At 41.6% G+C, this 60,948-nt stretch overlaps 2 protein-coding genes across 2 annotated transcripts; one reads left to right on the plus strand and one right to left on the minus strand.

Annotated features, from left to right (window-relative positions):
• Nucleotides 1-15,899: 15,899 nt before the first annotated feature.
• On the minus strand, nucleotides 15,900-23,031 carry PHOSPHO2 (phosphatase, orphan 2). Its single transcript, XM_049773507.1, has 3 exons — nucleotides 22,995-23,031; nucleotides 20,435-20,595; nucleotides 15,900-16,666 (listed from the first exon to the last, which is right to left on the minus strand). The coding sequence occupies exon 3, from the start codon at nucleotides 16,640-16,642 to the stop codon at nucleotides 15,917-15,919; it is 726 nt and encodes a 241-aa protein (XP_049629464.1). The 5' UTR covers nucleotides 16,643-16,666; nucleotides 20,435-20,595; nucleotides 22,995-23,031; the 3' UTR covers nucleotides 15,900-15,916.
• Nucleotides 23,032-28,235: 5,204 nt separating this feature from the next.
• On the plus strand, nucleotides 28,236-59,797 carry CFAP210 (cilia and flagella associated protein 210). Its single transcript, XM_049772880.1, has 8 exons — nucleotides 28,236-28,490; nucleotides 32,962-33,135; nucleotides 33,231-33,424; nucleotides 37,442-37,598; nucleotides 44,182-44,321; nucleotides 51,057-51,249; nucleotides 54,747-54,911; nucleotides 59,453-59,797. The coding sequence occupies exons 1-8, from the start codon at nucleotides 28,236-28,238 to the stop codon at nucleotides 59,795-59,797; spliced, it is 1,623 nt and encodes a 540-aa protein (XP_049628837.1).
• Nucleotides 59,798-60,948: the final 1,151 nt, after the last annotated feature.

Here is a 60,948-nt window from a genome sequence, read left to right on the forward strand (position 1 = left end):
AATATGGGTAAAATGGAAAACAAAAAACAAAAAATAAAATCTTGTCCTAAATACAAAGAGACCTTATCCCTGAAGTTCTCTGGCATCAGATTGACTCTGGGCTCCAGGCATACTAGGTTGTCCAACCCCTGAGTCATTTTCTGTGGCAAATTTTTTTCACACATTAGCTGTTTTTGTTGTCCGGTTTTTGTAGTTAAAGATTCTAGTTTCTGTACCAGGAGGATTCTGGTTTCTGTGTTTCATCGAAGTCAGGATGTGGAATGTCCCCAGTTTCACCTCACCATCACCTCACCATCAGATGCGGAGCCGCATTCTGCCCTGCTGCTGTAGCTGAGTCATTTGGGTGTCAAGGGAACACTCCTTGGAGTAAAGTCAATGCCCAAGTATCACAGGGCCTCCCCTAGTAGAGGTTCTCTCTCTTCTCTTATTCTCTTCCTTTCTTCCTTCCTTCCTTCTTTCCTTCCTTCCTTCCTTCCTTCCTTCTTTCCTTCCTTCCTTCCTTCCTTCCTTCCTTCCTTCCTTCCTTCCTTCCTTCCTTCCTTCCTTCCTTCCTTCCTCCCTCCCTCCCTCCCTCCCTCCCTCCCTCCCTCCCTTTCTTCCTTCCTTCCTTTTCTTTTGGGGGAGGTCACACCCAACAGTGCTCAGGATCACTGCACTCAAGGATCTGCACTCAAGGATCACTGCTGGCAGGCTCAGAGGACCAGAATGGGTCAGGGGATCAAACCCAGGTTGGCCATGTGCATGTCAAGTGTCCTACTTGCTGTACTACTACTCCTGCACCTAGATGTTTATACTTAAAGGTGAAGACAAATCATCTATAAATAATTCAACACAGAAGATTAACATAATACAAGTAAATTTTCATAAACATCAAGTATTCTGAAAATTAAGGCCCTAAAAAAGAGGCAAATATAGACATTTTAAAGAAAGCAATAGAGATCCCAAATGTGACTCATTAGTAAAACACATTTTGAATGTGTGAGGCCCAGGGTTCAATTTTTGGTACCAACACTATAACAAGAATAAAAAGAGAGGGCCCAGAGTGGTAATATAGCTGATAAGGTAAGCTTGAAGCTGACCTAGATTCTATCTCTTCCATTCTGAGCCCTGACAGAAGTAACCTCTGAGGATTGCCGGGTATGGCCCAAAACAAACAAACAAAATATTCTCAAAATTTATGAGAACATTGGCAAAATTAAAAAATACATAAACAGGGCCCGGAGAGATAGCACACCGGCGTTTGCCTTGCAAGCAGCCGATCCAGGACCAAAGGTGGTTGGTTCAAATCCCGGTGTCCCATATGGTCCCCTGTACTTGCCAGGAGCTATTTCTGAGCAGACAGCCAGGAGGAACCCCTGAGCACTGCCAGGTGTGACCCAAAAACCAAAAAAAAAAAATACATAAACAAAAATATATATCTAAAGATTATTATGACAGAATTGTGATGGATGGATGTGACAGTAAATAGTATAGTTAAAGAGACAGAAATGAATGCAAGTTAGTAGAAAATATCTAAAGTGTCACAGAGAGATAAAACAATAAATATAGTAGTTAAGAAAAACGAAATATAATGATCCATGGGACCAGAGTGGTGGTGCAATGGTAAGGCACTTGCCTTGCATGTGGCTGACCCAGGATGGATCTCGTTCAATCCCCTGACATCCCATATGGTCCCCCAAGCCAGGAGTGATTTCAGAGCACATAGCCAGGAATAACCCCTGAGCATCACCAGGTGTGGCCCAATAACCAAAAAAAAGAAAAGAAAGAAGGAATGAAGGAAGGAAAGAAAGAAAGAAAGAAAGAAAGAAAGAAAGAAAGAAAGAAAGAAAGAAAGAAAGAAAGAAAGAAAGAAAGAAAGAAAGAAAGAAAGAAAGAAAGAAAGAAAGAAAGAAAGAAAGAAAGAAAGAAAGAAAGAAAGAAAGAAAGAAAGAAAGAAAGGAAGGAAGGAAGAAAGGAAGAAAGGAAGAAAGGAAGAAAGAAAGAAAGAAAGGAAAGAAAGAAAGAAAGAAAGAAAGGAAAGAAAGAAAGAAAGAAAGAAAGAAAAGGAAAGAAAGAAAGAAAGAAAGAAAGGAAAGAAAGAAAGAAGAAAAAGAGAAAGAAAGAAGAAAAAGAGAAAGAAAGAAAAGAACAGAAAAAAAGAAAGACAATGATCAATGATCCAAGAATAATCTTGGATCCAAAGATAGATAAGGTCTAAGTAAGTATAATATTTTTGTGGTAAAATGATGTCTGAAGGAGAGAAGAAAGAAAATGAAAGAAGTTGCATTTTTAGAGATATTGGCTGAACTACAAAATCATGTAAAAACATTAAGCTATAGTCAAGACACTCATGAACAACAAACAACATAAACAATTAAAGTAATACACATTGAAAACTTCTGATAGCCAAAGATGTAAAAAGCACAAAATAGCCAGATTAGAAAGGATGACATCGAAGGGCCAGAGAGATAGCAAAAAAGGTAGGAAACTTGCCTTGCACGTGACCAATCCAGGTTCAATCTTTGGTACCTCAAATGGTCCCCTGAGCACCATCAAAGTGATTCTTGAGTGCAGAACCAGGAGTACAGTTCTGCACAGCACAACTAGTGTGGTCCCAAACCAAATCAAACAATACTAGAATACTAAGTCATACCTATACTCAAAGGTAGAAGCATTAAACATCCTACCTTTTGAAGGAGGAAGCCAAGTAAGTGTACACATATTTTTAAATAGATTTTTTATTTCAATCACCATGGGATATACAGTTACAAAGTTGTTCATGATTGAAGTTTAGTCACAAGTGTTCAATACCCACCTCTTCAACAGTGTACATTTCCTGCCACCAATGTTCCCATTTTCCCTCCCTCCCCTCTGTCATCCCCTCTGTTTGCCTCTATGACAGATGTCTTTCTTCTCTCTCTCTCTTTCTCTCTCTCTCTTGCTCTTTCTCTTTCCCTTTTTTTCCTTTTAGATAGTGTGGTTTGCAATATAGTTACTAAAGGGGCATCATGTATATCACTCCATTTCAGCACCCAATACTTGATCTTCTAGAGTGATCATTTCCAACTATCAATGTCATAGTTTCTTTCTGCCTTAACTGCACTTTCCTCCCACTCTTTGTTGTAAACTTCCTACCACGGACCAGTCCTCATGGCCCTTGAATCTATTGTCTTTGAGTATGATTATCATGCTATTTTTTTTTTTTTTTTTTGGTTTTTGGGCCACACCCGGTGACGCTCAGGGGTTACTCCTGGCTATGCGCTCAGAAGTCGCTCCTGGCTTGGGGGACCATATGGGATGCCGGGGGATCGAACCGCGGTCCGTCCTAGGCTAGCGCAGATAAGGCAGGCACCTTACCTCCAGCGCCACCGTCCGGCCCCTTATCATGCTATTTTTTCCCTTTTTTATCCCACAAATTAGAGTGATCGTTTTATAGATCCTTTTTCTTCTGATTCACTTCACTCAACATAATACTCTCCATATCCATCTATTTCATAACTTCATTTTCTTAACAGCTGCATTGTATTTCATTGTGTAGATATGCCATAGTTTCTTTATCCACTCATTTGTTCTCCAACACTTGGGTTGTTTTCAGATTCTGGCTATGGTGAATAGTGCTGCAATGAAAATAGGAGTACAAATGTCTTTTCTGAATTGTGGTTTTAGACCCGTTGGTTATATTCCCAGGATCAGTTAAATGACTCAATTTCTTTATCTGCTAAATGAAAGTAATAGCATCTGCCTCATAAAATTGTTGTGAAGAGTTTCAGAATAAGATATTGCATAAATTTACTATGGCTACTGTAACAAATTAGATGACTAAAACAATAGAAATTTATTATCTTACAGTACCAAATGTCAGGATAGCTTCATTGAAGTCAAGATGTCAATAGGGTCAATTTCTACCAGATAATGTCTTCCTTGTTTCTTCCAGCTTCTAGTAGCTTCCAATACTCCTTGACTGTAGCTCATTGTACTCATATCTGTCTTCATAGTCTCATTACTTCTTCTGTCTGTATCAATTTCCCCTTGTTTCTTTCTCATAGGACACAGTGATTGTATAAAGATTTTACTCAAATAATTCAGGGAAATCTTGAAATCTTTAATTCAGGGATTGGAAATATAGCAAAAAGTTCTGGAGCACATACTTTCCATGTCAGAGGCCCAGATTCAGTTGACTCCCAGACTTTACCTCCCTGAGCACCACTGGGATTGAACCCTGGATACAAAGAAAGGGAGCATCCACTTTCAGGTGTGGATCAAAAATAAACCAAACCCCTTTTATTTAGGAGCCTGGGTTCCTAAATTAATGGGGCTGGGGCATATATTTTGCATGAGGGAGCACAGGATTCAATTTTTTATTCCAAAATGGTCCCCTAAGCACTTCTGGATATGGACTTCTTCAAAAAATGTCCTTAACTTAATTATATCTACAAAGATTCATTTTTCTGTAGTACCTAGGTTGCAGGGATTAGAACATTATATTTTACATATGCATATCTTATAGATCTGTTTAAATAAGAGTTTCTAATGTTGTTTGTTCATGTTTCTTAGGTTTTATTATGTGTCCTACTAAGCACTTGCAAAATTGTTCAAAGATTTATTTTGAGACCTACTAATTTAGCTTTCTGTTGCTACACAGAAGCATTAGCACATTACCATAAATTTAGCATCTCAAACAACACACACTTTATCATCTCCCAGGGTTTTCTGGGGCAAAAGTTTAAACACAGTTCAGCTGGGGCCTATGTCAAATGCTGCAATCCAGTATCAGTCTAAGTTATGGTCTTAGTTGAAGTTTCATTAAGAAAGGATCACTGGGACTGGAATGACAGTACAGCAGGTAGGACTTTGTCTTGCATGTAGCCGATCTAGCATCTTTATAGTTCACCAAGTGTGATTCCTGATCATCACTGAGTGTAATCTAAAAACAACAAAAAGGTTCAACTTTCTTTTTTCTTTTTTTTTTTTTTTTTTGGTTTTTGGGCCACACCCGGTGACGCTCAGGGGTTACTCCTGGCTATGCGCTCAGAAGTCGCTCCTGGCTTGGGGGACCATATGGGACGCCGGGGGATCGAACCGCGGTCCGTCTCCTAGGCTAGCGCAGGTAAGGCAGGCACCTTACCTCGAGCGCCACCGCCCGGCCCCTCAACTTTCAAACTCACTCAATGACAGCATTTAGCTCCTTGCAGTATAGTAATCCAGGAAAAAAACTTTAGTTGCTTGCCTTTGGTATTCTTTAAAGTCATTTCTTTTTTTGTTTTGTTTTTGTTCTTGGGTCACACCCCGACAAGCTCAGCTCAGAAATCACCCCTGGCAGGCTCAGGGAACCATATGGGATGCTAGAAATCAACCACTGTCTGTCCTGGGTAGGCCTCTTTTGGAGCAAACGTCCTACCACTGTATATTTCTGTAGCTTATTTTTGAGCCACACCCAGATATATCCAAGACTTAGCACTAAGGGATCATTCCTGGTGGTGCTTAGGAAACAATATGTGAAGCTGGGGATCAAATGAGAGTTGGCTGCATGCTATTTCTCCAATTCTTGGTCTTTTTGTGTGTGTGTGTCTTTTTTTTTAACCACACCCGGCTATGCTCAGGGGCTGTTCCTAGCTTTGCTCAGGACGCCTTCCTGGCATGCTCGGGGGGCCATATGGGATGCCAGTGATCGAACTCAGGTCGAGCGCGTGCAAGGCAAGCGCCCTACCTGCTGTTCTATTGCTCCAGCCCCTATTTCTCCAATTCTTCTTTTTATGGGATTTGTTTTGTTTGGGGGACATATCTAGTAGTGCTCAGCATTAACTCCTAACTCTGCACTTAGGAATCACTCCTGGTGGTGCTTGGGGTATCATATGGGATGCCAGGAATCTAACCCAGGTTGCAAGCATGCAAGGCAAGTCCCTTTCCCTGTGAGTGTTGTTCTGTCCTTCTATAGGCATATTCTTTTGCTTTTTTAAATAAAAAATTTTTTGGTTTAAATTTTTTAAATTGTTTTTTTAAATAAAAATATTTTGGTTTAGGGGCCGGCGAGGTGGCGCTAGAGGTAAGGTGTCTGCCTTGCAAGCACTAGCCAAGGATCAGGACCGCGGTTCGATCCCCCGGCGTCCCATATGGTCCCCCCAAGCCAGGGGCAATTTCTGAGCCTTAGCCAGGAGTAACCCCTGAGCATTAAATGTGTGTGGCCCGAAAAACCAAAAAAAATTTTTTTTTGGTTTAAATTTTTTTAAATAAAAAAAATTTGGTTTTTGGGTCACACCCGGCAGCTCTCAGGGGTTCCTCCTGAGCTTTATGCTCAGAAATCACTCCTGGAAGGCTCAGGGGATCATATGGGATGCCGGGGTTCGAGCCACTGACTTTCTGCATGCAAGTCAAACACCTTACCTCCATGCTATCTCTCCGGCCCCTTTTAAATAAATTTTTAATTGAATCACTGTGATACAGTTACAAAGATGTTCATGATTGAGTTTGAGGCATACAATGTTCACACCCATCCCTTCACCAATGCATATTTCCTTCCACCAATGTCCCCAGTTTCCTTTTTGTCCTCCCATCTGTCCTCCTCCCTGCTGCTTCTATGCAAACACACTCTCTCTCTTGTTCATCCATTCTTCCCTTCCAAACACTGTGGTTTGCAATATGGTTACTGAAGAAGTACCATACATATCACTTTACCTCCTTTCTGCACCCAGTTCTTGTCCAAAGTAATAGTTTCACTTATTATTGTCATAGTGGTCCCTTCTCTGCCCCCATTACTTTTTGTGGCAAATTTTCCACTATGCACCAGTCCTCTGGCCCTTATCTCTATTGCCTCTGGATATTATTACCATACTATATTTTTTCCACAAATAAGTGTAATCATTTTGTCTATCCCTATCTATCTCTCTAACTCATTTCACTCAGAATAATATTCTCCATATCTATTCATGTATAAGCAAATTCCATGACTTTATTTTCCCTAACAGCTGCATAGTATTTTATTTTGTAAATGTACTAGTTTCTATATCCACACATCTTTTCTTGGACATGGATTGTTTCCAGATTTTGGCTATTGCGAATAGTCATGGTTACTTGCTGTGGCTAGCTTGGTTCAGTTATATTAGAGAACTTCTTTGAGTTCTTTCTAGAAAATTGGGAGCATGAATGGCAAAATATGAAGAAATGACGACTCACACAAGGTTGTACGGGAGAACAGTGTTCTGATTTTAATGTAAAGAATCAGGGGTATAAATGGGAGGTTTTGCCAGTCACAGTTTTTTCTATGGTAGGGAAAGAATGCTCTCTTTTGTTAAATTACAACATATCTCTCATGTTAACTAAAGCTTCTACAAAACAATTCACATGGCTCTATGTGGTAGGCAGACATGATTAATAGATACATTTTTTGTTTTTGTTTTTCGGGCCACACCCGTTTGATGCTCAGGGGTTATTTCTGGCTACGCACTCAGAAACTGCCCCTGGCTTGGGGGGACCATATGGGATGCCAGGGGATCGAACCCTGGTCCTTTCCTTGGCTAGCGCTTGCAAGGCAGACACCTTACCTCTAGCGCTACCTGGCCGGCCCCTATAGATACATTTCAAGTAAGAATCTGGAGTTTAAAAGAGAAGATGACTTCATTTCAAGTGGTGAACGCTATTAGGGAAATAACTACTCTAACAACTAGCATGATAATGTTAAAGAAGGAGAGAGGTAGGGGCTGGAGAGATAGCACAGCGGTAGAGGCGTTTGCCTTGCATGCAGAAGGTGGCTGGTTCCATTCCCGGCATCCCATATGGTCCCCTGAGCCTGCTGGGGGCAATTTCTGAGCGTAGAGCCAGGAATAACCTCTGAGCACTGCCGGGTGTGAACCAAACACAAAAAAAAAAAAAAAAAAAAAGAATGAGAGAGGTAGAATGCCTGTCTGCTTTGCTCAGGGATTATTCCTGGCATTTGTGCTAAGAAATTACTTCTGTCAGGCTCTCGGGAACCATATGGGATGCTGGGGATTGAACCCGGGTCTGTCCTGTGTCAGTTGCATACAAGGAAAATGCCCTACCACTGTGCTATTACTCCATCCCCTTTGAAAATATTTTAAACACTGCTTTGGGGAGTAGGATATTATATGTATTTAGGAACTTTTAGTATGTGAATAAAGCATGTTGGATAATTTTTTTCTTTGAAGTTTAAAAAAAAATTTAAGAACCATGGTTACAAACATGTTTGTAATTGGTTTCAGTCATAAAATATACAACCCCATACACCAGTGCAACTTTCCCGCCAGCAATGTCCCTCATTTTTCTCCTCTCCCATCCCCTGCCAGTCTGCTTGACAGGCTTTCTATTTCTCTCTCTTACTATCATTAGTGTAGTTATTTATCTAATTGCACTCATCACTCTTAGTGGTAAACTTCATATCATGGTCTGGTCCTTTTAGCCCCAATTTCTTTTTTTTTTTTTTTTTTTTGTGGTTTTTGGGTCACACCCGGCAGTGCTCAGGGGTTACAACTCCTGGCTCCATGCTCAGAAATTGCTCCTGGCAGGCACAGGGGACCATATGGGACGCTGGGATTCGAACCGATGACCTCTTGCATGAAAGGCAAACGCTTTACCTCCATGCTATCTCTCCAGCCCCTAGCCCCAATTTCTAATGTCTCTGGGTATTATTAACATACTGTCTTTTACTTTTATTAAATCTCTCAGATGATGCCTATTTCTTCTAATTATTTGTGTATAATAAGGCCATTGATTTTTTGCTTGTTAATTTTGTAGCCTGCCACCACTTTGCTATACTAATCTATTTCTAGGAGTTTTTGGTAGAGTCTTTAGGGTTTCTAAATATAGTGTCATGTCATCTGCAAACAGTGAGAGCTTTATTTCTTCCTTTCCTATTTGAATGCCCTTTATATATTTTTCTTGCCTAATTGTTATTCCTGGTATTTATGCTAAGAAATTGCAAGTATTTCCAGTACTATGTATTTTTTTTTTAATTTCTTTATTATTTCTCTCTCTCTCTTTTTTTTTTTCGAGCCACACCCGTTTGATGCTCAGGGGTTACTCCTGGCTAAGCGTTCAGAAATTGCTCCTAGCTTGGGGGGACCATATGGGACACCAGGGGATTGAACCATGGACCTTCCTTGGCTAGTGCTTGCAAGGCAGACAGACACCTTACCTCTAGCGCCACCTCGCCGGCCCCTCCAGTACTATGTTGAATAGGAATAGTGAGATGGGGCAGCCTTGTATTGTGTCAGATTTTAGAGAAAAGGCTTTCAGTTTATCTCCTTTGAGTATAATATTTGTGTAAATGGCCTTGACTATATTGAAAAAAGTTCCTTCCATTCCCATCTTGTTGAGACTTTTTATCATGAATGGGTGTTGGGCCTTATCAAATGCTTTCTCTGTATCTATTGATATGATCAGATTGTTTTTAAGTTTTTCTTTTGTTGATTGACCTGTATATATATGTTAAACCATCCTTGAATCTATGGAATGAAACCTTGGTCATGGTGTATAACCTTCTTGATGAGGCATTGGATCATATTTACTTGGATTTTATTGAGAATCTTTGCATTTGTGTTCATCAGAGATATTGGTCTGTAGTTCTCTCTCTCTCTCTCTCTCTCTCTCTCTCTCTCTCTCTCTCTCTCGTGGCTTCTCTGTCTGCTTTTGGCATCAGTGTGATGTTAGCTTTGTAAAAACTATTTGGGAATGTTTCTGTTTCTTCAATTTCCTGGAAGAGCCTTAAAAGGGTTGGAAGTATGTCCACTTGAAATGTTTGAAAGAATCTGTTAGTGAATCTTTCTGGGCTGGGCTTTTGTTTTAGGAAGACTTTTTATCACCATTTTAATTTCCTCAATAGTGATAGGTCCTCAATAGTGATGGGTCTGTCTGTTCAGGTCTGCTAGATCATGTTGTTTCAACCTTGGGAGGTTATAAGGTCCAAGAATTTATTCATTTCTTCCAGGTTCTCTTGTTTTGTGGCATAGTTTGTCAAAGTAGTCTCTAATTACTCTTTGAATTTCTGTAGTATCTTTATCTTTGACTTTCTGTAGTGATCTCTCCCTTTTCATTTCATATTTGATTTATGAAGTTTCTCCTATTATTTTGTGAGTTTTGCTAGTGGTCAGTTAATCATGTTTATTTTTTTCAAAGGACTAACTCTTGCTTTTCTTGACCTTTCAGACTGTTTTTTGGATTCCAGTTCATTAATTTTGGCTCTGAGCTTTATTATTTCCTTCTGTCTGCCTATTTTTGTTTTATTTTGTTGATCACTTTCTAATTTTATAAGTTGTGACATTAAGTTACTTATGTAAGTTCCTTCTTCCTTCTGGTGAGTTATTGCAAAGCTATAAATTTTCCTTTTAGTAGTGCTTTTGTTGTGTCTCACAAATTCTAATATTTAGTGTCTTCATTCTTATTTGTTTCCAAGAATCTTTTGATTTCCTCTCTGACCCATGTTTGTTCAGTATTAAGCTGTTTAATTTCCAGGAGTTAAAGTTTTTCATCTGTGTGTTTGTAATTCACTTTTAATTTCAATGCATTATGACCTGAGAAGGTAGTTCATAAAATTTTTGTCCCCTTAATTTTATGGAGGTATGTTTTATGGGCCAGCATGTGGTCTATTCTGGATAATAACCCATGATTTTTTTTGGTGTGGTTTTTGGGTCACACCCATCAGTGCTCAGGGGTTATTCCTGACTCCAGGCTCAGAAATTGCTCCTGGCAGGCACGGGAAACCATATGGGATGCCGGGATTCGAACTGATGACCTTCTGCATGAAAGGCAAATGCCTTACCTCCATGCTATCTCTCTGACCCATAACCCATGACTTTTTAAAAAAATGTGTATACAGCTTTCTGGGGATATAGAGCTCTCTCTCTCTCTCTCTCTCTCTCTCTCTCTCTCTCTCTCTCTCTCTCTCTCTCTCTCTCTCCCCATATATATAGTATTAGTGTATATATATATGTATATATAGTATTTATATATATACTAGGCCACTTTCTTCTATTTCTCCTTTCAAAGCTAGTATTCTTGTAAGGTTTTAGCCTGGTTGAATTATCAAGGGACAGGGCAGTGTTGAGGTATCTCATTGTGTTGTTACTGATATCTTCCTTCATATTTGTCAACAATTGTTTTAAATATTTTGCTGGTCCCTCATTGGGTGCATATATGTTTAGGAGTGTGATTTCTTCCTGTTGTACATATCCCTTGATTATTAAGAAATGTCCCTTATAACTTTTTTAAGTCTAAAGTCCAGACTTTTTTTTTTTTTTTGGGTCACACCCGGTGGTGCTCAGGGGTTACTCCTGGCTCCATGCTCAGAAATTGCTCCTGGCAGGCACGGGGGACCATATGGGACGCCGGGATTCAAACCGATGACCTTCTGCATGAAAGGCAAACACCTTACCTCCATGCTATCTCTCCGGCCCCTAAAGTCCAGACTTTTAAAGGGAATTGTTTGCTTGAATTGTTCTCCAACCTTTGAGTTTGAATCTGTTTATCCTGACTATTCAGATGTGTTTCTTGTAGGCAGCAAAATGTTAAATTCAGCTTTTTGACCTATGTTGCCTCAGTGTCTCTTTAGCTAGTGCATTTAGTCCATTGACATTAAGAGAGATGATTGCCATGAGATTTAGTGTCATCTTTGTGTAGGAGTTTTGTATGTCTCTTGGTCTGTCTTGTCTCAGATCTTCCAGTTCATCTTTTAAGGCTGGTTTTGAGTTTGTAAAGTCTCTGAGCTATTGTTTATCTGTGTATGTTTCCTTCCTTCAAACCTGAATGTGAGTCTGGCTAGGTGAAGTACACTTGGTGAAGCATTCATTTCATTGAGTTTTGTCACTATATCCTACCACTGCCTTCAGGTCTTGAGGATTTCTTGTGACAGATCTGTTGTAAATCTTAAGGATGTTCCTTTGAATGTAATTTCCCTTTTTGATCTTGCTGCTTTCAGTATTCTTATCCCTATTTGTGGGATTCATCATTGTGACTAGGATGTGTCTTGGAAAGCTTTTCTTTGGATCTCTTTTTGCTGGTACTCTTCAGGGATGTAGGATTTGGTTGTATGTACTCTTTAGCTCTAGGAGTTTCTCTGCAATATCCTTGATTGGTTTTTTTCATGAGGATTTTCTTCCTAGGTCTCTGTTTCTTTTTTTTTTTTTTTTTTGGTTTTTGGGCCACACCCGTTTGACGCTCAGGGGTTACTCCTGGCTATGTGCTCAGAAATCGCCCCTGGCTTGGGGGGACCATATGGGACGCCGGGGGATCGAACCGCGATCCTTCCTTGGCTAGCGCTTGCAAGGCAGACACCTTACCTCCAGCGCCACCTACCCGGCCCCAGGTCTCTGTTTCTGTTGAGTTTATCAGACTCTATTTTTTTTTAAAATTTTTATTGAGACCAATGGGAATTACAAATCTTTGACAGTTATATTTAAGGTATATAGTGAGAGTGAATTAGGGCAATTCCCATCACATGTGTTGACCTCCCTCTGCCACTATCCCCAGCATGCATCTCAGACCTCCACCCTTAGACCCCTGGACTGCTAGTGTAACAGGTCTCTTTTGTGTATATCTTGTTATGGTTTGAGTCTCTTGAGTCTATTGTCATTAACTTTGGGTTGGGTATTTAGGTCTGATCAAATAATTTTCACTCAATACTCAGGAGCCTGCTTTGCCCCTGGTACCATACACTTTGTTTTTTCTATTTGTAGGAAGACATGGAAATATGAGGCAGAACAAGATGATCATGTTCTATGGTTCTGATTTAAAAAAGAAAAAAAAAAGCAAGTGGGTAGAAGCCCCTGTCTAGAAGCTATCAAGTATTGGGTAAATTAGAAAGGAAATTCCCGGGGCCAGAGTAGTGGTGCAAGGGTCAGGGCATCTGCCTTGCATGTACTAGTCTAGGACGGACTTTGGTCTGATCCCACAGCATTCCATATGGTCTCCCCAAGCCAGGAGCAATTTCTGAGTGCATAGTCAGGAGTAATCTGAGTGTCCTCGGGTCTGGCCCAAAATCAAAAAAAAAAAAAAAGGAAATGAACTCCCTTGGCCTAAGAGATATAGGATGTCTCCACTGTTGAAGCATAGTGTCATGACCCCGACTACATGCTCCAGACCTGTTCATTGTTTTTTTTTTTCGTTTGTTTGTTTTTTTTGTGGTTTTTGGGTCACACCTGGCAGTGCTCAGGGGTTACTCCTGGCTCCATGCTCAGAAATTGCTCCTGGCAGGCACAGGGGACCATATGGGACGCTGGGATTCGAACCGATGACCTCTTGCATGAAAGGCAAACGCTTTACCTCCATGCTATCTCTCCAGCCCCAGACCTGTTCATTGTTAAATCCAAAAGTCTTTCTTTATGATACCAGGAAATATTCTGCTCCGTTTTGGTTGTCAATTCAGTCCTCTGTAATTAAAAATCTTGATTTTTTGCACAGATCCCAGGATAAAGTCTAGAATAAAGACTTCTAATTTTGTTTGTTCCCATTCTTTGAGGATTTTTTTTATTGTTCAACTGTTATATGGAGTTATTATGCATCTCATCTTCTAGCTCACTGTTACACTGTTAGAGAGGGTTTCCTATGAGGTGTTTTTTTTTTTTTTTTTGTTTTTGGGCCACACCCAGCGGTGCTCAGGGGTTACTCCTGGCTGTCTGCTCAGAAATAGCTACTGGGGGCCCGGGGGGATAGCACAGCGGCGTTTGCCTTGCAAGCAGCCGATCCAGGACCAAAGGTGGTTGGTTCGAATCCCGGTGTCCCATATGGTCCCCCGAGCCTGCCAGGAGCTATTTCTGAGCAGACAGCCAGGAGTAACCCCTGAGCACCGCCGGGTGTGGCCCAAAAACCAAAAAAAAAAAAGAAAAAAAAGAAATAGCTACTGGCAGGCACGGAGGACCATATGGGACACCGGGATTCAAACCAACCACCTTAGGTCCTGGATCGGCTGCTTGCAAGGCAAACACCGCTGTGCTATCTCTCCGGGCCCGAGGTTTTCATTTTACCTATCAAATTTATTAGTCCTGTTATTTCAGTTTGGAGTTTTCTCATTTCTACTTTTCTTATATCCCCTTGATTCTTGTGTCCATTCAGTTCGTTTCAGGCTTTGAGTTCTGAGGATCCTCTATATTTCTTCTTTAAAGTTTTTTTTTCTGAGAAGCTAAATATGTGGATGGCACTTTTTGGGCCATCAGAGCTGCCATCTTCATTCTCTAAGCATAGTGGAGGCCTGCATTGTTTTTCCATTGTCATATTTGTGGTGCAGTGTTTTCTATGTGTTGTGCTGGGGTTCACTGACTAGAGAAGTGATGGGCCAGTCGTGGAGTTGAGAGAGGCAATACTGCTCTGGCTCCGCCATTTGGGGTGGGGTCAACTCACCTCTATTGAAATGCATTCTGCAGGCTCTGCTCTTCAGGGCAATTTGGGTGAGTGAATCAACGTGATACCCACGTTGGTGTGTGTGCTGCTAATAATTTTTAAGTCCTGTTAACTACAGTATACTTTTGAAATAGTTAAGGAAAATGTGTCTCTCCTTTCTAGAATTTAAAAATATATGGGATGAGGACCCGGAGAGATAGCACAGCGGCGTTTACCTTGCAAGCAGCCGATCCAGACCAAAGGTGGTTGGTTCAAATCCCGGTGTCTCATATGGTTCTCCGTGCCTGCCAGGAGCTTTCTGAGCAGACAGCCAGGAGTAACCCCTGAGCACCGCTGGGTGTGGCCCAAAAACAAACAAAAAAAATGGGATGGAATCATAGTACTGCAGATAGGGTGCTTGCCTTGGACATAGCTTATTTGATGTCAGGGTTTGATCCTTGTCATCCTTTATGGTCCCCTGAGTAGCATCAATAATTCCTGAGTGCAGAATCAGAAGTAACTCCTGAGCATCACTGGGTGTTGCACAAACACCAAAAGAAAAAGAATATAATTTCTCAATCCACCACCTTTGGTAGTTTGCAGTTTGTACTTAATTTGATTATTTCACTTTCTCCAATATTTCCATATAATGTATTGAAATGAAAGCTGTAGTTTTTTTTTTTTTTTCCCCCTTCATGTTATTAGATAGGGGCTATTTGTGTTCTTATTATGGCCACAACCAGCAGTGCTCAGGGGTTATTTCTGACATGCTAGGGGACCATAAGATGCTGGGGATTAAACCTGGGTCTGTGAAATGCAAGATAAGTGCCGTTCCTGCTGTACTATCTCTCCAGCTCTGTGGCTAAGTTTTAATTCAATAATTTTTTTTTTTTTTTTTTTTTTTTTTTTTTGGTTTTGGGCCACACCCGGCGGTGCTCAGGGGTTCCTCCTGGCTGTCTGCTCAGAAATAGCTCCTGGCAGGCACGGGGGACCATATGGGACACCAGGATTCGAACCAACCACCTTTGGTCCTGGATCGGCTGCTTGCAAGGCAAACGCTGCTGTGCTATCTCTCCGGGCCCCTAATTCAATAAAATTTTAATACTGCACACCACCTCACTGTCTTCCTTGTTGACGTATATATGTCAACAATATATATTACACACATATATGTCATTTATGATCACTTGGGATCAAATCATGGAGGCAGTAATTTGTCACTGAGTCACATTCCCAGTTCTTGGCCAGAACATTTTAACAGCAATGCTGGGCCATTCGAAAAGGTGAAGTGCTTATTAGTAGAGCAATATATAATACCTTTGAGGTACTTTTAGGAATTTTTCAAAAAGGGGAAAAAAAATCTTTACTTAAAAATCACTGGTTTCATGGTTTTAGATGTGTTTGTATTTGGAGGGAATCCCCAGTGATTCTTAGGAACTATTTAATGTTATCTGCTTGGGGGAGGGGAAGGGAACCATGTGATGCTGACATTGAACCCAGGTCTGTTGCATGCAAGGTATGTACTCTAGCCAGTGCAGGTATCTCTCCAGTCCTTGAGTTTTAATTTCAATTTGCTGCATTTAATTTTTAACTAATAGACATTTCCATTGTTAACATATTATACCTTTATTAGAAATTGTAAATGAGAAATTATTTCAACACCAGAAGACCAAGTTACAACAGAATATTCCATAGGTTCTAGATTTTGAGACATCATGCTAAGAGTTTTCTGTAGAGTATATCCTTTCCGAGGCATGGCAATATCATCCTTCTTTAAAAAGGTGACTGGACAGACATCATTTCCACCATCTCCTATATAAACAACGTTGGTATAGTTCACTCCCTGCTTTAACTGTTTACTTACAAATTCTTCCAAAACTACATTTTTGCAGAGATTCTTTGGGCACCTTTTGCATGAATGAGCATGATAATTTTCTACAATGAGATAACCATTACTATTAAAAACTGCTGGATTTGTAAATACTTTATCAAACACATCAAGAAAACCTGCAGCTTCTAAAACCCAATCTATAAAGACTGAATTTGAATCTGAAATAATGATACAATTAAAATTGTCCTTATTTTTTCTTATAAAGTTAAAAAGTTCCACCATCCCTGGAGTGAAAGACATTGATGTCACTGCTCTTTTCATTTCATCTTCTCTTATACCTTGATCTCCCAAATATTTAAATACTCTACCCATAAATTCTGTCCAAAATCCCTTTTTATAAGAATTTTGTAGGTCAATAGGAAGTTTTTTCTCTGGAGCACACTGCACAATCCAGGTATCACTATTGTCATCTATGATTGTATTGTCAAAGTCAAAAGCCAGTAAAATTTTCATGGTTCCAGAAAGATTTGGCTTACCCTGAAAAAGAAATTTTATTCTCTAAATATACAGTGTTTTACATATATAACTATTTAACAAGCTACCTAAATAATTAATAAGTATAAATTTTCTAAAACAATAGAGTAATATAAGTTAAATTGATGAAACATTTTATAGGGTGGGGATGTAGCTCACTGGCAGGTGGAGTGCATGCTTGTGTGCTTAAAGTTTTTTGAGGTGCTGGGTTTCTTATAAATAGCCCATTGGGTTCAATCCTGAGTATCCCATATGGCTCTCTGAGCTGGCCAGGAGTGACCTGCCCTGCTCACAGAACCAAGAATACAATTTGAAACCACTTAAGCACCACCAGCTGTGGCCCCAAAACAAAACAAAACAAGCAAAAGACAGCCTAATTAAGCACTGATGCCTAAGAAGCAAAGTTTATTTAGAGTATTTTGGTAAATGGAAAATAGGATATTCAAAATATTGTCACTTGACCATTCCGGGTTGGATTTCTGGAATCGCATATGGTCCCTGAACACTGCTAGGAGTGATCCCTGATCCCTCGTTGCTCAGAGAGCTAGGTGTGAATTCAAAGCAAAAATAGAGATAAATAAATATGGAAAATATGGCTTTGAAACTATGTGTACGTACCATGTGAATTATAACAATAAAAATCTAGCACTTGAAAGATGAGAATAAAGACTGTGACTCATAAAAATATTCTCAGTGCATTCTCTGCTGCCCACATTACAACTTTTCAGTCTTTCATGTGTGCTTTCTTTTTTTTCTTTTTTCTTTTCTTTTTTTTTTTTTTTTTTGGTTTTTGGGCCACACCCGGTGGTGCTCAGGGGTTACTCCTGGCTGTCTGCTCAGAAATAGCTCCTGGCAGGCACGGGGGACCATATGGGACACCAGGATTCGAACCAACCACCTTTGGTCCTGGATCGGCTGCTTGCAAGGCAAACACTGCTGTGCTATCTCTCTGGGCCCCCATGTGTGTTTTCTCTTTTCCTGCATTTCTCTACCTTTCTCTAATTCATTGTCTCCTCTCTTTCTCTCTTTCCTCCTTCCTTCCCTCCCTCCCTCTCTCTCACCCCTTCCCTCCCTCCCTCCTTCCCTCTCTCTTTCTCTCTCTCTCACACACACACACACACACACACACACACACACACACACACACACACACACACCATTTTTTTCAATTCAGTATCTGGAGAATAATGACCTAAAGGGGTATCTACCATGGAGTGAATTTAGATAGCATACCATACTCTAAAATTCTGGATTCTTTCTTTTTTCTTTTTGGTTTTTGGGTCACATGTGGTGGCAGTGTTGCTCAGGGGTTACTCCTGGCTCTGTGCTAAGAAATCACTCCTGGCAGGCTCAGGGTGCCAGGGATCTAAACCGGGTCCATCCAGGGTCATCTGCATGCAAGGCAAACGCCCTGCTGTGCTATATCGCTCCAGCCCCCAAAACTCTGGGTTCTTTTTTTTTTTTTTTTTTTTTTTTTTGGTTTTTTGGGCCACACCCCTTTGATGCTCAGGGGTTACTCCTGGCTAAGCGCTCACCGGGGGATTGAACCGGATCGTTCCTTGGCTAGCGCTTGCAAGGCAGACACCTTACCTCTAGTGCCACCTCTCCGGCCCCTGGATTCTTATATATTTAAAAAGTTCCCATAAAAACAATGTAATAAATAGCAATAAGGAAGAATTGACAATCACATAGTATTACTGGTCAACAGATTTAATGTTTTTGGTGCTACGGATCAAACCCAGGGGCATATATATGCAAAACATATGCCTTATCAGAAAGTTACATTCCTCACCCAGGAAGGCAATTTTATTTGGGGGAGGTGCTATTTAGGAGTTGACTCCAAGCAGTACCTGGGGATCTGGGAGTCATTCAGCACTACATGGGCTGAATGTGCGGGACAGATGGTTCAGGTTTATAGTCACAAAACAGTGTTGCTTAGGCCAAGAGATAGCGGGGGATACCAGTGCTACACCTTATGGCACTCAGAGGTATGTGTGGTGCTGGGAATTAACTGCATGTTGCCCATGCCATATATGTGTTCTAGTCCTTTGACTTATCTCCCTGGCAATCTTAGGTATATTTTATTTTAATTAAACTTTTTTTTTTGCAATGCAATGATCAAATTCAGGGTCTTACATATGCCAGGTATGTATTTACCTCTGAGAAGCTAGAGCAATAATACAGTGTGTAGGGTACTAGCCTAGTATGTGGCAGATCTAGGTTCAATCAACCAGCATCCCATATTGTCCTACAAGCACCGCCAGGAATAATTCATGAGTGTAGATCCAGGAGTCACCCCTGAGTATCACCAGGTGTGGTCCAAAAACAATAAAAGGGACTATGACTGAGCTCTATCTCTGGTCCCCAGAGATAACGTGTTAAGGCATGTTAAATTATTAAACCTCTTTGCTCAGGAATTTGTCTTGGTGGATGCAGGGATCCATATGTGGTGCCAGGGATCAAATCTAGCATGTCGAATGCAAGGTAAGTGCCCTGCCTAATATAGTACGGCTCTAGTCCTTAGGCACAATTGATATTAAGAACACCAGAGGGGGCCAGAGAGATAGCATGGAGGTAAGGCGTTTGCCTTTCATGCAGAAGGACGGTGGTTCGAATCCTGGTATCCCATATGGTCCCCTGTGCCTGCCAGGGGCGATTTCTGAGCATAGAGCCAGGAGTAACCCCTGAGCGCTGCTGGGTGTGACCCAAAAACTAAAAATAAATAAATAAATAAATAAAAAGACCGCAAGAGGGATAGTACAGGCATCATATAAAGTCCCCTAAGACCTCCAGCAATAATCCCTAAGTGTAGAGGCAAAAACAAAAATTAAATTGTAATTTAATTGTAAGCTGATACATAATTATATGGGGAGGGCTTGGTGTAGTTCAGTGGCAAGTTCATGCTTTATATGTATGAAGCCTAGGTTTGAGTCATAGCACCCGAAAATAAATAAGTTTAAAATACAACTGTTACTAGGAAACTGCCTAAAACCTAGATTTAATTAACCATATACTTCCAAAATATCTAAATTATTAACCTCAAAATAAGAAACATCATAATTACAAGTGTAATCCCAGGTGCTACAGTATCTCCTGTCCCTGAGTTACATTTCTGTTATTTTAATATAAAGAAACCTTATAGACTCCTGGTAAGGATGCAAATTGGCAAGGTCAGTTTGGAGACTAAAAAATAATTTAGAAATCCCCTATGAGGTTTGGAGAGATAGCATGGGAGTAGAGCATTTGCCTTGAATGCAGGATGGCAGTTCGAATCCCGGCATCCCATATGGTCCCCCGACCCTGACAGGAGCGATTTCTGAGCATAGAGCCAGAAGTAACCCCTGAGCACTACCGGGTGTGACCCAAAAACCAAAAAAAAAAGAAATAAAAGAAATCCCCTATGAAGGAACGGAGAGATAGTACAGCAGGTAAGGTACTTGCTTTGCATGTAGTCAAACCCAGGTTTCGTACCTATGATCCCATCTGGTCCCTGAGCATTGCCAGGATTAATACCTGAGTGCAGAGCCAGGAGTAAGCCCTGAGTACCATTGGGTATGGCCAAAAAAACCCACAAAAATAAAATAAAAATAAAAATATAGTTTTCTTGTGCCTGAGTACAGTAGGAAGGGTGCTTGCCTTGCACATACCCTAACCTGTTTGATCTCTGGTATCCTATATGGTCCCCTGAATCCGCCAAGAGTGACCCCTGAGCATCACTGGGTGGGCCCAAAATCCAAATTATATATAAAACAAAAACCAAAAAATACTTACCCAGCTTAGTATCTCCACAGCAATTGAGCTTACTTTAGCATACAGTTTAGGTCTTCCATTTTAAATGCAAGCCAGTTGTTTTTAAACATTACTCCTACTCTATAGGCAGGGAGCAAAGTCTTCTGGTATGGAGTCTTCTGGTATAGTAGACTTCTTAACTCCTAAATTGATAAAAGTAACATATTTTAAAACTTATGAATTATGCTGTTACCTTTTATATCAGAAAAACATATGTGAAACAGAATAAAGATTACTGGTTACCAGAGAAGAAATATATTGGAGATAGGTACATTAATCAAGAGTACTAATTAACATTAATAAAACTTTTGGTGGTAATCAAGATTTGATTTACCCAGTGTCAAATTATAATGCTATATACTAGTGGTACCTTAATTAAAATTTATAAATAGGGGCCCAGAGAGATAGCACAGCGGTGTTTGCCTTGCAAGCAGCCGATCCAGGACCAAAGGTGGTTGGTTCGAATCCCGGTGTCCCATATGGTCCCCCATGCCTGCCAGGTACTATTTCTGAGCAGACAGCCAGGAGTAACCCCTGAGCATTGCCGGGTGTGGCCCAAAAACCAAAAAAAAAAAAAAAATTATAAATAGGGATAGAGCTATAGTACAGCAGATAGGGCACTAGCTTAGCATACAGCCAACCCACATTCAATCCTTGACACCATATATGACCCTTTATTCCTGTCAGGAGCAAGCCCTGACCACTGCCAATTGTGGACCCAAAACAAAAAAATTATAAATATTATTAAAATGAAAATTGCTAGTGATTGGAGCCAGAATAATAGTAGAGTGGATAGGGCACTTGTCTTACATGAGGCTGAACCAGATTTGGTCTCCAGCCTCCCAGAGAGTTCCCTGAGCTAGCCAGGTGTGATTCCTGAGCACAGCTGGTGTGGTCAACAAAAACAAAAAGAAAAGAAAAGAAAAGAAAATTGCTAGTGACAATGAAAGAGATAAAATTTCCAATAGGGGAAATTATGCTTGGCTATAAAATAAGGAATATATAGGAATAAAAGTTTTTATCTAGTTGATAAATTCAAAATGTTAGGCTGCTTGCATGTGTACAAATTCCATTTCTTAAACTATATAACAACAATTACTACATTCTGTTGTCAATAAGCATTCAAAAAATTTACTTGAAATAAAATTCTTCAACTATTAAGGGTGTGCTTTAAAAACCTACTTTATAAATCTACTTTGAAACCAGTTTGTTAAAAAACAATCTCCAAACTGAGAGCAAGGCTGTTTGCTTTGCACACGGCCAACACTGGATGGAACTGTTTAGATTCTCGTTTAACTCCCATTCGATTCCCGGCGTCCCTTATGGTCCCCAGAGCCTGCCAGGAGCGATTTCTTAGTGCAGAGCCAGGAGTAAGTCCTGAGTGCTGCCAGGTGTGACCCAAAAGCTAAAAACAAGACAAAACTAAACTAAACCAAAAAAGTCCCTTCCCCCAAAAAAACAAAACCTCCAAACCAGTTTATAGCTATCGTCTGCAAAAGCAAGAGCAATTATGTATTGGTATGTCTACAGTATTTCTATATTCTATCAAAGACCCAGGTGCTTTTTTTCACTATAGTGAAAACTATAAAATGATAGTAAAATCCAAGGAGTAGTTAAATTAGAGAGGGATGTGATTGGCCCAGAGTGACAATACAAGTAAGGTGCTTGCCTTGCCAGGGCTAATCCAGGTTGAACCTTCCATACCCGTTCTGTCTCTCCAGTCTGCCAGGAGTAAGCCGGGAGCACCTCAGGGTGTGGCCCAAAACCAAAAGAGTGGTCTGTGATAGCCACTACATGGAGCACTTACTTATCCAGTAAAAGAAGATCCATTCAAATAATAAACAAACAAAACTATAGCATCATTTCATATATATAAATTCTGAAACCTGGGATCTTTTTTGTTAATTAAAAACATCTATGTGGTCTCCTTCAGGGGATGGCCCCTGGCTGCCCAGGCTGGGGAGTTGGCAGACGGATTAAAGTGTTAAAAAGTTGGAAACAAAAACAAACAAACAAACAAACAAAAAAGAAACAGAAAACGTCTATGTGCAACTGGGTGGGACTGGATGTTTCGACAGTCCTATTCTTTGCTTTTATAATGAAACGTGTTTTCCTCACATAAGCGGGTTTTTTTTGGGGGGGGGTCACACCCGGCTGTGCTCAGAGGTTCCTCCTGGCTCTACGCTCAGAAATCACCCCTGGCAGGCTCGGGGGGCCATCTGGGATCATCTGGGATGCCAGGATTAGAACCACCGTTCTTCTGCATGCAAGGCCTTACCGCTGTGCTATCTCTCCGGCCCACATAAGCTGTTTTAAATCCAAAAACCTCCTGCTCCCTTCCTCAATTCTTAAAACAGTAAAGCGGGGTGTGTGGGGGCGACGGCTCACTGAAATGTCTGGGCTGAGTCAAACGGTGTCTGACAACCGCCTCCAACTGACAGGTGGTGGAAGCAGCACCCGTCTCCCCCAAAAATCATTCACTATCACCGGAGCAAACACTCGACTTCTGCCAAGGAATCGTTGGCGAATCCTTCTCGCTTACCAGCATGATGGCCGTGGGACATCTGATGGAAAACCTGAAGAGAAAGAAACGGCACAAGGAAGCGTTGGAAAGTCAGGGACGGAAAACCTCGCGCGGCCAGCGCCCAGGAGGAGGCAGGAGCCAGGAGCAAGGAATGAATGAATGTATGGGTGGGCGCCTGGGAAGCCAGCGAGGCCACCCCCACAGCCCGGCCCGCACTCACTTCGATTCCGAACTCGTCTAGGCGGGCCCCCAAAAAGCGGTCCTTTTCTTCCACCGAAACGCCTTCCAGCCTAACTTGGTCCTGGGACTTGCCTAGTTTGAGAAAACAAGAAAGCCCCTTGGAGCCTTCGTGATCGAAGCCTCTAAAAAGAAAACATAATTAATTAAATAAAATAATAATAAGTTTTGGGGCCTGAGAAGTAGATAGCATGGAGGTAGGGCGTTTGCCTTGCATGCATAGGACGTGGTTCGAATCGCAGCATCCCATATGGTCCCCCAGGCCTGCCAGGAGCAAGATTTCTGAGCGCTGCTGGGTGTGACCCCAAAAACTAAAATAATAATAATAATAATAATAATAATACGCTTTGCTATCCATTTTGGTTCACCCAAAACTGTGCCTGCCCAGCTGCACCTACCACCTGAGGCCTAGTCCTTGCATCCACACACCTGCAGGCTCTTGCCCTCAAGGGGAGCGCCCGGACACAGCTGAGGGTGGAGCTGGGGGGAGATCAGTCCCTGTGAGAAGCGCCTGGATTGAGGCGAGCAGCACCCGGTCCAGGGAGCCCCTCACCGAGCCGGCAAAGGCATCGGCGGCCCCACAGGGCGTCGGACGCGCGCGGACTCAAGCGTCCGGGACTCGCACCGCCGCCTCCGGTTCCACGCAGGCGCACTTGCAGCTTCCGGCCTCCGGCTCTGGAGGCGGAACCGACGCTTTCCTCGTTCCTCTAGCGACGGCTGACGTCACTTCCGGTGCTGTTGCTAAGCAACGACGCGTTGTGGGCGGGGGAAGAGCAAACCTTCTGCGGGCTCTCGGTCCGCGGAGCTCTTCCCGCCTTTTTCCCAGGCCCGGGAGCGTCTTGACGTGGGCTCTTCGGGGATGCAGATGCGGTTCGGAAGGCGCTATGGACAGGCGAAGGGTGAGTTCAGCGAGCTCCCAGGGAGGCCCAGGGATCGGATCTGGCCTTCCGGAGAACGGAGTACCCCTAGAAGTGAACAAGTGAGGGTTTCCTTGTATTTTTATTTATTTTCATTTTATTTTTTTTTATTTTTTGGGCCACACCCAGTGGTGCTCAGGGGTTACTCCTGGCTGTCTGCTCAGAAATAGCTCCTGGCAGGCACGGGGACCATATGGGACACCGGGATTCGAACCAACCACCTTTGGCCCTGGATCGGCTGCTTGCAAGGCAAACGCCGCTGTGCTATCTCTCCGGGCCCTATTTTTATTATTTTTTTTTATTTTGGGGGGGTGTCACACCTGATGGGCCTCAAGAGTTACTCCTGGCTCTGCGCTCAGAAGTCGCCCCTGGCAGGCTCAGGGGACCACATGGGATGCGGGGATTCGAACCACCGTCCTTCTGCATGCGAGGCAAACGCACTACCGCTGTGCTAGCTCCAGCCCCTCCTTGTATTTTTAAATGAGCAACCCTTAGCCTAAAGCAGAGCCTATACGGGCTTCTCTGCACACCTCTTTTCAGGTGCAAGGCTGAAAAAAGGGGCGGGTAAGGAGCGTTTTCGCAGAAATGGGGCTAGAGGAAAAACAAAAGTCACAAACTCCATTTGAGCAACTGTTCTAATCCGATCCTAGCTCCGAGTGTGGGTGTCCTTGAACCTTGAAGTTTTGTTGCTTTTGGGTCTGGAGGGATTGCACAGCGTAGGGCATTTGCCTTGCATGAGGCAGACCGGGGAAGGACCCTGTTAGATTCCTGGCATCCCAAGTGGTCCCTCAACCTGCCTGGGGCGATTTCTGAGTGCAGAGCCAGGAGTGACCCCTGAGCTCCGCTGAGTGTGATCCAAAAGCCAATCAATCAGTAAATAAAGTTTAAAAAAAAATTGGGGGGGAGGAGGGAGATTTGGGACATTGGTGATGGGAATGTGGCACTGGTGAAGGGAAGGTGTTCTTTACATGACTGAATCCCAACCATAATCATGTTTATAATCAAGGTGTTTAAATAAAGATATTAAAAAAATAAAAAAAATTTGTTGCTGTTGTTTTGGGGTCACACCAGACGGTGTTCGGGGCTTATTCCAGGCTTTAGACTTGGCGATCACACTGGGCCTGCTCAGGCAACCCTATGTGGTGCTAGAGACTGAACCAACCAGGAGCATGAATTCCAGCAAGCATGTGCCAAAGCACGTCAGCACCCTTGTGAACACTGAAGACTGGGCTGATTAGCATTACTTCTTTATCATTAAGAGCTTCAGTTTCAGAGCTGGAGCGATAGTAGGGCCCTTGTGCTTGCTCTTGCACGCTGCTGACCCTGGTTGAACCTGGATCCTCCTAGCCCTGCCAGGAGTGAATCCTGAACACTGCCCTATGTAGCTCAAAAATAAATAAGGGGCCAGAGAGATAGCATGGAGGTAAGGCGTTTGCCTTCCATGCAGGAGGATGGTGGTTCGAATCCCAGCATCCTATATGGTCCCCTGTGCCTGCCCGGGGCAATTTCTGAGCATAGAGCCAGGAGTAACCCCTGAGTGCTGCTAGGTGTGACCCAAAAAAACAAAATAAATAAATAAATAAAAACTTCTGGTTGAGGGACTGGAGTGATAATAAGAGCGAGTAGGGAGTTTGTCTTGCATGTAGCCAACTTGGGTTCAATCCCTGGCTCCCTACCTGGCCCCCCAAAACACTACCAGGAATGATCCCTGAATACAAAACCAGTAGTAAGCTTTGAACATCATTGGGTGTGGCCCCAAAACAAAGCTGAAGCAAAAGAATTCAGTTGATTACATGGGTAGAAGCATTCTTAAAAAAGAGCTGTTAAGAGCGCCACTATATGAATTAGGATGGTTTGAAGTCATAAAACATAAAACAGAACCCAACTCAATCATGGTATTGGGGTTTTGTTGGATTTTTTTGGAGTGGAGTTTTGGCCACATTTGGTGGTATTTAGGGATTATTCTTGGTTCTGCTCTCAGGAATTACTCCTGGTGGTTCTTGGGGAACCATATGGGATGCCAGAGATCCAACCCAGGTCAGCTTCTGACAAGGCAAGTGTCTCCGACTCGCTGTACTACGGCCCCTTAACCATGTTTTATTTATTTAATTTTTTTCTAAGACAGTCAAATTGAGCAGGGGGGGGGTTTATATACCAACTTTTGTGATACTAACGTTAATAAGTTCTGATAAACCACTGCCATCGGACCAGCCCTTAACCATGTTTTAAAGTAAGTAAAATTGAGTTGGAGAAATGGTGCAGGGATGGGGGCTTTTGCTTTGCATACACCTGACCCCGGTTGGATCCCCAGTACCTCTTGACCTCTTGAGCACCACCTAGTGTGATCCTGGAGGCCCACAAGCCCTCCTAGAGCTTTGTCTTTGGACTTTAAGATTTAACCAGTTTAGGGGCTGGAGAGATAACATGGAGGTAGGGTGTTTGCCTTGTATGCAGAGGATGGTGGTTCGAATCCTAGCATCCCATATGGTCCCCTGAGCCCACCAGGAGCGATTTCTCAGCGTAGAGCCAGAAGGAACCCCTGAGCCGCTGCCGGGTGTGACCCAAAACACACAAAAAAAGATTTAACCAGTTTCTTTGCTAATACAGCATAATCCATGTTGGATTGATCAAATAGCAAATTGAAACAATCACTGGTCTTGGGTTCTGTTTTTGTTTTCTCATTGCAGTTCATAGTAAGAACGTTGTCCTAAGGTGGTTTTTTCTTGTGATTAAAAGATGGTTCTGGGGCCAGAGAGATAGCTTGCCTTGCAAGCAGCCGACCCAGGACCCAAGATGGTTGGTTCGAATCCTGGCGTCCCATATGATCCCCCGAGCCTGCCAGGAGCTATTTCTGAGTACAGAGCCAGTAGTATGCCCTGAGCGCTGCCGGGTGTGGCCCAAAAACCAAAAAAGGGGGGGGGGGTGACGAGGTGGCGCTAGAGGTAAGGTGTCTGCCTTGCAAGTGCTAGCCAAGGAAGGACTGCGGTTCAATTCCCCAGCATCCCATATGGTTCCCCCAAGCCAGGGGCAATTTCTGAGCACTTAGCCAGGAGTAACCCCTGAGCATCAAACAGGTGTGGCCCGAAAAACCAAAAAAAAAAAAAAAAAAAAAAGAGATGGTTCTCTCTCTGGCCTTTATGTATCTCAAATCTGGCTTGGAAATCACCCTCAGATAGGGCCGGAGCAATAGCACAGTGTGTAGAGGGTTTGCCTTGCACAAAGCCAACCTGGATTGAATCTCTGGCATCCCATATGGTCCCTCAAGCACTGTCACGAATGACCCCTGAGTGCAGAGCCAGTAGTAACTCAAGAACACCACCGGGTATGACCCAAAAACCAAAAAAGAAAAAGAAAAATTACCCTGAGATGTTTCAGATAGGAGAATAATAGAGATCTTCCCTTAAAATCCAAACTAAACATTTTTCTTCTATGATTTTATTATGATATAATGATTGACAGTGAAGATGCAGCTATTAAACTGTCTTATTCTAGAATTAGACCTCATTATTTTGCTTTTATTCAATTAGGAAAGTTTTGGGGTTTTTTTTCAATTTACATATTTTACTTATAAGCCATGCCTGCTTGTGCCCAAGGTTTACTCCTAGCTTTGTGCTCAGGGACACTCTTTGAAGTGTTCAGGGGACCATTTATTGTGCTGGGGATCAAACTAGGGTCAGCTATATACAAGGCAAATGCCTTACCCTTTGCGCTATCTCTGGCCCCAGGAAGGAGTCATCCCAATGACTAAAAGATTATACATTTATAAATAGCCAATTGGGTAACTTTGAAAAGTGATTTTAGAACAACTTATCAGCATAGTATAATCATTTTCTTTTTGTTTTGATTTGGTTTTGGTTTTTGGGTCACACCCGGCAGCACTCAGGGGTTACTCCTGGCTTTATGCTCAGAAATTGCTCCTGCCAGGCTCAGGGGACCATATGGAATGCCCGGATTCTAACCACCGACTTTTCTTCATACAAGGCAAATGCCCTACTTCCCGGCTATCTCTCTGGCCCCAGTATAATCATTTTCAACTTGTATTTCACAATGTATAGTATCCATAGAAATATAAGAAAAATACTACTTAACCTATTTGTTCTTGAACATGTCTAATATTTATTGTAAATTTTTATTAGCAATAAAGAACCCTGAAGATCCAGTTTGTTACCTACCTCTTCTACCTAGCAAAGTAGATCTCCAGCAGATCACTATATTTCCACATAATGAGTGGAAGAGGATTCAAGACAGCCTTGATAGTTTGACAAGAGAAGCAGCACGCCTTCGTGCAGAAAGAAAGGCAAAGAAACAAATGCATATTCGATCCCAAGAAGTGGTAAAACATTGGACTAATACAGCTGCAGTAAGTATTAATCCAAGAGAATAAACAACCTGCTTGCTCTGAGCTTAACCAGATATGGTGCAGGGAATCCAACCAGGACCACAGGGAAGCATCTTAGTCCCTGTTCTCTCTCCAGTCCTAGGAAATCATGTCTTTGTGACACTCAATGACTATTACTCACACTTGACATTGGTGCTCCCTCACATGGTATGTATGCTTCCCAGAACTCATATACTTTATTTATTTACTTATTTTTGGTTTGTGTAGGCTACACCAAGTTATGTTCAGAAATTACTCCTGGCTCTGCACTCAGAGATCACTCCTGGCTGTGCTTAGGGGACCCAGGGATTAAATGTGGGTGAGACCATGCAAGGCAAGCACCTGGCCCTCTGTTCTCTTGCTCCAACCCCAGGCTTATATACTTTAGTTACTGTGCTTGCACTACTTTCTTGTGATGTGCCAGAATTGCATGCTTTATTGTGACTAGGGATCACAAATGGCAATGTTGCTAGGATTGCACTTGCCATGTAGGGTGGTACTGGGGATTGAACTTGCAACTTCATCCCTGATAGGCAGGCAGTCTACCACTGAGCCACATCAGCAAGCATTTCTGTTATTGAACATTGCTTGGTTTTTTTTAGTTTATTTTGTGGGTTGTTTTTTGTTTGTTTTTTGCCACACCTGGTGGTGTTCAGGGATTACTCCTGGATCTGCACTCAGGAATCATTCCTAGCAGTCTCAGGGGATTATATGGGATTCAGGGGCTCGAATCTGGGTTGATCATGTGCTAAGCAGGCACCCTACTTGCTGTGCTATTGTTCTGGCCCCTGAATATTGCTTATTTACTTACTATATGTTTATCTTTGGGAAGGGACATAGAAAACTTGTGATACCTTACTTTAAGGCCCAGTATTCATAGTTTATTCATTTTTTGTAGAGGAGGGAAGAATTTTATTATGACTGATGCCATAGATATATAACATTATGGAAAAGGCAAAACTGTAGGAAGAGAAAACACATCAAATGAAGTTAGGAGTTACAGGTGGGAGAGGTAGTTGACAATAATAGAGTAAATAATTTTGAAAATGGAGTTCTATATGTTTCAAAACTGTGCATTTAAGAGCATATGTAAATTATACTCCATAAAGCCTGGATTGTTTTAAATAAGACCTAGGTTCATAAGAAAATAAGAGAGTGAAATATTCTTCCTCTCCCTTTATACACAGAAATAACACACTGGGGCCAGAGAGATAGCATGGAGGTAGGGCATTTACCTTGCATACAGAAGGATGGTGGTTCAAATCCCGACATCCCATATGGTCCCCGAGCCTGCCAGGAGCAATTTCTGAGCATAGAGTCAGGAGTAACCCTGAATGCCGCCAAGTATGGCCCCCAAAAAACAAACAAAAGAACATTACTTAATAACTAAAAGTATGGGGCCGGGCGGTGGCGCTGGAGGTAAGGTGCCTGCCTTGCCTGCGCTAACCTAGGACGGACCGCGGTTCGATCCCCCGGCGTCCCATATGGTCCCCCAAGAAGCCAGGAGCAACTTCTGAGCGCATAGCCAGGAGTAACCCCTGAGCCTCACAGGGTGTGACCCAAAAACCAAAAAAAAAAAAAAAAAAAAACTAAAAGTATGACCAATAAAGTAGAAGTAACATGAAGTTCTGGGTAGATCCTCCAAGATGTAACAGAATATGTAAAATATGTTACTAGTGATTTTTAAAAAAATAAAAATAATTTATTTTTGAAAATGCAGAAATTAGTCTGGGGACTAGAACAATAGTACAAGATCTTTGAATTTGATCTCCAATATCCCATATGGTTTCTTTAAACTGCTAGGAGTGATTCCTGAGTACAGAACCAGAAGTAACCATTGAGTACTGAAACAAAAATAAAAATAACTCTGGAAATCAATAAAAGAACTAATACTATTGATTATTTTAGAAAATGAAAATGGGAGAGATTCACTATATCTATATAATATAATTATAAATTTTATAATTTTAGGGACTTATGAACCATATAAATGTGCTATTTGCCTTAAAATTCAATAAGCAACTTACAAATACAATTTTATATTTTACTAAATTATAAACAAACATTCCAAATTACCACATATGTGTTTTTGTTTGTTTGTTTGGTTGGCTGGTTTTTGGGCCACACCTGGCGGTGCTCAGGGGTTACTCCTGGTTGTCTGCTCAGAAATAGCTCCTGGCAGACACGGGAGACCATATGGGACACCGGGATTCGAACCAACCACCTTAGGTCCTGGATTGGCTGCTTGCAAGATAAACACTGCTGTGCTATCTCTCTGGGCCCACCACATATGTTAAGTTCTATAAAATTAAATTTCAGGGGCCAGAGAAATAGCATGGAGGTTGGGCATGCAGAAGGACAGTGGTTCGAATCCCAGCATCCCATGTGGTCCCCTAAGCCTGCCAGGAGTGATTTCTTTTTTTTCTTTTTTCTTTTTTTAGTTTCATAATTCTCTTGATTTAAACACCGTGATTACAAACATGATTATAGTTGTATGATTACAATCATGTAAAGAACACCCCCCTTCACCAGTGCAACATTCCCACCACCAATTTCCCAGATCTCCCTCCTTCCCACCCCCCCACACCTGTACTCGAGACAGGCTTTCTACTTCCCTCATTCATTCATATTGTTATGATAGTTTTCAGTGTAGTCATCTCTCCAACTGCACTTATCACTCTATGTGATGAGCTTCATGTCATGAGCTGCACCTACCAGCCCTCATCTCTCTTGTCTCTGAGATACTGTTGAAAATGTCTTCCATTTTTCTTAAAGCCCATAGATGAGTGAAACCATTCTGCGTCTTTTTCTCTCCCTCTGACTTACTTCACTCAGCATAATAGATTCCATGTACATCCATGTATAGGAAAATTTCATGACTTCATCTCTCCTGACGGCTGCATAGTATTCCATTGTGTATATGAACCACAGTTTCTTTAGCCACTCATCTGTTGAAGTGCATCTTGGTTGTTTTCAGAGTCTGGCTATTGTAAATAGCACTGCAATGAATATAGGAGTAAGAAAGGGATTTTTTGTTTTGTTTTGTTTTGTTTTTGGGCCACACCCTGTGACGCTCAGGGGTTACTCCTGGCTATGCGCTCAGAAGTTGCTCCTGGCTTCTTGGGGGACCATATGGGACGCCAGGGGGATCGAACCGCGGTCCGTCCTACGCTAGCGCAGGCAAGGCAGGCACCTTACCTCCAGCGCCACCGCCCGGCCCCAAGAAAGGGATTTTTGTATTGTATTTTTGTGTTCCTCGGGTATATTCCTAGGTGTATAGCTGGATCGTATGGAAGCTCAATTTCCAGTTTGTGAAGCAATCTCCATATCGCTTTCCATAAAGGTTGTACTAGACGGCATTCCCACCAGCAGTGAAAAAGAGTTCCTTTCTCTCCACATCCCTGCCAGCACTGCTTGTTTTTCTTTTTTATGATGTGTGTCAATCTCAGTGGCGTGAGGTGGTACCTCATAGTAGTTTTGATTTGCAACTCCCTGACGATTAGTGATGTTCAGCATCTTTTCATGTGCCTTTTGGCCATTTGCCTTTCTTCTCTTTCAAAGTGTCTGTTCATTTCTTCTCCCCATTTTTTGATGGGGTTAGTTGTTTTTTTCTTGTATAGTTCTGTCAGTACCTTGTAAATTTTGGATATTAGCCCTTTAGCTGATGAGTATTGGGTGAATAATTTCTCCCACTCAGTGGGTGGCCTTTGTATTCTGGGCACTATCTCCTTTGAGATACAGAAGCTTCTCAGCTTAATATAGTCCCATCTGTTTATCTCTGCTTCCACTTGTTTGGAGAGTGCTGTCTCCTCCTTAAAGATGCCTTTAGTCTCAATGTCCTGGAGTGTTTCATCTACATGTTGTTCTATATACCTTATAGTTTCAGATCTGATATCAAGGTCTTTAATCCATTTGGATTTTACCTTTGTACATGGTGTTAGCTGGGGGTCTGAGTTCGCTTTTTTTTTTTTTTCTGAGTTCGCTTTTTTGCAAGTGGCTAACCAGTTGTGCCAACACCACTTGTTGAATAGGCTTTCCTTGCTCCATTTAGGATTTCTTGAGCGATTTCTGAGCACAGAGCCAGGATTAACCCCTGAGTGTGACCCCCCCAAAACAAACAAACAAACAAAATTTAATAAGCAACTTACAAATATAATTTTATGTTATACTAATATATAAACAAACACCCCAAATTACCACATATGTTAAGTTTTATAAAATTAAATGTCAGGGGCTGGAGAGATAGCATGGAGGTAGGGCATTTGCCTTGCATGCAGAAGGACGGTGGTTCAAATCCTGGCATCCCATATAGTCCCCCGAGCCTGCCACGAGTGATTTCTGAGCAGAGCCAGGAGTAACCCCTGAGCACTGCCAAGTGTGACCTATAAAAACAAAAACAAAAATAAATAAATTTCAAAGTAAAAATAGCAGACTGCTTTTTTTCTTTTTACAGGGGATTAAAGAACAGAGTCTAAAAGCCAAAAAGAAGTGTGAAGAAGAATTAGAGGCAGAACGAAAAATTCTTGATATGGAAGAAGAAATGCACAAACAAGAAGAAAGGAAGAAAGCTATTGAATTTGCTAAACAATACCAATTTTACCAAACAGAGAGAGTGAAAAAACTTCATGTACTACTCAGATTTTCATATATATTTATATATTTAATATATGTACAGATATATAATTTGACTATTTTCTTAAAATATTGCAACTTTCTTTTTAGTCAGGACTACTTCTTAGCAGAGTCTTGAAAGAACGAGATGCACAGATTGAATTCAAAAAGAATAACATAAAATCGGACAAAAAATGGGAGGAACAATTGAAACACAACATTGAAAAAGCTTTTCAAGAAGAAAACGAAAAAGCAATAAAACGACAAAAAGATAGAATGGCTCTTGCCCTTTTTCATTTAAAACAGTATGTATACATAAATGCCCTAAAATATTTACTCTTTTCTCAAAATGAATATATCTTTGTATCTGGTTGTAAGAGCAATATATATGGAAATATTTAGTAAGTAGGAAAAATGCTATTCTTCCCTTAACTAGAAATAATATATTAGTTACTACTGTCACAGTAAACCTACATAATAACACACTAGTGATGTTAAACAATGAACACTTATTTCACAGGTACTTATGAGTTGGTTGTCCTAAACTGGACTTCAGCTTTTTATTATTTTTTGTTTACTTTTTTCTTACTCTCTTCTCTCTTGATGAATTGGCAATGAATATTTATGTATATGCATTTGTATGGATATTGCTTTGTGGTTTTGAGATATAACTTGTATGTCAAGCAGTTGACCTATTTAAAGTATATAAAGCTACAGCATAGCTAGTAGGGTGCTACTACTCTGGTTTGATTCCCAGAACCCCACATGGTCCCCCTATTCCACCAGAAATGATTTCTGAGTACAAAGCCAGGAATTAGCCTGTGCGATGCCAGGTATGACCCCAGAGCAACAACGGATAATAATAAAAGTATATTTCAGTGCTTTTTAGGATATTTGCAAGGTGAATATAATTGCTACTAATTCCAGAACATTTACGTTAATCCCAAAGAAACTGTATTAGTCACCTTATTAGTCACCTTTCATTATTCTCTGCTCTTGCTCTGGAAACCACTAAATCTACTTTCTAGCTCTAAGAATTTGCCTACTCTGGGCATTTTCTTAAGAGCTTTTTAATCTACAGGGCAGGCTGAGTTTGCTCTTTACTGTTGGAGAGGTGCTAATGTGCTACATGTACATCATGGGTCAAGTCCAGGTTGAAGGGAAGCAGTTTCCTGGCAGTTTCTTGTTCTCTTCTCAGGGAACTCTGAGTGGTACTAGGGATTCAAACCAAGATCAGGGTCACCATAGCTGCATAGAGGTACCAAAGCAAGTGCCTCACCTTCTGTTTTATCTCTCAGGGACAAACTTTGTATTTTTTGTTTTGGGGCCATGCCCAGTGGTGCTAAGATCATTTGGGTCTATCCTGGCAGTGCTTTGGGAACCATATGGGATGTAGAGGAGCAAACCTGGATTGTCTGTGTGCAAGGCAACCTACCCACTGTGCTATCACTCCAGCCCCACACCTTGAAATTTTTTTTTTTGTTTTTTTGTTTTTGGATCACACCCGGCAGCGCTCAGGGGTTACTTCTGGCTCCAAGCTCAGAAATTGCTCCTGGCAGGCTCAGGGGACCCATGTGGGATGCCAGGATTCTAACCACCGTTCTTCTGCATGCAAGGCAAATGTCTTACCTCCATGCTGTCTCTCTGGCCCCACACCTCAAATTTTTTTAACTGTTGATTGATTGATCGGTTTCTGGGCCACACCGGCGATGCGCTATCTCTCTGGCCCCTGTAAGAATCATCACAGATCTCCCTTAGCTGTGGTCCTACTTAATAAAGTGACCTTGTTTCTAAAGACGCATGCTCTGTACAGCAGACTCTCCTAGGCATCTCCTATCCTGAATTGTTTGAATAATGCCGACATAACCATAGTGACTCACTTGACCTTAACCTCTGAGCATGAGGGAAGGGAATTTTCCTCACCATGAAGATGAATGAAGAACACCAAGATAAAAAATGGAAGGGTGAGGCCCAAGAAAATAGGATCGGTGTTACAGAAAGCTGGATTGTACAGCAAGTAGGGCACTTGCCTTGCATGCAGCAAGCCCTAGTCCTCAGAGTCCAACCATGAGTGATCCCTGAGTGAAGAACCATGAGTAAGCCATGAGCACTGCTTACTGTGCCCCCCCACCTGAAGAAAAAAAAAGAAAGAAAGAATAGGGGTTAGGAAACATCTTGCATCCTCCTAAGACTGACCCCAGCACCACACAATCCCTTAAGTGTCACAAGTGTGGCCCTGCTGGTTCCGGCCCTGTAAGACCTGAGCAGCAATGCAACCTTAGGTCATAGGCCTTCACAATGAACCAATGGCCAATCAGAGGCGACTCCTTGGGGTGTCTTGAGTACCACTTGGAAGATTTCCCATACATACACTGGTACATATGAATTAAAGATTAAGTGGGTTGTTGATTTTACCCTGTTTGACCCAATAGGGAAAAAAATTAGCAATGAGAAACAGTGGAGGAGAGGGGAAGAGAAAGAAAGATATGTGAGAAAGAGAGAGAGATGTGAGAAAGAGGAACAGTGGAGCAGCCTGTACTGTTTACCGCCCAGCAGGGATGTGCTGATGTAATAGGCTTAGGCTGTCTTGCCTTCCCGTCTGCAGAAGATAGATTGACAAGGACACTCACTGGCTGCAGTAGACAATGCATTGGAGTGTTTGTGGTGGGGCTATAAAGGGTTTGGGGAGAGGTAGTTAAAAAGTCAGCTAGAGGGGCCGGTGAGGTGGCGCTAGAGGTAAGGTGTCTGCCTTGTGAGCGCTAGCCAAGGAAGGACCACAGTTCAATCCCCCAGCGTCCCATATGGTCCCCCCAAGCCAGGGGCAATTTCTGAGCACTTAGCCAGGAGTAATCCCTGAGCATCAAATAGGTGTGACCCCCCCAAAAAAAAGTCAGCTAGAGGGGCCGGAGAGATAGCATAGAGGTAGGGCCATTGCCTTGCATGCAGAAGGATGGTGGTTTGAATCCCTGTGTCCAATATGGGCCCCCGAGGCTGCTAGGAGCAATTTCTGAGCATAGAACCAGGAGTAACCCCTGAGCACTACCGGGTGTGACCCAAAAAACAAACAAACAAACAAACAAAAAAGTCAGGTAGAAATCAATCTCTCAAATCAGAGATCTGAAGTGAGAAGACGTGTCAGAGATCTCAGGATAATCCATGCGTAAGTCTCAAGAGAGAACCATCATTTAATGTCTTACTGCTCATAAAGTAAGGCATCAGGGGCTGGAGAGATGGGGCATTTGCCTTGCAAGCTGCCGACTGGGTTTGATTCTAGGGACCCATGTGGTCCCCCAGCCTGCTGATTTCTTAGTGCAGTGCCAGGAGTAACTCCTGAGCACCACTGGATGTGACCCAACAACCAATCAATAAATAAAGTTTTTTTTTTTAAAAAAAGTAAGGCATCGGGGCCGGGAAGGTGGCGCTAGAGGTAAGGTGTCTGCCTTGCAAGCGCTAGCGTAGGACGGACCGCGGTTCGATCCCCCGGCGTCCCATATGGTCCCCCCAAGCCAGGGGCGATTTCTGAGCGCATAGCCAGGAGTAACCCCTGAGCGTCAAACGGGTGTGGCCCAAAAAAACAAAAACAAAAACAAAAAAAACAAAAACAAAAAAAGTAAGGCATCAATAGCCATTGTCAGCTAGGGAAATAGTGATAGCGATAGTAACTGGTGGGTAAAGAAATTGTTATTCTCCATTCATCAAATCCTATCTCCTAAAGACCTTAGCTTAGCTTTAGAACTGTTCAACACTTAAAATAGAGTAGTAGCAATCAAGAACTTGTAGGAACTTTTCTGTAAAATGTTTCGATTCCATCATACTATCATTCAGCTAACTTAGTTCTTTCCAGAGGAAAGGAACACTTGTCTTCAGTAACTTATTGATGAGAAACAAAACATTCCTCAAAGAAATAAGACATTTCTCAAAGAAGAATATTAGCAATTCTGGCCTAACCAAGTTTAGATTTGATCTTAGTTACTGCAATTTGAACCACAGACCTTCTGCATGAAAGGCAAATGCCTTACCTCCATGCTATCTCTCCGGCCCCCCAAAGTTTGAAATTCTAGTACCACAATGATGGTTCTCCAATCATTGCTAGATTCGGCCTTGATGGCCCCATCACTGCCAGGATGTCCTGAGATTCCCCAGAACAATAGGACTCAAGCATCATTGCACCCTGACATCTCTACTTTGGATTGCTTGATGTCATTGACTGAAAATTGCTGGTGCCCCTATCGCAGGGCCTTTATGGCTTGGAAGACTCCTCACAAAAGAATATAACTGATTCTTTTAAATTTGTTGTCAATTTTAATTATGATTTGCTTTAGAATAAAAGAACATGAAGAGGAGAAAAAAGTAAGAAGAAAATATGAAGAGAAGGATGCTGAGGAAATAAAGCGACAGCAATTATTATATGAAATAGAAATTGAGAAAAAGAAAGAAAAGAAAAAAGAAGAGATATCTGAAAACAGGAGATGCCTTTCTGTAAGCTGAAAATCAGCATCTCTTCCGAAAGTGGAAGAGAAATTGATCTTTTCTTGTGGGAGCGGGGGCCTCAGCTGGTGGTGCTCAGGGTTTACTCTTTGCTCTGTGCTCAGAGATCACTCCTAGGGAATTCTGTACCATCAAAGTAGTATCCTACCTGCTGTACTAGCTCTCTGTCCCTGCTTTTAGCTTTTTATTGAGTGAGGCAGTAGGGTTGCAAGTTTTCATATTATTGTTTTGAACTTGCAATGCTTCCTCTCCACTCCCACATTATATATTTCAGTGCTGTTGATTGTTGTTTAGAAATAATAGTAGAGACGGAGCCGGAGAGATAGCATGGAGGTAAGGCGTTTGCCTTTCATGCAGAAGGTCATTGGTTCGAATCCCGGCGTCCCATATGGTCCCCTGAGCCTGCCAGGAGCGATTTCTGAGCCTGGAGCCAGGAGTAACCCCTGAGCGCTGCCGGGTGTGACCCAAAAACCAAAAGAAAAATAAATAAATTAATTAATTAAAAAAAAAAGAGAGGCCGGAGAGATAGCATGGAGGTAAGGCATTTGCCTTTCATGCAGAAGGTCATTGGTTCAAATCCCGGCATTCCATATGGTCCCCGGTGCCTGCCTGAGCACTGCCGGATGTGACCCAAAAACCAAAAACCAAAAAAAAAAAAAAAAAAAAAAAACCAAACAAACAAAAAGAAAGAATAGTAGAGTAGAAAACTAATAACTATTAAGTTTGATTTCTAAAGGACTATATAATTGGGGGGTAGTTATAGTTGCTATGGCTTTGTTTTGAATGAAGAGAATGAGGGACTGGAGCAATAAAACAACAGGGAAGGTATTTGCTTTGCACACAGCCAACCAGGTTTTATCTCTGGCACTGCTAATGGTCCCCTCAGCTTCACAAGAAGAGATCGATGAGCACAAAATCCAAAACAAACAAAAAAGATTATCCGGGGCTAGAAGATAGTAGAGTGGACAGAGTGCCTCTTATGCAGCAAACCCAGCTTCAATCCCCAGCAGTCTCTGTGGTCCCCTGAGCCTCATCAGGCGTGATCCTTGAATGCAGAGCCAAGAGTAAACCCTGAGCACAGTTGGGTGGGACTTAAAAAACCCAAAGGGAGCAAGCAAGAGCACAGTGGGTAGGGCATTTGCCTTGCACACAGCCGACCAGGTTCGACCCCCAGCATCCCATATGGTCCCCCTAGCCTGCCAGGAGTGATTTCTGAGCACGGAGCCAGGAGTATGTTGGATGTGGCCCCAAAATAAAAACAAAACAACAAACAAACAAAAAAGATAAGAATAAAAGAATGAAGAGAATGAGTATTTTTTCCCATGTGATTTTTTTCTTATCCTGAAATGTAAGTCATCATAAGGAATGAATAGGAAGATTTAAGTTTGGAGAGTTATGTCTGCTTTGCATTTAATATGTATTGAATATATAGTACATATTATGAAAATGATTTTAGAGATATTTCTGTTTATATTTTGTTTTGTTTTGGGGCCACACTTGACAGGGCTCAGGGGTTACTCCTGGCTCTGCGCTCAGAAATTGCTCCTGGCAAGCTCGGGGGACTATATGGGATGCCAGGAATCAAACCTGGGTTCGTCCTGGGTCGGCCGTGTGCAAGGCAAAAACGCCTTACTGCTATTGTATCTCTATGGCTCCATGTTTATAAAATTTTATATTTTTTAAGTGAATCACCTTGAGATAGTTATAAAGTAATTCATTATTGAGTTTCAGTCATACAATGTCCAGCATTCATCTCTTCACCAGTGCACATTTCCTGTCACCAGTATCCCCAGTTTCCCTCCCCCTCTCCTCTTGCCCTACCCCCTCTCTACCTCTATGATAGTCTCCCCCCCCCCCCCCGCTTTTTCCTCTTTTAGATACTGTGTTTTGCAGTAGTGTTACTAAAGTGGTATAATGCATATCATTCTACCTCCTTTTATCATCCAGTTTTTGTCCAGAGTGGACATTTCTAAGTATAATTGTCATAGTGGTCCCTTTTCTGCCCTGTTCTTCATGGCAAACTTCCTACCATGGGCCTGTTCTTTTGGCCCTCATCTCTATTGTCTCTGGGTATTATTGTCATACTATCTTTTTTTTAATATACCACAAATGAATACAATCATTCTATGTACTTTCTTATATAAAAAAAAGACAACAACAAAACAGAACAATAGGATTTTATTCTTTTGGGGATTGGGGAGGCCATACCCAGCAGTGTTTAGGGCTTACTCCTGGCTCTGCACTCAGGGATCACTCCTGACAGATGTAGGAAAACATGTGTGCCAGATATCAAACTCAGGTCAGCCACATGCAAGGTAAGGACCCTGCCTGCTGTATTATCACTCCAGTCCCTTAAAATAGAATTTATTGAAGTTATACATGCTCACCTAAAATATCAAATAGCACTACAAACTTTCATGAAAGAGTAGCTCGGCCGGAGAGATAGCATGGAGGTAGGGCATTTGCTTTGCATGCAGAAGGATGGTGGTTCGAATTCCGACAGCCCATATGGTCCCCCAACCCTGCCAGGAGCGATTTCTGAGTGTAGAGCTGCCAGGTGTGACCCCAAAACCAAAATAAATAAATAAATAAATAAATAAGAGTAGCTGTACTTTGTTTCACCTCTACTGCTTCATAGAGGAAACCACTCCTAAGTCATTTAGCTGTATCTTCTGACATAGAATTCAGTTTTAAATATTTGAAAATTTATATTTAAAAGTGCATGTTGGATTCTAAAAATCTGTACCTTCATTTTACATGTCTAGATATTTTATGCCTCTGCCCTATAAGTGAGGATCAGCTCCTTTCTGATACCTTCCTATTTTCTGTCCCTCCAAAATAATTATATCATAGTTTTAGTTAGATTACTAAGATTATATGTGTATATTATTCTATAAAGAGCTGAGAAATGTTTATGATTATACTTTCATACATAATTTTTATGATTAAAATGTCTTTCAATTTTTTTATTTTTTAAATGTCTTTCAATTTTCTTGATGACTGTAGACTTAATTTACCCCATTTGTTCCATCAATCATATCATATCAAATATAGTTTTTAAAAGTTCCATTAAGTTACATAAAATGGTCTCTGCTACTTTTCTGTTTTCCCCACCTGGAATTCTCCATCCTTTTCTTTCTTCTGGACTGCTTCAGGTCTCTAGGCTGCTTCTCTGCTATCATTCTGGAACATCCCTATGTCACCAGCCTGAGTGGCAGTGTCTCTTTCCTGAAGGTAATGTCTTCCTCCTTGGTTTAGTCCTTCATCTTGCTGCAGTATATGTTTAAATAGCTTCCTAAGAAAAGTTTTTTTTACAGGAAGTAAAATTTTTATTTCTTACATAAAGGCAATATCATCTAAACTTTACATATTGTTGTATATAAAATTCCATGCTCACTAATCTACATTCTTTATTTATGACTTCATAATTTTCTTACTTCCAGTATTGCTGCTGAGAAATATGGTGCCACTTATGGTTTTCACCTTTTCTATGTGATCTGCTGGGTTATTTTCTGCTCTTCACTTCTCTCTGTCTGTTTTTCTATGTCTGTCTACATATTCTCTCTCTGTTCTTTTTTATTTTTATTTTTTATTTTTTGGTTTTTGGGCCACACCTGGTGACGTTTAGGGGTCACTCCTGGCTATGCACTCAGAAATCGCTCCTGGTTGGGGGACCATATGGGATGCCAGGGAATCAAACCATCCTAGGTCAGTGCATGCAAGGCAAATGCCCTATAGCTTGTGCCACCACTCTGACCTCTTCTATCTGTTCTTCTGACAAAGGTTTCTCTCTATCTCCTTACTGTCCTTAAACATTTCTTTCTCTTCTCTCTCTCTCTCTCTCTCTCTCTCTCTTTCTCTCTCTCTCTTCCCTCTATGTTCTTCTGAGAGATGTTTCTCTTTTCTTATCTCTTCAAGTTCACAATTTCATAGTTATGTTCCTTGTTATAGAATATATATATTTTTGGGTTTGGGTCACACCTAGCGGCGCTCAGGGGTTATTCTAGACCCTGCACTCAGAAGTCACTCCTGGCAGGCTCGGGGGACCATATGGTATGCTGGGATTCGAACCAGGGTTTGTCCTGTGTTGGCTGTGTTCAAGGCAAAAGCCCCAATATAGAATATTTTAATTAATTTTGCATGTAGCCAACCCAAAGCCTTTGAGCACTTCCAGGGTGATGCCCAATCAGAGCAGAATCAGTCCTGAGCACAGGTGTAGTTCAACTCCACTCCCAAATATTGAGGATCTAAATATTGGGGAACTACTATTAAATGTTGGGGAACTATTAACTTTAATATTGAATTGAATTCCACTTAGAATAACAATAAATCAATATATTATTTTGAGTTTATTTACTTTGATGTAAAATAGTCTTATTTAGGAAAGAAGAAAGAAGGGAACAGGTTATGAACAGAAGGGACTTTCACATGCCAGGCTATTAAAGTACTTTTTTTTTTTTTTTTTTTTTTGGTTTTTGGGTCACACCCGGCAGCACTCAGGGGTTACTCCTGGTTCTATGCTCAGAAATCGCTCCTGGCAGGCTCAGGGGACCATATGGGATGCTGGGATTCGAACCACCGACCTTCTGCATGAAAGGCAAATGCCTGACCTCCATGCTATCTCTCCGGCCCCACTATTAAAGTACTTAAAGTTGCCTATTCTTCTGGTAGAAGCATTTAAAACTGTGCTTAGGAAGTCCAAGGGCCCCTTCAGCAACTCTCAAGCAACCGGGTTGTGGTCCAAGGATGTGGTTCTGATTGAGACCTACAGATCTGGAATCACCTGGGCCACGAGTGCTGTTTGGGAGCCTCCAGGGCCATAACAGATGATGATGCTTGTGCCAGGGATGGAACCAGGGTTAGCTGTGTGCTAGGTGTGCTCCTTATTTCAGGTGGTCTCATTGAGTACATGATAATATGAGCAGATTTTATTATATTTTGCTTTGTTTTAAAAATAATTGTTTATGTAATTAACACATACTCTCTATATTTTCTTATAAATGTGCAAAAAATATTGGACAAGAAACAAGTTTCATAGCAGTTAAGCCTGGTGGAGGAAATTAGAAACAGGCAGAGAGGGCATGGAATAGGAAGGACACTTTTCATAAAGTGTGTATCTTTAAAATATTTAAAATTTGTGTGCCATGTAACTTAAGTATTGAGACAATAAAAATGGTATGTTTTAATGTATTTTCCTTTATTTTATTTTTTGGTCACACCTGGCAGTGCTCAGGTATTACTCCTGGCTCTGCACTCAGAAATTACTCATGGCAAACTCAGGGGACTATATGGGATCCAGGGATAAAACCTGTTGCACAGGGTTGACCACATGTAAGGCAAACACCCTATCCATTATGTTGTCACTCAAGCCCCTTTAATGTATTTTCTGACTATTCTTATTTATAAATAAACGAGATCTCTGAAAGTAAAGAAAAACATTAAGAATGTAAAAAAAAAAAAAAAAAAAAACTGGGCCAGAGCAATGGTGCAAGGGGTAAGGCATCTGCCTTATGTGCACTAGCCTAGGACAGACCACAGTTCAATCTTCCGGCATCCCATATGGTCCCCCAACCCAAGAGCAATTTCTGAGCACATAGCCAGGAGTAACCCCTGAGCATCACCAGGTGTGCCCCCCCAAATAAGAATGTAGAAAAGCCTCCCACAATCTCATACCCCAGAGATAACTACTGTTAAATTTTGATATAGTTCCTCTTAAAAACTAAAATATGCAAGGCCAGAGCAATAGCACAGCATTAGGGCATTTGCCTTGCACACAGCCAACCCAGGATGGACCTAAGTTTTATTCCTGGCATCCTATATGGTCCTCGAAGCCTGCCAGGATCGATTTCTGAGCACAAAGCCAGGAGTAACTCTTGAGCACTGTTGGGTGTGACCTAAAACCCCCAAACAAACAAATAAAAACAAAACAAACAAAAACCTAAAAATGCTATATAGTCTTTTTGCATATTATATGTATCTTGCCATGCCACTCAGTATAATTTAACCATTTCTCCATTATTGAATATGTAGAGATTGTTTTCATTTTTCTCATTATAAGTAACTGAGAGGAAGCACTTGGTACATAAAACTTTTTTTTTTTTTTTTGGGTTTTGGGCCACACCTGGTAGCACTCAGGGTTGGTTACTCCTGGCAGGCTTGGGATGCCGGGATTTGAATCACCGTCCTTCTGCATGCAAGGCAAATGCTCTACCTCCATACTCTCTCTCCTGCCTTGGTACATAAATTTTTTTGGGGGGGGGTTTGGGTCACACCCAGTGGTGCTCAGGGGTTACTCCTGGCTGTCTGCTCAGAAATAGCTCCTGGCAGACACGGGGGACCATATGGGACACCGGGATTTGAACCAACCACCTTTGGTCCTGGATCGGCTGCTTGCAAGGCAAACACCGCTGTGCTATCTCTCTGGGCCCGGTACATAAAATTTAATGCACATTTGGATCATTATGGGATAAGTTTCTAAGAAAAATAAAATGTATCTTTCTGACAGGTTCTTACTAGATACTTGTATGTTGAAAGGTACTCTTTTTTGCAGTTGATATACATTATCTTCCCCTAGGAACATATAAATGATAAAAATATCATTAAAGCAGTAGAACAGCAGCATCAAGAAGAAGAAGAAGAAAAGACTAGAAGATTTATCAAAGCAAAAAAACATCTTGCAAAAGTTGGGATAGAAAAAGAAATGGAAAGACAAAAGTAAGCCGTTCAAATAATTTCTGTAACTAATAAAATAGCATCTTAAATTGATGTATTATAAATCAGAATTTGTGACTGGGGATTTAACTCAATACCAAGAGTGAGTGCCTCTTTTTTATATTATTTAATTTAGTTTTTTGGTTTTTGGGTCACACCCGGCAGCGCTCAGGGACTAGTCCTGGCTCTACGCTCAGAAATCACCCCCAGCAGGTTCAGGGGACCATATGGGCTGCCGGGATTCGAATCACCGTCCTTCTGCATGCAAGGCAAATGCCTTATCTCCATGCTATGTCTCTGGCTCCTGAGTGCCTCTTATGATTGAGGCCCTAGGTTTGACTCCTAGCACTACTAAGTAAATAAGCAAAAGTGAAAAAAGGGGGGCTGGAGAGATAGCATAGTGGTAGGGTGTTTACCTTGCACACGGCAGACTCAGGATGGACCTGGTTTGATTTCTGATATCCCATATGGTCCCCAAGCCAGGAGCAATTTCTGAGCACAGAGCCAGAAGTAACCCCTGAGCACTGCCGGGTGTGGCCCAAAACCCAAAACAAACAAACAAGAAATGAAAAAAGTTGTTTTGAGAATTAAGGACTCGTTATCTTATATGCAAATTGGATAATAAATTACATGATTTTGGTTTGAAGCATGTGAGTTGGGGTTACTTAAATAACAAGGACATGTATCTGGTAGATGGTTGAAATCCTGGAACTGTCTTCTCTGGAAGGGTATAAGATAGTGAGGGCTTTATGAACCATTCATATGTAAGTGTTATTGGAAGTTGTGGATATAGGTGAACTAACCTCAAGTGGGTAGATGACGTAGTCCCTAGGGGAGTCTATATTTAAGGGTCAAATGGAACAAGAGGGTGATGTGAAAACAAAGAATGATGTATTGATATTGGAGCAAAACCAGAGAAATAGCAAGGGAGCAAAATTTCAGTAAGAAGAGAGTAGCCAGCAATCTTACCCCAATAGAGATGAAATGAGATGTTAAAAACGAAGCATCCATCAAATGCTTAAGGGTCATTGTTTAACTTAGTGAGCAGTGAGTGAGAGAGAGGAGACCTTACATTGTGTTTCTATAACTGAACTATACTTTTCTCTATACAAATGCATCTGGTGGCTTTTCATCTGCATGAAGTCTGCTATGGGTCTGTAAGCTCTTCACTAATCTGCTTCTCACCTGGCCAGGAAGGTGATTTCATAGCCCTCATCTTTCCTTTTTTTTTTTTTCTTCTCTGTCATTCACATTGGTTTGTTTGCTCCTGGTGCCTCTCTGGGCATGCTCACTTCCCTTCACTCTTTCAGATCATAATTCACATATTGCCTTTTCATGGAGGTCTTCCCTGACTTTAAATAATTGACTTCCTGGGGCTGAAGTGATAATACAGCAGCCCAGGGGCTTGCCTTGCACACAACTGACCCGGATTCAATTACAGCATCCCATATGGCTCCCTGAATCATCCACTAAAATTTTCCTGGAGGCCTCTGAGCACCATCCATTTTAATGATCTATTTTGTTTACTATCTGTCTACCTCATGAAAACTTCACGAGGGCATGGATTTTTAAGGGTTTTTGTTTTGTTTTGGGTTTCTTTTTCTTTTCTTTTCTTTTTAGTTTTTGGGTCACACCTGGCAGCACTCAGGGGCCACTCCTGGCTCTACGCTCAGAAGTCGCTCCTGGCAGGCTCAGGGGACCATAGGGATGCCGGGATTCGAATCACTGTCCTTCTGCATGGAAAGCAAACGCCCTACCTCCATGCCATCTCTCTGGCCTCTGTTTTGGGTTTATTTTTCTGTTATGTCCCCAGTACCTGGAATAGTACTTGGCATATAGAAGTCAATCAATAGCAGTATTAAAATATTTTGGAAAACTTAGACAAATGTCACATTTTCTAAAAATAATCCTTCCTTATTTCCCCATGTCACTTTTTTTTGCTTTCTAATATTTTTTCTTTTTTAAATTAATATCTTTATTTAAACACCTTGATTACAAACATGATTGTAGTTGGGTTTCAGTCATATAAAGAACACTCCCCTTCACCAATGTCCCAAATCTCCCTCCTCCCCACCCCACCCCTGCCTGTACTCTAGACAGACTTTCTACTTCCCTCATTCATTCACTTCATTATGATAGTTCTCAGTATAGTTATTTCTCTAATTTACTCATCACTCTTTGTGGTGAGCTTCATGTCATGAGCTAGACCTTCCAGTCCTCCTCTCTTTTGTCTCTGAGAATTATCACATGAATGTCTTTTATTTTTCTTTTTTCTTTTTTTTTTTGGTCTTTGGGCCACACCCAGCGGTGCTCAGGGGTTACTCCTGGCTGTCTGCTCAGAAATACTTCCTGGCAGGCACGGGGGACCATATGGGACACCGGGATTCGAACCAACCACTTTTGGTCCTGGATTGGCTGCTTGCAAGGCAAACACTGCTGTGCTATCTTTCCGGGCCCGTCTTTTTTCTTAAAATCCATAGATGAGTGAGACTATTCTGCGTCTATCTCTCTCCCTCTGACTTATTTCACTCAGCATAATAGATTCCATGTACATCCATGTATAGGAAATTTTCATGACTTCATTTCTCCTCATGGCTGCATAATATTCCATCGTGTATATGTACCACAGTTTCTTTATCCATTCATCTGTTTGGAGGGCATCTTGATTGTTTCCAGAGTCTGGGTATTGTAAATAGTGCTGCAATGAATATAGGTATGAGGAATAGATTTTTGTAGTGTATTTTTGTGTCCCTAGGAGTAGTATAGCTGGATCATATGGGAGCTCAATTTCCAGTTTTTAGAGGAATTTCAGTATTGCTTTCCATAAAGGTTGGACTAAACAGCATTCCCACCAGCAGTGAATAAGAGTTCCTTTCACTCCACAACTCTGCCTGCACTACTTGTTCTCATTCTTTGTGATGTGCACCAATCTCTGTGGTGTGAGATGGTACCTCATAGTTGTTTTGATTTGCATTTTCCTGATGATTAGTGATGTGGAGCATTTTTTCATGTGCCTTTTGGCCATTTGTATTTCTTCTTTGACAAAGTATCTGTTCATTACTTCTCCCCATTTTTTGATGGAATTAGATTTTTTTTCTTGTAAAGTTCCATCAGTGCCTTGTATATATTGAATATTAACCCCTTATCTGATGAGTATTGGGTAAATAATTCCCTCTAAAGATACCCATGACATTCTTCAAAGAAGTGGATCAAACACTTCTGAAATTCATTTGGAACAATAAACACCCTAGAATAGCTAAAGCAATCCTTGGGAAAAGGAATATGGGAGGCATTACTTTCCCCAATTTTAAACTGTACTACAAAGCAATAGTTTTCAAAACAGCATGGTATTGGAATAATGACAGACCCTCAGATCAGTGGAATAGGCTTGAGTACTCAGAGAATGTTCCTCAGATATACAGTCACCTAATTTTTGATAAAGGAGCAAGAAATCCTAAATTGAGCAAGGAAAGCCTCTTCAACAAGTGATGTTGGCACAACTGGTTAACCACTTGCAAAAAAGCAAACTCAGACCCTCAGCTAACACTACATATGAAGGTCAAATCCAAATGGATTAAAGACCTTGATATCAGACCTGAAACTATAATATATATAGAACAACACGTAGGTAAAACACTCTATGACATTGAGACTAAAGGCATCTTTAAGGAGGAAACAGCACTCTCCAAACAAGTGGAAGCAGATATAAATAGATAGGAACATATTAAACTGAGAAGCTTCTGCACCTCAAAGGAAATAGTGCCCTGGATACAAGAGCCATCCACTGAGTGGGAGAAACTAATCACTTTTTTTTTTATTTTTTGGACCACACCCTGTGACAATCAGGGTTTACTCCTGGCTATGCATTCAGAAATCGCTACTGGCTGGGGAACCATATGGGACACTGGGGATTAAACTGTGGTCTGTCCTGCGCCTTGCACTGCGCACTCCGGCCCACCCCCCTATCGCATTTTAACTTTGCATAGAATTTATCATTCTTTGCTTGTTTAGTTGTTTGAAAAAAATGTCCTTTTCCCATATAGATTCTTGTTTCCTTGGGCATTTACCATGTCCTTTTTCATGATTTTGCTCACATTGCTTTGCAAATTCACTCCATAAAGTAGTGCATTTTTCACAGCTAATTAAAAACAAGGTTTTGGGCCAATCTTTCAAATGATAATGTCCTCCCTCTATTCCGTCAACAAATATGCAGTTATATAAAGTGCAAGGCACCCATGTTTGGCTTTGGCTTAGAGAAGAGTTTATCCATACAGATGACTGGACTCCTACATTGTAAAGGGAAAAAAATCAATCACATCCCTCAAGTGCCACTCAATGATACGTTTATTTGGGTTGTGATCATTTTGACAACTTATTTTTGAGATTTTATTTAAAGCTAGGTTCTGGATTTGCTTTATAAGCTAAGCCTCTAACATCACAAGTAAAGTAAAAGAAACAATATTAAAAATATTTTAATTGGGGCTGGGAAGGTGGTGCTAGAGGTAAGTTGTCTGTCTTGCAAGCACTAGCATAGGATGGACTGTGGTTTGATCCCCTGGCGTCCCATATGGTCCCCCCAAGCCAGGGGCAATTTCTGAGCGTATAGCCAAGAGTAACCCCTGAGCGTCAAATAGGTGTGGCCCAAACCCCCCCCCAAATTATTTTTTTAATTGGGGCTGGAGTAATAGCACAGTTGTAGAGCATGTAGCCAACCTGAGACAGACCTGATTTTGATCCCTGGCATCACATATGGTCCCCTGAGCCTGCTAAGGGCAATTTCTGAGCACAGAGCCAGGAGTAACCCCTGAGCACTGCCAGGTGTGGCCCAAAAACAAAAAAAATTTAAATTGTGGAAGCTGAAAGTAAATACTTCATTTCCATACATACACCTAACACTTCTACATTTAATATATACACACAAGATCATATCATGGTTCCCTTTGGAATTGTAAATATACTTTTTCACATTTAATATATACACACAAGATCATATCATGGTTCCCTTTGGAGTTGTAAATATACTTTAAGAGTAAACTTACAATTTTTCCATTTATGGAGCTATTTCTGCAGGCTAAGTACATACTTTGCATGCAGGAGGCCTAGGTTCTATTCCCAGTGCTGCATGGACTAATACCACCAAGACAATATGTGAGTACAAAATGAGGAGTAGCCTTTAAGCACCATTAGATTTAAAAAACAACAACAACAACAACAACAAAAACATTGGGGCCGGAGAGATAGCATGGAGGTAGAGTGTTTGCCTTACATGTAGAAGGATGATGATTCAAATCCTGGCATCCCATATGGTCCCCTGAGCCTGCCAGGAGTGATTTCTGAGTATAGAGCCAGGAGTAACCCCTGAGCGCTGCCGGGTGTGACCCCCCCAAAAAATCCAGATGAATGGGTTTGGAGCAATAGTCTAAGGCAGTGGTTCTCAAATAGTGGGGCGCTGGTCTAGGGTAAGGTGCTTGCATTATATATGGCCAATGTGGGTTGTTCAATTTTTTGGCATCCCATATGGTTCCCAAGAACCTACAGAAGTGATTCCTGAGTGCTAAGCCAAGAGTAATCCCTGGACACTGCCAGATGTGGACAAAAAAAACAAAACAAAACAAAACAAATCTAGTTAAGTGAGAAAGAAACCGTCATTGACTGTTGGTGGGAATGTTACCTAATTCAACCTCTGTGGGAAGCAAATTGGAGATTTCTCAAAAAGTAGGAATAAAAGTTCCATCTGACCCAGTGACACCACTTCTTGGCATCTACTCCAAAAGGGAAAAAAAAAAACATTGACTTGAAAGGATATATGCACCCCTATTTTCATTGAAGTACTTAATACAGTGGCAAAGATATGTAAACAACCTAAATGCCCAACATGGTTGAATGATCTGGGAAGTTGCAGTATATATACACACACAATAGAATACTATAAAGCTGCAAAAAAGGACAAAATCATGCAGTTTTCTGCTACATTGTTGGAACTAAAGGGTATATTCATTGCTGAGTGGAGACTGTCAGAAGGAAAGAGGCTGGGACTAGAGCGATAGAACAGGGGTAGGGCCTTCCATGTGGCCAACGCAGGACAGACCTGGATTTAATTCCTGGCATTCCATATGGCCCCCAGAGCCTGCCAGGAGTAACCCCTGAGCACTGCTGGGTGTGACCCCCCCCAAAAAAAAAAAGAGAAGGAAAGGGGCAGATACAGAACAATCTCTCATGATATTTAAATATGCACAGTCAGGGAACAACAAAGGCAAAAGAACTGGAGAATTGATCCACAGAACTGAGCTTAAGGGGGTGGGAGTGGTAAACAAGAGGGAACTTTGAGGCCTTGGTGAAGAAAGTGGTTTCTGTGTAGTGTTGGAATGATGTATGCATGAACCTATCATTAACATTATATACCTCAATAAAGACTAAAATATTAAACAAATCACTTAAAACAACAAAAACATCCATTTACAACATGCAGTACTGGGCTGTGACTTCCTGTCTAGAATGCTTGTTTGGCACATAGGAGGTGCGGGATCGATTCTGGCACTGCAAGGCCTCCCAAGATTGCACTGGGAGTGATCCCCCAGTACCACAAATATATAAAAGTCACTCTATATATAAAAGGATCAATTGGGATTATTTTAGTTTTGTAAGAGACTATGAAATATCTGCCTTCTTAATTAACTTAATCTTGGCTTCACAATGAATCTATGAAGATTTGATAAGTGATGGGTATTTTTGTTACAGGCAAGAGGAAGAACGGAGAGAAAGAATAAAAAACTTACTGACTGCACTAATGAGTGCAAAAGTTGACAATGAAGATTTGATTATTGCTAGAGATACTGCAGAAGCTGAGGCTGAATGGCAAAAAAGAGAACAAGAAAAAATGGAAAAAAGAGAAGCAGAATTCAAAGCAATTGCAGAACATAGGGAAATTATGGTAAGCAATTCAATAAATAGAAACTAAAAAACAAATGTAATCTCTTCCTCCTATACTTGCCTTTTTTCTTTTTGGTTTTTGGGTTATACCCGGCAGCGCTCAGGGGTTACTCCTGGCTCCAGACTCAGAAATCATTCCTGGCAGGCTCGGGGGACCATATGGGATGCTGGGATTTGAACCAATGACCTTCTGCATGCAAGGCAAATGCCCTACTTCCATGTTATCTCTCCGGCCCCATCTCCTATAGTTTCTAATCGCTCTGAGCTTTCTCACAAAAAAGGGCAGTGATTTAAAATACAATGTACAAATAATCTTCCTCTAGTCATGAAATCAGGCTGTTTATATTATAACAATACATGAATTACAAATAAAATATTTACAAATGCAAAATATTAATTTATTTTAGAACAATAAGAAACGTAAATTTTTTCTTTATTTACTATCCATTTGAGGGTTCCAAGTAGCACTAAAGGGCCATGAAAATTCTAAGATTATTTTTAGGTTTGAGTGATGCTGAAGGTCATCAGGGCCAAATACAATAGTGCTCTGAGGACCATGTGATTCTGGAATTTAACTAGGGTCCCTATGCTTGTAAGGCATGTGCCCAAGATTCTTAACTAGTTCCACAGCCTCCATTTAATATAATTTTCATTTAAATTCTCTTAAGATAAAAAGTGAAAATTATCTTATTGTATTTCCATATTGTGGTGTGTGTGTGTGTGTGTGTGTGTATGTGAGAGAGAGAGAGAGAGAGAGAGAGAGAGAGAGAGAGAGAGAGAGAGAGAGAGAGAGAGAGAGAGAGAGAGATGATGAACATCAAATCAAACCCTGGAGTCTCACAGATGCAAAACATGTATTCAACCGCTTACTCATATCTCTGAGTACCTATTTCATATTTCTTTTTTTTTTTTTTTTTTTGGTTTTTTTTTTTTTTTTTGGTTTTTGGGTCACACCCGGCGGTGCTCAGGGGTTACTCCTGGCTTTCTGCTCAGAAATAGCTCCTGGCAGGCACGGGGGACCATATGGGACACCGGGATTTGAACCAACCACCTTAGGTCCTGGATCGGCTGCTTGCAAGGCAAATGCCGCTGTGCTATCTCTCCGGGCCCATATTTCATATTTCTTTATTCTTCAAAATTAGTGTCCTTCATGAATACAGTCCTAACATTTAAATGGAACCGTTTACAAATGTCATAGGTATTTTTTACTTTTAAAGATTTTCCTGGGGCTGGAGAGATAGCACAGCAGTAAGGCATTTGCTTTAGATGCAGAAGGACGGTGGTTCAAATCCTGGCATCCCGTCAGGTCCCCCGAAGCTTGCCAGGAGCAATTTCTGAGCATAGAGCCAGGAGTAACCCCTGAGTGCTGCCAGGTGTGACCAAAAACAAAATTAAAAAAAAAAAAGATTTTCCTACCTTGAGATGGTCTGGTTTTTATCTTACAGTATTTTTTTTATAATTTTTTATTTTTAATTATGAGAACAAAGATGCAAAGAAAGAGGACAAGGTAAAGTTACAGTGGGAGGACAATCACCCATAACATAATTCTCAGAAGAAGTCCCCTTGCTGATATCTTAACTTGGAACTTTCAGCCAAAGAACATTAAGATAATAAAACAGAACCTATGTACAATTACTTTGTCCCTCAAGTCTCCAGATTGTAATACATTATAATATTTCTTAGCAGCACACAAGGCAATCCAAAGCCATAAAAATTATGTAACTCCTTAAACATTAGAGGCATAGTATTTTTTTTGTTTTGTTTTGGGCCACACCCATTTGATGTTCAGGGGTTACTCCTGGCTAAGGGCTCATAAATTGCCCCTGGCTTGGGGGACCATATGGTCCTTCCTTGGCTAGCGCTTGCAAGGCAGACACCTTACCTCTAGCGCCATCTCACTGGCCCTGGCATAGTATTTTTGTTGTTGTTGTTGTTGTTGTTTGTTTTTGGGCCATACCCGGCTGTGCTCAGGGGTTACTCCTGGCTGTCTGCTCAGAAATAGCTCCTGGCAGGCACGGGGGACCATATGGGACACCGGGATTCGAACCAATCACCTTTGGTCATGGATCGGCTGCTTGCAAGGCAAACGCCACTGTGCTATCTCTCTGGGCCTGGCATAGTATTTTTTTACATTTCCATGCACATGCATATTAGTTTAAGTTAACCTCAAAAGCTTAAGTGGGCTCTCTCTCTCTCTCTCTCTCTCTCTCTCTCTCTCTCTCTCTCTCTCTCTCTCTCTCTCTCTCTCTCTCTCTCTCCCTCTCTCTCTCCCCCTCCCTCTCCCTCTCCCTCTCCCTCTCCCCCCCTCTGGAGGCCTCTGGCTGCCAACAACAACAACAAAAAGTTTAAGTGGGTTTTTTTTAAGGATTAGAGTCAAAGGAGCATAGTAAAAACGGTGTTAGAGTGGCAATTATTGCTTGCATAGGCACACCAAAATATGAGGGACATGGAAAGGAATAACCTTATTCTAAATACAAAGAGACCCTACCCCTGAAGTTTCCTGGCATAAGACCAACTCTAGGTTCCAGGCAAGCTAGTTTGTCCAATCCAAGACATTGTCTGTTGTGCCAACACAGTTTTATTTTTCACAGTCTCTGTTGTTGGTATCATGTTTCTGTATTAAAGATCCTGGAATCTGCATATCTGAAGTCAGGATGTGGAGCGTCCTCTAGTTTCATCTCACAATTAAAGGGCAATGCAGAGAGCCCTGTCTATCTTACAGTATTTTTTAAGACAATATTACTTTACTTGAGTTTTTATTAGGTTTTTCCTGATATTCAGGAAATAGAAAAAATAAGTACACTGGGTGGGACTCTGTGCTGATGTTAGCTCAGCATTCTTTTTTGTTTTGTTTTGTTTTGGGGTCACACCCAGCAGCACTCAAGGGTTACTCCTGGCTCTGTGTTCAGAAATCACTCCTGGCAGGCTCGGGGGACCATATGGGATGCCGGGATTCAAACTGCCGTCCTTTGCATACAAGGCAAATGCTCTACCTCCATGCTATCTCTCCAGCCTCAGGAGTGCATTCTTTTTTTTTTTTTTTTTTTTGGTTTTTGGGCCACACCCGGCGGTACTCAGGGGTTTCTCCTGGCTATTTGCTCAGAAATAGCTCCTGGCAGGCACGGGGGACCATATGGGACACCGGGATTCCAACCAACCACCTTAGGTCCTGGATCGACTGCTTGCAATGCAAACACTGCTGTGTTATCTCTCTGGGCCCAGGAGTACATTCTTGAGGAAACATTTATTGCTGCTAAAACTGGTTTTAGTTGGGGTCGGTGAGGTGGCATTAGAGGTAAGATGTCTGCCTTGAAAGCCCTAGCCAAGGAAGGATGGAGATTCAATCCCCTGGCGTACCCTATGGTCTCCCTAAGCCAGGGGCAATTTCTGAGCGCTTAGCCAGGAGTAACCCCTGAGCAACGAGTGTGGCCCAAAAAACAAACAAACAAACAAACAAAAAACTGGTTTTAATTTTCCTCTTTGCTTTCTCTCACCTAGATGAAAAATAAAGAGGAGCAAGAAAAAGTACGTAAAATAGAGGGCAAAGAACGATTGTTAGCCATGAAGAAAGCAGATCAGATTTTCTATGAGCATGAAAAAGAGAAAAAACTCAAAGCTGCTAAGGAACGTAGAGATCTTCAAGAGGCCCATGTTCAGCACATTGTAAGTGTCTTTAAAGATTTTAAACTTGATTCAGTGCTAAATAATGTGGTGGAAAATTTCCTGCTAGTTTTCGCTTTCCCAAGCAATTTCCTTGTTTGGGAGAAGTCAGGTGGTTATAATGGTCGTGATGCAGAAGACACTGACAGGCTAATTTCTTTATTTTTATCAGAATTGGATTCCTCATGGAAGGTTTGTCTCTTCACAATAATTTATCGTTAGTATAGATTGTGCTTTACTATGGAAAATGCAAATGAACCGATTAATTTTTGTGTGTATTTTTGGACTACACTCAGCGGTGCTCAAAGGTTACTCCTGGCAGGCTCCAGGGGTATGAGATATGGGATATCGTGGATAGAATCCAGGTCAGCCATGTGCAAAGCAAATGCTGTACCCACTGTGCTATCACTCCAGCCCCTTAATATTTAATTTTTTTTGTTTTTGTTTTTGTTTTTGGGCCACACCCACGGTGCTCAGGGGTTACTCCTGGCTTTCTGTTCAGAAATAGCTCCTGGCAGGCACGGGGGACCATATGGGACACCGGGATTCGAACCAATCACCTTAGGTCCTGGATCGGCTGCTTGCAAGGCAAACACCGCTGTGCTATCCCTCCTTTCCCTATATTCAGTTTTTTTTTTAAAGGACCGCCATACATTTTCTACAGTGGTTAGACTAGTTAACTAGTGTACAAAGGTTCCCGTTTTCTTAAATTCCCATCACTTGGGGCTGGAGAGAGAGGTAAGTTGCTTCCTTTACTTGCAGCTGACCTGGGTTCAATCCCTGGCCTCTCATATGGTTCCCCCAAGCACTTAGAGGAATAATTTCTGAGTACAGATCCATTAGTAACCCCTTAGAATCACCAGGAATGCTCCTCCCCACAAAAAAAATTCCCATCATTTTCTTTGGTTGTTCTGTAAATTACTGCTTTATACAGTTGTCACCAAAAATAATTATTTTGTTTTTTGTTTTTTGGTCACACCCGGTGGTGCTCAGGGGTTATTCCTGGCTTTGCACTCAGAAATGACCCCTGGCAGGCACAGGAAACCATATGGGATGCTGAGATGAACTACCGTCCATCCTGGATCAGCTGCTTGCAAGGAAAATGCCTTACCACTGTATTATCTCTCAGCCCCTAATTTATTTATTTATTTATTTTGGGGGTCACACCCGGCGGTGCTCAGAGGTTACTCCTATGCTCAGAAATCGATCCTGGGGCCCGGAGACATAGCACAGCGGTATTTGCCTTGCAAGCAGCCGATCCAGGACCAAAGGTGGTTGGTTCGAATCCCGGTGTCCCATATGGTCCCCCGTGCCTGCCAGGAGCTATTTCTGAGCAGACAGCCAGGAGTAACCCCTGAGCACCGTGGGTGTGGCCCAAAAACCAAAAAAGAAAAGAAAAAAAATTGATCCTGGCACGCTCGGGAAACCATATGGGATGCCGGGATTCCAACTACCATCCATCCTGAATCAGCTTTGTGCAAACGCCCTACCACTATGCTAACTCTCTCGCCCCGTTATTCTTTTATTTATTTATTTATTTATTTATTTTGCTTTTTGGGTCACACCTGCAACTCAGAGGTTACTCCTGGCTATGCACTCAGAAATCGATCCTGGCTCAGGGGACCATATGGGACACCGGGGATTGAACCAAGGTCTGTCCTGGATTGGCCTTGTGGAAGGCAAACGCCCTACCACTGTGTTGATTTATTTATTTATTTATTTATTGGTCACAACCTGCAGCACTCAGGGGTTACTCCTGGCTCTATGTTCAGAAATCTCTCCTGGCAGGCTTGAGGGACCAATATGGGATGCCAGGATTTGAACCACCGTCCTTCTGCATGCAAGGTAAACACCTTACCTCCAAGCTATCTCTTCGGTCCCTAATTTATTTATTTATTTATTGGTTTTTGGGCCACACCCACGGTGCTCAGGGGTTACTCCTGGCTGTCTGCTCAGAAATAGCTCCTGGCAGGCACGGGGGACCATATGGGACACCGGGATTCCAACCAACCACCTTTGGTCCTGGATCAGCTGATTGCAAGGCAAATGCCACCGCTGTGCTATCTCTCCAGGCTCTAATTTATTTATTTTTAAAAATAATTTATTTAGGGCCGAGAGATAGCATGGAAGTAAGTCGTTTGCCTTGCATGCAGAAGGTCGATGATTCGAATCCTGGCACCCTATATAGTCCCCTGAGCCTGCCAGGAGCGATTTCTGAGCATAGAGCCAGGAGTAACCCCTGGGTGCTGCCGGGTATGACCCAAAGAAAACAAACAAAAAAATGTTATTTAAGCACAGTGGTTACAAAAATGTTTGTATTTGGGATTCAGTCATAGAATGTACATACCCCCTTCACCAGTGCAACTTTTCCACCACCAGTGTCTTCTATTTCCTTCCTCTCCCACCCACTCACTGCCTGTCTTCTATACAGGCATTCTATTTCTTTCTCTTACTATCATTGTCATGGTAAGTGTTCGTGTAGTTATTTCTCTAACTGAACTCACCACTCTTTGTGGTAAGTTTTATATCATGGGCTGGTCCTTCTGGCCTACACCTCTATTGTTTGTGTGTATTATTAACATAATGTCTTTTGTTTTATTTTCCTTATACCCCACATCCAAAATGAATTTAAAGTGGCATCTCATTGTGGTTTTCATATGCATTTCTCTAATAATGATTTATACTGAACAACTTTGCATATGCTTCCTGTCCATTTCTGTGCAGTCTGATTTTCCTCAGCATGTCTTATTTATTTATTTCTATTATATAACTGATTTACCAAGTTATTCAAAATAGTTGTTTCAAGCATTAAATGTTCCAACACCGGAGCCGGAGAGATAGCATAGGGTAAGGTGTTTGCCTTGCATGTAGAAGGTCAGTGGTTCGGGGCCGGGCGGTGGCGCTCGAGGTAAGGTGCCTGCCTTACCTGCGCTAGCCTAGGAGACGGACCGCGGTTCGATCCCCCGGCGTCCCATATGGTCCTCCAAGCCAGGAGCGACTTCTGAGCGCATAGCCAGGAGTAACCCCTGAGCGTCACCGGGTGTGGCCCAAAAACCAAAAACAAAAAAAAAAAAAAAAAAAAAGAAGGTCAGTGGTTCAAATCCCAGTATCCCATATGGCCTCTTGAGCCTGCCAGGAGCAATTTCTGAGCATAGAGCCAGGAGTAACCCCTGAGCGCTGCCGGGTGTGACCCAAAAACAAACAAAAAAGTTCCAATACCAATCCTATCACCTATGTGACTTTCCCTCCATTACTATCTCCAATTTACCATATATACACCCCAGCCTGCAACCCATTTGCAGGCACACATTTATTTCATATTGTTTGTTACAACACAAAGGTAAATGGAAATATAAAAATAGACCAATAAAAATCAAAAAATTTTTTAACTTTATTGGTTTTGGGGCCACACCCAGCAGTGCTCAGGGGTTACTCCTGGCTCAGCACTTAGAAATCGCCCCTGGCAAGTTGGGGGACCATATAGGATGCTGGGGAATTGAACCAGGTCTCTCCCTGGTTGGCCGCATTAAGGCAAACACCCTACTGCTGTACTATTTCTGTGGTCCCCAAAATCAGTTTTTGATAATTGTTATATCTCACAATGGTACTACTAAAGTTATTCATTGAGGACTTACTGGGCTAGTCCTTGCTTCTTGAGCCTTCTGTTTTACTGTTCAGCTGAGTTTGGTGGTTTTCAGCAACAAAATATTTGGTATTTCATATCATATGGGTAAACTCAGAAATTTCTATTTATGGTAGTCTTAGACGTAGCCTACTATTATTTATGCTTATGTGTTACTGATTTTGAAAAATACTTTCATGAATAGACAAAAGCAGTATTTTTATTTTTGGCTTTTTGAGACACACCCAGCCTGGCTCAGGGATTACTCCTGGCTTGGTACTGATAAATCACTCCTGGCAAGCTTGGGGGACCATATGGGATGCTGGAGATTGAACCCAGGTTGGCTGCATGTAAGGCCCTACCTACCTGCAGTGCTATCGCTCCGGCTCCAAAACAGTATTTTTTAGCAAACTCAAAATAATTTTCAAAATTCTGAGAAGACAATGAAAATTTAAGAATGAGGGAAGTAGAAAGCTCTCAAGTACAGGCGGGGGTGGAAGGTGGGGAGGAGGGAGATTTGGGACATTGGTGGTGGGAATGTTGCACTGGTGAAGGGGGGTGTTCTTTACATGACTGAAACCCAACTACAATCGTATTTGTAATCAAGCTGTTTAAATAAAAATATTAATAAAAAGGGACTGAAGAGATAGCACAGTGGCATTTGCCTTGCAAGTAGCTGATCCAGGACCTAAGATGGTTGGTTCGAATCCTGGCATCCCATATGGTCCCCTGTGCCTGCCAGGAGTTATTTCTGAGCAGATAGCCAGGAGTAACCCCTGAGCACCACTGGTGTGGCCCAAAAACAGTATGTATATATATATATATATATATATATATATATATATATATATATATATATATATATATATATAGTTAACTTATTTACTAATATAAAATATAATTTCCTTTCTTTCCCAAATAGGCTAAAAATAATTTGAAATCACAAAAAGCAAAACAAGCAGAACTAGAGTACTGGCAAGATACTAATGCTCTTCTGAATAAAAAGAATAAAGAATTTCAGGATTATGCCAGAGAAGTAATTAATTTTGAGGCTGAATCAACAAACAAATATATTTACCCTCTTGCAAAAGCTGCACAAGAAGGATTTGGTGGTGGACATGGACCGATTTTTGTGGACAGGGGTGGATTAAGACCCAGCTATCAGGCAAATGATGCTACTGGAGTCCAGCTCCCTTCTTTTAACTCTCAGGGATCAAAATACAATAATTTAAAAAAATCCAAAGGAAGGCTAGGTTTTATATGGTAGAAAAATTATTTTTAAGATTCAGAAGACTAATTTGTAACTAATGTATGATCTACAATATAAGAATTATGATTGTAATTTTTAATAAAGCTGATTATTTTGTCTAATTGATTCTTCACCATCCAAGGTTATTTCAGATTACCTTTAATGTATTTATTTTTTATTTTTTGGGTATTTTTGGCCACACCTGGGGTGGCTCAGGGGTTACTCTTGGCTCTGTGCTTGGAAATCGCTCCTGTCAGGCTCGGGGGACCATATGGGATGCTAGTAATCAAACCTGGGTTCACGTCGGGTCAGCTGTATGCAAGGCAAGCACCCTACTGTTGTGCTATTGCTCCGACCCCTAATTATTTTTTGAGGGGTGGGACTACTTCTGGTGATGCTCAAAGTTTACTCCTGACTCTTGATTGAACTGAGGACAGCTGGGGGTGTAAAGCAAGTCCCCTACTGTACAATCTCTCCAACCCTCCTGTTAATATTGGTCAAATATCTCACCACAGAAATAGTGAGATAGCTCAAAGGGCCAAAGTGTATACTCTGTAGGGAGGCTGGGTTTGATTCCCAGTACCAGATAATTCCCAAAGCACCACTGGGACCAAACTAAAGGCACAGAGTCAGGAGCAGCCCCTGAGCCCCACTGAGAATGGCTCCAAAACAAATATATCACACAAAATGTATGATTTTAGTCATTAAAGTTTTCAGCAGCATTATTTAATAAGACCATGGAACTCTTACCATTCTCTAGTTCTACGACTTTTCCAGTGCTCCAGATGAAAACTCTGTACCCATTAAGAAAGCACTTGTCTTCATTCTCTGAGTCATGGAAACTACTAGTCTACTTTACCTCCAAGGACTTTTGTTTGGGAGAGTTCAGAAAAATAGAACTAGGGGCCAGAGCAATAGCACAGTGGGTAGGACATTTGCCTTACACATGGTTAACCCTTCAATTCCTGGCATCCCACTGGCCCCTCAAACCTGCCAGAAGTAATTTCTAAGTGCAAAGCCAGAAGTAACCCCTGAGCGCCGATGGGTGTGCCCCCCCCCAAAAAAGATGTGATTTGGGTTTCTGACTTGGCTCATTTAATAACATTTTCAAGGTTCATCCATATGGTATCAGGTATTATGAATAATATTCCAAAGCACTTTGCAGCATA

This window comes from Suncus etruscus, chromosome 5, assembly GCF_024139225.1.
Source record: "Suncus etruscus isolate mSunEtr1 chromosome 5, mSunEtr1.pri.cur, whole genome shotgun sequence".
Classification (NCBI taxonomy): domain Eukaryota; kingdom Metazoa; phylum Chordata; class Mammalia; order Eulipotyphla; family Soricidae; genus Suncus; species Suncus etruscus.

Bases quoted from the DNA above. Each gene is read 5' to 3' on its own strand.
- PHOSPHO2 (XM_049773507.1), bottom strand. From the start codon at position 16,642: ATGAAAATTTTACTGGCTTTTGACTTTGACAATACAATCATAGATGAC.
- CFAP210 (XM_049772880.1), top strand. From the start codon at position 28,236: ATGTCTAATATTTATTGTAAATTTTTATTAGCAATAAAGAACCCTGAA. The intron at 44,322-51,056 runs GTAAGCCGTTCA...TTTTTGTTACAG, and splicing joins AAAGAAATGGAAAGACAAAA to GCAAGAGGAAGAACGGAGAG. The intron at 54,912-59,452 runs GTAAGTGTCTTT...TTTCCCAAATAG, and splicing joins AGGCCCATGTTCAGCACATT to GCTAAAAATAATTTGAAATC.